At 36.8% G+C, this 64,317-nt stretch overlaps 1 protein-coding gene across 1 annotated transcript; it reads left to right on the forward strand.

Annotated features, from left to right (window-relative positions):
• Positions 1–23,185: 23,185 nt before the first annotated feature.
• On the forward strand, positions 23,186–59,307 carry F9 (coagulation factor IX). The gene is made up of 8 exons (XM_003464707.3): positions 23,186–23,377; positions 31,705–31,868; positions 32,054–32,078; positions 35,898–36,011; positions 43,811–43,939; positions 46,611–46,846; positions 57,046–57,160; positions 57,476–59,307. Exons 1-8 carry the CDS (start codon positions 23,305–23,307, stop codon positions 58,021–58,023), a joined length of 1,404 nt encoding a protein of 467 aa, XP_003464755.1. The 5' UTR covers positions 23,186–23,304; the 3' UTR covers positions 58,024–59,307.
• The last annotated feature ends 5,010 nt before the right edge of the window (positions 59,308–64,317 follow it).

Below are 64,317 nucleotides of genomic sequence, written 5' to 3' on the forward strand. Positions count from 1 at the left end.
AAGTCTGGCAACCACCCCCATGAGCTTAGAAGACTCTTCCCCAACTGATTACCTGAATGGTTATACAATATGGCTCATTCTTTGAAATTTAGCCTTGTAAAATTTTAAACAGAAGACTCAACTGAGTCATGCCAAACTTGTGACCTACAAAAACTGAAATAATCAGTGTGTGATTTTTAAATCAATAGCTTGGCAACCATTTGTTTTGCAGAACTAGGTACCCTTCAATACAACTTCATAGACTTATTCTAAAGTATTTGCCAAAATGTTAGTCTATTTGTTAACTACAAGCCAGGTAATTGTTAGAGAACACCTATCAAAATGGAAAGTTTTGGTTTGAGAACAGAATACAAAAAAACTTTCTGGCTATAAACAGAGAGGAAGGTTGGTTGATGATTAAAACTTATTTTGATTTGTGTCAATACAGCCCTTTCATCTGCATTAACTGTGTTTTCACAGTATTCAGAGGACAACTAGTAGCCTTTGAGAGAGCAAGAATGGAGATAAAGGTAAAAACCCATTCCCTAAAAGTATGTACATGCTGCTCAAGGACATCAAACTAAAAATGATAGAATCTACAAACAAATACTAAATGACATAGCAATTTTACATTTTTACTTATGCAAATTAACAAAGATCCAGAGAATTTCATCAGAAAAATAATAGGCACTGGCAAATGCATTTCCAATCCAGCTTTAGGTGTTTGGGGTACTGATGTTTGATCATGGATATACCTGCTGTTCTGAGAAACACCCTCAAAATAAACAGGAACAGTATGTCATGCTCATGGTCCCCATTGTTTCATCGAACACTGGGAAGGGAGCAGGCTTGGATATTTAATTCAGTTGATGCTAGGTTTGCTTTCCCTCACACTGCCTAGGACCAGAAGAGATAGGCAGGAAAAGGGTGAGGTTCAATGGCCTTCTCTACTATATCTGAGTACATAAGCTCTAGTAGTTGTATTCTTAATGTAAAACAAACACATGCTCATGACCAAATTTTATGAAATTTTGAACAAGCGGGATACAAAAAAACTTGTCACTCAGCTTAGTGGGGGACACTGAAAAAGTTGGGAAAACCTAATATGGTGACAAATGTAAATGTGTTATGTTTAAATCACTTACAAACACATGAGCACACACAGTGAATATAATCATACTAATATGTTGATTTGTGTCTTTGCTTAAGAATTGTAAGCATTTTCCCGTGTCAAACACTCTCCTTTAAGTTGTTTTTCAAATCCAAATCTATTTTTCAAGCTTTCTTGAAAATAAAAGAAATATTCCACTTTAGGATCATTGTAAGCTCAGTCATGCTTTTTTGTCAATTTTTTTTTTAAAGAGAAAAAAATCAAAACATCAAAAAGGGTAGAAATAGTACAGAATTTCAAAAAATAAACACTAAGAAATCATTGTTGATAAATTACATATTGTCATCTTAGAAGTAGGTGTTCAAGTTACAAAATTAAAGCATAAAAAGTGGACATTCAAACAGTGAGACTGCAAACAGTTCTGTTCAATGATCAAACAAATACTTAGTAATATGGATATCAATCTTACACACTGAAACATACATGCAGTTATATCCTTAGAGCACTTTCTGTCCCTCTCTTTTTTACAATAGTAATTATACATTTTGGGTCTTATTACTCCTAAAGTTTTTATTACTTTTTACACTAAAGACACAATTTGATATTTATAAATATGATTCCTATTTATTTCACTTACTAGGATAGTCTCAAGTTGCCTCCATTTCAATATGAAGGCCTCAAGATCATCTTTTTATAGCTGAATAATATTCCATTGTATAAAAATATCACATCTTTTTCAGCCACTCTGAAGTTGATGGGCATTTTGATTGTTTCCAAGATTTAACTATTATAAATTGTGCTGCTGTGAACATGGATGCACATATATAACTGTGACATGACTGTTTCAGTTTTTCTGGGAAAATACCCAGAAGGGTGATAGCTGGATTGAATGGAACTTCCAATCCTAGTTGTCTGAGAAAACTCCATACTGATTTCCATAGAGACTGCCCCAGTCTATTCTCCCACCTACAGTGGAGAAGTATTCCTTTTTCCCTGCAGCCTCACCAACCCTTGTTTTCTTGATGGCAGCTATTCTTTCCAGAGTGAGATGCAATCTCAATGCTGTTTTAATTTGCATTTCTCGAATGACCAGTGGTGGTAAAAATTTCTTCATGTATTTATTTTCCATTTGTATATCTTCATCTGAGAACTGTGTGTTCATCTCAGATGCCCATTTTTGGAAAGGGTCTTTGAATTTGGGGGGCTTGATGTTTTTCAATTCTTTATATGTTCTGGATATAAGTGCCTTGTCTGAGGGGTTGCTGGCTTAAATTCTTTCCCTTTCTGTGGATTTTCTTTTCACTCTGTTGCTGATTTCTTTCGAAGTGTAAAAACTTTTTAGTAATATGAGATACCTTTTGCTGATTCTTTGAAGTGTTTCCCATGCAGGTTACGTTTTGTTCATGAATTTTCTGCTTATCCCTATGTCTCCAAGACTTCTACTTAACTTGCCTTCCAGTAGATTTAGTGTTTGTTTCAATATTTATATATTTGATCAATTTTTACTTTAGTACATGGTGATAGGAATGGGTCTAGTTTCAGTCTTTGGCATGTGGAGAGCCAATTTTTCCAACATCATTTATTAAAGATGCTGTCCTTCTTCCAGAAAACCTGTTTAGCCCCTTTGTCAAATATCAGGTAGCTGAGTATCTTTGTAGTTGTGTTTGCATCTTCTAATCTGTTCCATTGATCCTCAGATCTATTTCTTTACTAGTACCATGCTGATTTTAACACTGTAGCTTCATAGTATAGTTTCAAGTCAGGAATTGAGATGCCTCCTGCCTTGTCTTTGTTGCCCACAATTGCTTTTGTGATTCTAGGTTTCTTTTGTTTCCAAATGAATTTTAGAAGTGTTTTCTCTAGATCTGTAAGGTATGTTAATGGTATTTTGATTGGGATTTCATTAAATCTGTATAAGAGTTTTGGAAGTATGGCTTTTTTTTTTGTACTGGGTATCAAACTCACGACCTCATGCTTGCCAGGCAGGTGCTTATAAAGCTGAGCTAAATCCCTGGCCCAGTATGGCCATTTTCACAATGATGGTTCTTCCTAGCCAGGAACAAGGACTCTCCTTCCATTTTGTAATATCCTCTTCAATCTCCTTTTTTAGAGTAGCATACGTTTGAACATGAAGGCCTTTTATATTCTTGGTTAGGTTGATTCCTAACTATTTAATTTTTTTAGATGCTATTGTGAAAAGCGATATTTCCATGATTTGTCTCTCAGTGAGTTGTTTGTGTACAGGGATGCTACTGATTTTTGAGCATTGACTTTGCATTCAGTTGCACTGCTAAATTTGTTTATTATTTCCAGTAGTCTTTTAATGGAGTTTTTTGGGTCTTCTATATAGAGTATCACATCATCTGCAAATAGTAATTTAACTTCTTCCTTTCCTATATTTATTCCTTTTATTTCTCTCTCTTATCTGATTGCCTTGGCTAATATTTCCAGAACTATATTAAATAGGAGTGGTGATAGTGGACAACCTTGTCTTCTTCCTGATTTTAGAGTGAAAGTTTTCAATTTTTGTCCGTTTAGTTTTGTCCGTAAGGTTGGTTGTTGGTATGTCATAGATGGCCTTTATAAGATTGAGATAGATATGTATTCCAAGTTTATGAAGGGTTTTATAATGAACATGTGTTGGACTTTATCAAAAGCTTTTTCTGTGTCTACTGAAATGACCATGTGGATTTTGTTTTTGGCTTTGTTGATGTGGTGTATTATATTTATTGATTTTCATATGTTAAGCCATCCTTGCTTTCCTGGAATGAATTCCACTTGGTTGTGAGGTATAATCTTGATGATTTGCTGCATTCTATTTGCCAGTATTATATTGAGAATCTTTGCATCAATGTTCATTATTGAAACTGGTCTATACTTTTCCTTTTTGTTTGGGTCTTTCTCTGATTTCGGTATGAGAGTAATACTTCCCTCCAGGAATGATTTAGGGAGGTTTGCTTCCTTTTCAATTTCACTGAAGAGTTTAAGGAGTATTGGCATCAAATCTTCTCTAAATTTCTCATAGAATTCAGCTGTGAACCCATCAGGACATGGGCCTTTCTTTGTTAGTAAGTTTTAAATTATATTTTCAATTTCAATAGCTGATATTGGGTTATTCAAAATTGCTATATCTTCTTGGTAGAGCTTTGGTAGTTCATGTGTCTCTAGAAATCTGTCCATTTCCTCTGTGTTTTCCACCCTACGTGAGTAGAGATTTTCAAAGTAGATGCTCATGATCTTTCGAATTTCCATGGGCTCTGTAGTGATTTCTCTCTTTTCAGTCCTTATTGCATGAATTTGGGTTTTTTACTTTCTTTTTCTTGATAAGGTTAGCTAGAGGTTTACCAATTTTGTTTAATCTCTCAAAAAATCAGCTTTGGGATTCATTAATCCTTTGAAATTTTTATTTTCAATTGCATTAATTTCTGCTTTGATCTTTACAATTACCTCTCTTCCATTAGTTTTGGATTTGACTTGCTTTTCTTTTTCTAGAAGCTTGAGATAAAGCATTAGGTTGTTTATTTGTGCTCATTGTGTTTTCTTGATATGAAAATTTATTGCTACATTATTTCCCTCTTAAGACTGCTTTCATTGCATCCCATAGATTACGATATGTTGTTTCTGCATTTTCATTGAATTTTAGGTATTGCTTTATTTCTTCATTAATTTCATCTGTAGCCCACTGGTTATTCAGAAGGTTGTTATTTACTTTCCATGTATTTATGCAGGTTTTGTAGTTTCTTTTGCCATTAATTTCCAATTTCAGTGCACTATGATGAGATATTATACATGGGATAATTTCAATACCTTTACATTTACTTAAGAATGTTTTATGGAATATTTTATGGTCTATTTTGGAGAATCTCCCATGCACAGCTGAGAAGAATGTGTATTCTGAGGTGGTTGGGTGGAACACTCTGTAAACATCTACTAAGTCCAATTTCTCACAGGTATGATTCAGTTCTATTATTTCTTTGCTGACTTTTGTCTAGTTGATCTAACTCTTTGTGACAATGGGATACTAAGATTCCCTGTTATAATTGTGTTCTTGTGTATTTCGTTTTCCATGTACATTAGTATTTGTCTTATATAATTGGGTGATCCTGTATTTGGTGCATATATAATTGTTAGTTTTTCCTCTTGAATTTTTCCACTGACAAGTGTGTAGTGACCTTATCTCTTTGAATCATTTTAGGTTTGAAGTTCACATTGTCTGCAAATAGAATATTATTCCTGCTTTTTTCTGGGTTCCTGTTGCATGGAATACAGTTTTCCATCCTGTGACTTTTAATCTATGAATTTCCTTTTGTGTCAGATGTAGTTCTTGTATACAACATATTGTGGGACCCTGTTTCTTGATACATTAAAGTGAATTGAGGCCATTTATATTTATGGATATAACTGATATTACTGGCTCGACTTTCCCATGTTATGTTCCACTTGCTTGCTTTCTGCTTATCCCCTTGTTTAATTGCTTGTCCTGCCTGGTGGTTTCCTTCTGTTGTTATTCTGGAGATCATGGTCATTTTTATGTCTATCTAGTATGTCTTTCAATACTCTTTCTAGGTTGGTTTGGTGGACATGAATTTCTTCTGTTGTTCTTTGTCATGGAAGTATCTTATTTGTCCATTAAATTTGAATGAAAATTTTACTGGGTACATCAGTCTGGGTTGAAAGTTGTTTTCTTTCAGGGCTTGAAATACCTCACTCCAAGCTCATCTTGACTTGAGAGTTTGTGCTGAAAAGTTTCCTGTGATTCTAATGATCTTTTCTTGATAGGTGAATTGTGTTTTTTCTCTAGTGGCTTTTAGTATTCTGTTTTTATTCATGTTTGGGATCTTTATTATATGTCTGGGTGTAGATTTATGTTGGCTGTGACTGTTGGACATTCTATATGCCTCACATATCTGCATATCAAATTTTTCCCCATGTTTGGGAAATTTTCTGCTTTACTTCTGTAAAGAGTTTAACTATGTCTTTTGCATTGATTCCTACATCTTCACTGATGCCCATTAATCTTTTATTGTTTCTCCTGGCATCATCTTGAAGCTGCTAGATTGTCATTTCATGCTGCTTTGTTACTTTTAAAAGTTCTATCCTTGGGGCTGGGGATTTAGCTCAGCGGCATAAGCACCTGCCTTGCAAGCAGGCAGTCGTGAGTTCGATCCCTGGTACTGATAAAAAGGAAAAAGACAAAAAAAAAAAGTTCTATCCTTTCATGATCAATAATTGTGATCCTGTTCTTAAAGTCCGAAATTCTATCCTCAGCTTCATTTAAATGGTTTTGCCAGCTTTCAATAGAAATTTTTGTTTCTTGGATGTTTCTTTGAGTTTGTTTCATGGATTCTACTTGTTTTCTATATTGTTCATTCAAGGTTTCAGTTTCCCATGCTCCTGTAGGTTTTTTTTTAATCTATTTCTTCTCTAGCTGAGCTGAACAACTCCTTTATTAAGGTTGTTATTTCTGTCTTTACATGAATGATTACTTCTAATTTGATTCCTTCTATAGCTTCATGAATTTTTCTTTTCATTTCACTTGCTATCTTTTCAGAGATTGCTGGTCCTCTATTTCAGTGTTGTCTGTACTTGTTTCTGATGGATTAGGTGTTTGAGATTGCATTTTGTTTTTTTTCACTTTGGCATTTTCCCTTTTGGGTTAATATTTGGTCTTTCAATCCCACTAGTGTCAATTGTTGGTAGTGTGTATGTTAGGGTCCTACTGTAAGGTTGATATTTGTCCAGTTGCTGGGCCCCACAATGAAAAGCTGGGCCAGTCACCTGAATTCCCCCTTTGTGGCCTATTGGGTGAGTCCTATATTTTTCCTAGGCTGACAAGCCTAAGAGTATTGATGAAAATCATCCCTTAGTTCCTACTGTTATGTCTTCAGGTTGTTCAGAGTCACCAGATCTCCCTGTTTATAGTGTTTCTCTTGGCTGGGACCCTACTGTGTCTCTGGGTTTCTCACAGGCCCTTTTAATTTTCTCCAGATTGGGGTAGGCCTTATTGGCACCCTCTTTAACCTCCCTGATATTTTGTGTGGATGAGGGACTCATCCACACTTTTGCCAAGCTTGCCAATGGCCTACTTCTGGAGGAGGGCTTCACTATTGCTCCTGTTTACCCACTGAAGGTGGCAAAGTCTGTTTCTATTGTCAGGGCAAACTCACCTCACTGATGGAAGCCTGCTGAGTTCTTCTGTTTGGATGAGGGGTTAATGAGTCTACCCTCAATACAGAATGATTAATCCACTGCAGTCCAAGGTTCTTGGGGAGGAGAGGGAGCTGAAGAGCAACACCAATACTAGGTCCAGGAGGTGGGGGAGGGGTTCCTGACAGCAGCAGTGGGACTGCAGAGGTACACGCTGCTGGTTGGAGTTCCTGAGTCCTGAGGTGGGCGGCTAGGACAGCAGGGCATGGGAGGAGCCCAGAGTCTGGCCAGGCCCTGCCTGTGCACACCGCTGGCTGGAGTTCCTGGATCCCACGAGGTGGTCAGCCAGGATGGCAGGGGTCACAGGAGGGGCCTGGGTCTGACCCAGTCCTGTGTGCACCACTGACTGGAGTTCTGTGTCCTGGTAGTTGGATGGCCGGAATGGCCAACTCAGTCATTCTTTAGTTCATTTATTTGTATTCACTGAGACCATAATTTATATTCTATACTATTTACTAATATACACTATATGATTTAATTATTTTAGTAGAACTGTGGAACTGTCACTACAACAAATTTTAAAATATTTTGATTGCTCTCAATAAAACTTCTGTCCCCAGTACCAGAGTTTCCTTTTGCCTCTTATCTTCTCTTTAAGCCCTCAGTAACCATTAATCTTCCTTCTGTCTCCATAGATTTGCTTCTTGTGGACATTTCATATAAATAGAATGATATAATATGGACCTTTTGTGACCAGTTTCTGTGAGAATAATTTATTCAGAGTTAATTCATGTAGTATCTATAAATATTTCATTGCTGCTTACAACTGACTAACATTACATGGACAGAGCACATGTTCTCATTCATTAGTACATCTATGGAATCTTAAGTTGTTTCTATATTTATAGTACTACAATAACTGTAATAAATGTACTTCAAGATAAATAGTTATACTTTTATTATTAACTGAAATATTGCTAAAACAGACTAGCTTCTTAGGCAATGCATAGAAAAGGAAAGCTCCAAACTGTGAAAATCATACATAGACACATTCTAAAATATGATAGAGAAAATGTCAATTAAAACAGACATTTTACCTCTTTATAACTAGAAAAATTGAAAAAAAGAGTAATGCCATATACTGACAGGAGTATGCAATATACAAATCTATATGCATTTCTGTGAGAACATAAATTGCTACAGCCAATCAGAAGAGCACCTGGCAGTGCTTAGACCAATCATGATTAAGAATACACTAAAAGCCAGGTATTCTCTTCCTGGATATATATGCCTACTAAATTATCACGCCATTCTACAAAGGTGCTCATATGAAGGCACTCATTGTGGCATTCTCTGTGGAAGGAAGGTGGTTTAGGCAATCCAGGTGTCAACCGCTGGGAGAATAGTTAGGGAAAAAATATGGTATTCAACATACCAAGTAGCAGTAAAAGGCATTAAGAAATGATGGCAATAAAATGGGACTTAACATGATGGCAATGATTTTGAAAGTTAGGAAACCCAGATAGAAAACACACTCCCATCTATACAGATGAAAATATGTGCAAACTAAAGAGAGTGTAGAGTTCCAAACAGAACATGGATGCACAGAACCAACCGAATTTTTACAAAGGTGTCAATGTAATATTAGCAGCAACATCAACAGTGGTGGAAGAATTTCAGAACATAAAACATAGCAATGACTATTATTTCATTCTATATATAAAGCTTATTGAAGATATATCACAGTGTGTCATATCAAAACTAAAACTATAAAAATTTTATAAAATCAGCATTGTAAAGATGATATGAAATTCTGGAGCACAAACAGTTCAAAAAGAACCTTAGGAAGAAAGTAATTCATCACAGATTAAACAATGATGATGAAATGCTAGTTATCTATTGATGCATAATAATTTTCTACAAACTCACGGCTTGAACAATAATCTTTTATTATATCACAGTTCAGTGTCTTAACAGTACAAACAAACTCAGGCAGGATGTCAGTTTAGGGTCTCACAAAGCTCTGACGAATAAGCTACTATCACGTTTATTGAGATTGTTGACAGAATTAAATGCCATTTGCCAATAGCACTGCAGTCCCTGATTTCTTGTCAGCTGTTAGCCACAGATAGTTGTGAGTCCGCGGAGATCAACCTTTAGTCCGGAGATCAACCTTTAGTCCTTATACGTGGTTCCCTCCATTTCAAAGACCAAAGCTTCACCAAATCCTCTGTATACTTTGAGCATTCCTGACTTCTGCTCTCAGCTGGAGAAAGTTCTCTGTTTTAAAGAGCATACCTGATTGGACCAGATTCGCCTAGGTAATTTTCATAATAAAACATCAACTGATTTAGAACTGTAATATCAAAATAATAGCAAAAAGGATCTAGAAATTAAATTTAAATTCGAAAATGGCCCAGTAAACTAACCCATATCCTTGGTATTAACCCTAAACAGACTGATAGCCTGATAAACAAGATGTAGAATCTATTAATATAGGTGCCAAATATCCAAGATACAATTAAAAATCACCTATCATACCAAGAACCAAGAAAATACTATGTGATGAGAAAAAATAGTCAAGAAGAGTCAACACTGAAATAAATCAGATGTAACTATCTGACAGGGCTATTAAAGCATCCATCATAAAATGTTTCAATAATCAATTACAAATTATCTCAAAAAAGAAAAAGCAGAAAATCTCAACAAAATGCAGACATTATAAAGAGAGATAGAAAACATGAAACTGAAATAAAGATCATTACACACTGTATCAAATTATCACAATGAACCTCATAAAGATGGGCAAATATTATGTCTCAATAAACAATACAAGAAATACAACTGAATCAAAAGAAATAACAAATTTAAAAATTCTTCAAAGTGCTCAGTACCACAGCAGAGATGACAAAGAATATAACCTGTGATCTTAGAGAGTTTGGCTAAACTCACTGAACACCACTGAACCCACAGAACCTACTTCAGAACAAGAAAATAGACTAACAAATGTGAAAAGAGGGAGATTTATGGGAAAGTAAAAACATAAGCATTCATATCATCATAATCCTGGATGGAGAAGTAAAAGGAAATGGGGCCATGTGTATAGTGGCTGAAATTTTAAAACTTTGGCAATAGATACAAACCTAGAGGTTCAAGAAGCTGAATGAGTTTGAAATAGTACAAATAGCACAAAAATGCGTGCCAAAACAACATAACTAAAAATCTTAAAACCAACGACAAAGAAATAAATCTTGAATGCAGTGAAAGAAATGTGACACATTGTCTATAGAGGAAGATAAATTTTAGTAACAGTCAATTTCTCATCTGAAACCATGGAGATCAGAGGTACTTGGAAAAGTATTTTTCAAGTTGTGAAGAAAAATAATCAACCACAAATTCCACATGTAGGAAAACTAGCCTTGAGGAAGAAAATAAAAACAAAGGCATTTTTAGGGAGCGCATCATTAGAATAATTTGTTGCAAATAGTCCCATCCATAAAAAATGACTAAAGGAAATTCTTCAAAAGAATGAGCCCTGCAGCAATAGGTAGGAGAGCAGAGATATGGATCCATCCAGTGAAGCAGAACTGTTCTCATGTCTTTTACAAATCGCATTTTATGATCAAAGCAAAATATCCACCATCTGGCTATCAAGAAAATATTGAAAAGTGGAAAAGTTTCGGGGACCAAGATCAAAACAAGAGTTCATACATCTTTTGACGTGTTAAAATATTAATAAAATACTCTGTGACAAGCAATATATATAGAATATAATATCTACTGAAAATCTTACAAAATTATACAATAAGATACTTCAAAGCTATAAGTAAATCAGCATGGCATAGAATCTTATTTTTTTTCAAGAAATCCAGAGAAATACATGAAAAGAAAAAAAATACAAACCAGAGGAGAAAAAACAATAAAGTGTTAGATCAAGCACTAACATGTCAGTGGACTAAATCTACTAATCAAAAGACATGAAATAACAGAGAAATTTTAAAAACATGACTCAGTTACATACTCTGTAAGAAACTCACTTCAAATTCAAGAACATAGGTAGGATAAAAGTAAAAGAATAGAAAAGTATATCATGAAATTGTTAATAATTAAACAATTAGGAATGGCTATATTAATATCAGAAAAAATTGACATAAGAGCAAAACAATTACTGTAGATGAAGAAGGATGTAATAGTGATAAAAATATTAAATCGCCAGGGAATCATAAGATCCTAGTTGTGTTACACACTAAACAACAAAGTCTCAAACTACATGAAGCTGAAACTCCTAGGGTAAAAGAAGTAGACAAATCCAAAATTATGGTTGGGAATTTTAATATTTCTTTCTCAGCAACTGAGAGAAATCCTAGACAAAAAGCTAGCAAAATGGAACATCTAAAGAACATAATCAACCAACAGGATTGGCTTTCATGCAACACTCAACACAATGACTGCAGAATCTTCCCCTCCCACCCCGTGGGAGAGCTGCGAACCATTAGCAAGTATAGGAATATATCCTGGAACAGAAAACACACTAGAAAAAACTTGTAGAATGATAACATCAAAATATCTAAACACACAAAAAGTAAACAGCCATTGGTTTTTCTAGGAAAATCAAATAATACATCAAGCTGAATAAAAACAAAACATCAATTTTGTGAGATACAGCTAATGCAAATGCTAAAAAAATTAAAGCATATATGTTCACACTAGAATGAAGAAAGTTAGGCTGGGCGTGGTGGCACATGCCTGGAATCCCAGCATACAGGAGGCTGAGGCAGGAGGATCACTGTGAGTTTGAGGCAAGCCTGGGCTACAAAGTGAGTTCAAGGCCAGCCTGAAATCTATAGCAATTGTGTGTGAAGATACTGACATCTATTTCGAAGAAAACAAGACACATTATGATAGGCATTGCTGATTTCCTGCTGTCTTGTTCTGAAATCCTGTATTTGCACTGTTTCACTCTGCTCTCCTTTGTTCTGTTTTGCTTTGCTTTATTTTGTTTTATTCTCTTTAAAATAAAAAAAATTAAAAAGCAATGAGGAAATGCAACAAATCAATAATTAAATTTTTACCTCAGGAAACTGAAAACAAGAAAAATAAACCCAAAATGAGCAGAAGAAAGAAATAATAAATCTCAGAGTTGAAACTATTGGTATTAACTGCAAAGTAATAAAGGAAACTAAGGAACCAGTATTCTCCCTCATGCATTGAAGCTAAAGAAGTTAATATGAATGTAGAATAGTAATTACTGGAGGTTGGGAAGAGGGATATGCATAGAGGGATATTGGATTTGATCAATGCTCAATATATGTAAGTGTTGAAATAGCACACTGAATCCTACAACATACACAATTAATACTTGTTAATCAAAATAAAATAAAATATTTTCAATGAAGTTGGCTCTTTGGAAAAATTGAAAAAACTAAGAAACTTCTAGCAACAATGACCAAAATAAGATGGACAATACAAATCAACACTATTAGCAGTGAAATAGAGGGTGTTGCCACAAATTCTACAAGGGTTAACAAGTCATAGAAGGATAGCACAAACAACTTCACACTAAAAAATTCAGTAACATAGAAGAAATAGGTAAATTCCTTGAAAACAATAAACTAACAAAACTAAAATAATATGAAGTACAATATTTGGTTGGCCCTACAACAATGAAAAACATAATTAGTAATTTGAAAGCTCCTAATAAAGGATTCTTCAGGCCTAGACAGTTGCATTGGAGAATTTTATCAATTACTTAGTGATTAATAATTTAAATAAACTGTTCCATATACTAAAATATGAAACAGCATTTCCTAAAACATTTAAGGACATTATTACCACAACGCAAACACCAAAGATAGTACCAAGAAAAAAGCATCACACATAAAATTAGATGTAAAAATTTGGAACAAAATAATAAAAACTTAAATCTAATAATGTTTAAGAAAAAGTGAAACCACTTAAATGTACAATAATAGGTGAATGGATAAAATTGAAATTTAATCATAAAATGGAATATCATTCAGCCCTTAAAAAGCAAATCCTGGCACATATAATGAAATGAAGGAACCATGAGAACATACGCTGAATAAAATAGCTCATCACATACAAAAAATGTAGCATGCTTCCATGTGTATGAAGTATTTATAAAAATCATCCTCATAGAAACAAAGAGTGGAAATAAAGTTGCTGAGGGACAGAGGGCAGAAGAAAATGGTAATAACAAATCAATAGACGTAAAGTTTACCTAAAAGGTTGAATAATTTATATAAACCTGCTGTGCAGAATTGTACTTATAGCCAACAATACTGTACTGTATACTTAAAAATTGTGAAGAAGGTAGACCTTACAGGGTTTTACCTCAATAAAGGAAACTTGTAAAAATTAGAACATGACCAAATGGGATTTTTTTCAAGTATGTGATACTCATTCAACATTCAGCAACAATTAATCTTATCCACATTATTTATCTTTCCACATTGCCCACATTATTTTTATTTATTTAAATTATATCAAAACTCAAATGTTTTGCTCAGTAAAAGATCTCCTCAGAGGACAAGGACATTCCCATGACCTCTCTACTGTCATGGGAATGCAGATTAGGAGCCCTTGAAGTGGGAGTAATTCACATAATCTCTCTGCCAACACTGGGAGCACATGTGAACTGCACCTGAGACAGTGTCCATTCACATTGCCTCTCCACCATCCCAGGAATCCAGAAAATGACAAAGCAAAGGTACAAAATGCAAACCCCAAACCTTGAGCCCACCCAGAACAAGTCCAGAAGTTGCTGACATACACGAAAGGAAGAAACATATCTGCAATTTCTTAAATAACAGCAAGTGAAATAAAGAAACAAAGCCATGAGGTATGGAAGAAATCAGATCAGAAATAATCTCTCAGGTTAAAAAAGAAATGCCAGCATTTATAAACAAAATTCTCAGCATATCTAGAGCAAAGACAGATAAGAAAATAAATGATAATAGGAAGAGGATGGACATGGACATCATGAATGATCAATATAGGAAACAATGAATCAAATATATTCAAAAAGATATCCAGGAAATCAAAAGTGTATTAAATCTGACAAACCTGAATGAAACTTATATAGACTTTCAGACATTGAAGACAGGATCACAGATAGTGACTATGAAAGGAAGGACGTCTTGAAAATAAAAGAGCAGGAAACAACAATTCAACAGCTACAAGATGATGCAAAAAAAATAATATAACATTGATAGGTGTCAAAGAAAAAGCAGGAGGCAACTGCAGAAGTCCCCATGAGGATTGCCATCACATTTTCAAACATGTACTAATAAAAAGATAAAACTGAAAAAAGCACAATGAAATATTTTACACATATCTCAGGATGACTAAACTAAAAAATATTGACCATGTGAAATGATTGTAAGGATTCAGAAAAGGTAGATCACTGATCCACTGCTGGGATAAATGAAAAGTCTACAGTCATTTTGGTAGCTTGGCATGTTATTTTAAAACTAAGTGTTGAACTACTATATAATGAAGAAATTTCAATCTAGAGGATGAATTTCAGTGAAATTAAAAGTTACATTCACAGGGAAACCTGTGCATGAACATTAATAGTGCAATAAAAAAAAACCTGGAAACTTTGTTTAAGATTAAAAAGACACAGAAAAGAAAAACAAAAAGCAATACAGACAAACAAACAACAAGAAACCAAATACAATAACAGTATAGGTTTACAAAACAAGATGATAAGAATTTGACAATGGTTATAATATTGCGTATTGTTACCTTCAAGAGGGTGGCCTAGATAACAGATATAGACTTGTAAAATTGATTCAAACATATGAGTATTAATTGTTCTTTTCCTATAACTAATATAATTAGTAGTATAATCACTTTAGCTATTATATATATATATATGCACACAAATTTATGTCTTATTCCTTTTTTCATCCTTCTTGCCTCTTTTCCTTATTCCAATTACTTTTTTCATCTTTGAACAGTTTCTTACCCTTTACACAGTAGTCATTGTAGATGTTGGAACACATATAATTTTTCAGTTTCTTACACTAGGAAGACAATACAATAGCTGCACATAAGAGTTTGATTTATTTCACTTATGAATATGGTCTCAAGTTGCATCCATTTACTTATAAAAGACTGGATGCAATCTTTCTTTATAATTGAGTAGTACTCCATTGTATAAAAATATCACATCCTTTTAATTCGTTCCTCAGTTGATGAGCATTTAAGTTGTTTCCAAGATTTCCCTATTACAAATTGTGCTGCTGTAAACATGGGTGTGCATATATCACTGTGGTATGATGTTTTCAGTTCTTCTGGGAATATGCCCAGAAGTGGAATAGCTGAGTCAAATGGGACTTCCAATCCCAGCTTTTTGAGAAACCTCTAGACTGATTTCCACAGTGGCTGCACCAGTCTACACTCGCACAACAATGGAGAAGGGTTTTTTTTTTCCCATAGTCTCTCCAGAATCTGTTATTTGTGGTTTTCTTAATCCTGTCCATTCTTTCTGGAGTGAGATGGAATCTCAGTGGGCTTTTAATTTTCATTTTTCTAATGACCAAAGATGTTGAACATTCTTTCATATATTTATTTGCCATTTTTATTTCTTCATCTGAGAACTGTGTATTCATCTCAGATGCCCATTTTTGGATAGGGTCTTTGAATTTCGGGGGTCTGATTCTTTAATTCTTTATATGTTCTAAATATAAGTCCTTTGTATGGGGCACAGTTGGATAAAATAGTTTTACAACTCATGAATTTTCTTTTTACTGTGTTGGAGATTGCCTTTAGTATACAAAAAGCTTTTAATAAGATAAGAGCCCAGTTGTTAATTCTGGGAAGTGTTTCCCATGCAGTCTGATTTTTGTTCATGAATTCTCTGCTGACCCCTGACTTCAAGATTTCTCCCTACACTGTCTTCCAGCAGATTTAGTGTTTCTGTTTTAATATTTAGTTTTTTGATGCATACTGACTTTAGTTAACTGCATGATAATAGACATGGATCTAGTTTTAGTTTTAGGCATATAGAAAGCCAGTTTTTCCAGCACCACTTATTAAACAGGCTGTTTTTCTTCCAGTGAACATGTTTGACTCCTTTTTCAAATATAAGGTAGCTGAATGTGTTTGCAGTCATGGCTGTATCTTCTAATCTAGTCCATTGATCTTCAGGTCTGTTGTCATTCCAGTACCATGCTGATCTTTTCACAGTAGCTTTGTAATATAATTTCAAGTCAGAGATTGTGTTGTCACCTGCCTTAGCTTTGTTGCTCAGAATTGTCTTTGCTATTCTAGGTCATTTCTGATTCCATACAAATTTTAGGGGTGAGGTCTATAGATATGTGAAGTGTGCAAATGATATTTTAATTGGAATTATATTAAATCTGTATAAAATTTTTGGGACAATGGCCATTTTCACACTGTTTGTTCTTCCTACCCATGAATAGGGACTATCTTTCCATTTTCTGAAATCCTCTTCAATTTCCTTTTCAGAGTAATATAGTTTTCACTATATAGCTCTTTTACTTCTTTATTACATTGATTCTTAAGTATCTCTTTTTTTTGGATGCTATAATGAAGGGTGTTGTTTTCCATATTTCTCTGTTAGTGAGTTTGTTGTTTGTGTACAAGAATGGTATTGATTTTTGAGTGTTGGGCTTATATCCAGCTACATTACTGAATTTGGTTATTATGTCTAGGGGTCTTTCAATGGTGTTCTGGGGATCTTCTATGTTAGAGTATAATATCATCTGCAAATAATGATAATTTAAATTCTTCCTTTCCTATCCTTATTCTTTTTATTTCTCTCTCTTGTCTAATTGTTCTGTTAATGTTTCCAGAACTGTATTGAATAGGAGTGGTGATAATGAACATCCTTATCTTATTCCTGATTTTTGGTTGAAAATTTTTAGTTATTGTCCATTTAGTAAGATGCTGGCTGTTGGTTTATCATATATAGCTTTCATCAGATTAAGGTAGAGACCATCTATTTGGATTTTCTGTAGGGCTTTTATCATGAATGAGTGATGGGTTTTGTCAAAAGCTTTTTCTGCATCTATTGAGATGACTATGTGGTTCTTGTCCTTGGCTCTGTTGATATGATGTATTATGCTTATTGATTTGCATGTGTATAATCATCTCTGCATTTCTGGATTAACCTCACTTAATCATGGTATATAATCTTCTGATGACTTGTTGCATTCTATTTGCTACTATTTTATTGAGGATTGTTGCATCTATGTTCATTAGAGAGATTGGCCTGTAATTTTCTTTTTTGGTGGGGTCTAGCTCTGGTTTTGGTATTAGGATAATATTTGTTTCCAGAAATGAGTTAGGGAGAATTGCTTTCCTTTCAATTTCATTGAAGAATTTGAGGAATACTGGAATTAAGTGTCCCCTCAGTGTCTTGTAGAATTCTGCAGTAAATCCATCAGGACCTGGGCTTTCATTTGTTGGTAGGGTTCGAATTATGTTTCAAATTTCTTTAACTGAAATTGGGTTATTCAGCAGTTTTACATCTTCTTGATTCAGCTTTGGTAATTCACATGTTTCTACAAATCTGTCCATTTCTTCTGTGCTATCGAACTTAAGAAAGTAAAGATTTTCAAGTAGGTATTGATGATCTTCTGTATTTCTGTAGGGTCTATAGTGATTTCACTCTCTTCATTTCTTATTGAATGGATTTGAGCTCTGTTTCCTCTTCTTGATAAGGTTCATTAGGGATTTATCAAATTTGTTTTAGTCTTTCAAAGAACCAATTCTTCGATTCATTAACTCTTTGTATTGTTTTCTTAGTTTCAGGTGCATTAATTTTTGTTTTGATCTTTATAATTTCATTCCTTTTTTACGCCTTAAGCTTCATTTGCTCTATTTTTTCTAGAAGTTTGAGATGCAACATTAAGTTTTTTATGTGTGTTCTGTTCATTTTCCTAATATGGAAGCTTAGCACTATAAATTTTCCTCTGCAAACTGATTTATTGTGTCCTACAAGTTCCAGTAATTTGTATTGGCATTTTTGTTCCACTACAGATATTGTTTAATTTCTTTTTTAATTTATTCTGTGATACACTGGTTGTTAAGGAGAGTGTTATTTAATTTCCATGTGTTTGTGGGATTCTCGTGGGGGTTTTGTCATTAATTTCCAATTTTATTGTGCTGTGGTCAGATAATATGCATGGAATTATTTTAATTCCTTTGCATTTACATGAGCATGTTCTGTGAGTTAGTAAATGTCTACTTTAGAGAATGACCCATGTGCAGCTGAGAAGGATGTATATTCTGATGTTGTTGGGTAGAACACACTGTACACACTATTAGGTCCATTTTTTCACAAGTTTGATTTAGATCTGTTATTTCTTTGTTGATTCTTTGTTTGACTGGTCTGTCTCTTTGTGACAATGGGGCATTAAGGTTTCCCATTATAATTGTATTACTGCTTATTTGACTTTTCATGTCTATTAAGATTTGTCTTACATAGTTGGGGGCTCCCGTATTTGGTGCATATATATTTATAATTATAATCTCTTCCTCTTGAATTTTTCCCCTAACGAGTATGTAATGATCTTCTTTATCTCTTTTGATCTTTCTTGGTTTGAAGTTCACATTGTCTGCAAATAGAATAGCTACCCTTGCTTTTTCCTGGGTTCCTGTTGCATGGAATATTGTTTTCCATTGTTTGACTTTTAGTCTGTGAGTTTCTCTTTGAATAAAATATGTTTCTTGTACACAGAACATTGTTGGATTTTGTTTCTTAATCCACTCTGCCAGTCTTCTCTTTATTGGTGATTGAGACTATTAAAATTGGTGGGTATAACTGATAAGTACTGACTTAGCATGGTCATGTTATCTTCCATTGTTGGTTTTCTGATTTTTCTGTTTAATTGTTGCCCTGCTTAGTGATTTCCTTTTGTTTTATTCTTGGGATTGTAGTATTTTTGTCTTTTTCTAGAGTGTCTTTCAGTACTCTTTGTAGTGTTGGTTTGTTGACCATGAATTTCTTCAGTTGTTCTTTGTCATGAAAGTATCTTATTTCTCCATCAATTTTCAAAGATAGTTTTTCAGGATACATCAGTCTTGGTTGAAAGATGTTTTCTTTCAGGACCTGAAATACTTCACTCCAAGGTCTTCTTGGCTTGAAGGTTTTTGTTGAGAAGTCTGCTGTGATTCTGATAAGCTTTCCCTCATAGGTGATCTGTTTCTTTTCTCTGGAGGCTTTTACTATTCTATAGTTGTGATGAATTTCTGATATCTTCATTATTATATGTCTTGGTGAATACTTATTTTGTTTATTGTTAATTGGGCTGCTGTAAGCCTCACTTATGTGTATATCAGATTCTTTTCCCATGTTTGGAAAATTTTCTGTTATTATTTCTGCAAATAGTCCTCGCGCGTCATTTGTTTTGACCCTTGCTTTTTCTTTGACACCTATCAATCTATATTGTTTCTCTTTGCATCATCTTGCAGCTGTGGAATTGTTGTTTCCAAGTTCCTTGTTATTTTTAAGAAATCTTTTCTGTCATGGTCATAGTCTTCCATCTTGTCTTCAAGGTCTGAGAGTCTATATTCAGCTTCATTCAAGTTGTTTTGCCAGCTTTCAATGAAATTTTTAATTTCTTGAATATCCCTTTGTATCTGTTTCATGCATTCTGATTCTGTCTTACATTGTACATTCAAGATTTCCATCATTTTCTTATGTTCCTCTATTTTTTATCTAGATCTTCTTTAGATACACACAGCATTTCTTTCATAATGTCTGTTATTCCATTTTTTAACTGAGAGTTTATTTCTGACCTGATTCCCTCTATGACTTCATGGTGTTGTTTCTTTACTTCATTTGTTACCATTTCAGAATGTTCAGCTTTGCAATTTCTTTTTTTTTAATTTTATTTAATAGGAAAAAGAGAAAAACAAAACAAAACAAAGCAGTGTAAGAGTACAAGTAATACAGAACTACAAAAAAAAAAAAAAAAAAAAAAAACACAGTAAGAAATCACCAGTTAGTAGATTACACATCATCATCTTAGAGACAGTGGTTCAGGTCACAGTATCAAAGCATACAAAGTGGACATTCAAACAGTGAGACTGCAAACAGTTGTGTTCAATGATCCAACCAAAAACATTAATATGGTCAGCTATTTAACACCCTTAACACACTTGCTGTTGTATCTTTTAGAGCACTTTTTTTCCTTCTCTTTTTTACAACAAAATTTACACATTTTGGGTTTTATTACTCCTTACTTCTTATTACTTTGGGGGGGGATAAAGTCAAATATGGCAAAACAAACCTGTCAGTCAAAACCAAGGATAGACATAGCACATGATGTAAAAACAGAGTACAAGGTTATCAACAATGGTTACCATAAAATTTCTGATGTCTTTCATTTCAGTGTCTCTTGGGATTGTTCTCAGTGGGCTGGAGGCCTGAGACTGCCCCTTGCTCTTTCGTTTTGTCATTTTCCTCTGGGACTTGTGTGGTCAGGTATCCTCCTAATGGATTGCACTGGAATGTTACACTGGAATGTTGCACTGGGAAGAGTTTTGATCCTCTGATGCTCCATTGGCTAGCTGGGACACACCCTTGACTTATGGTGCTGGATTCTTGTGCTCTATGGCCTGTGAAGCTGGCCAGGTGTTTCCCTGATGTTCTGCACTGGTTGCTCTGGGTTGCTAGTCTGCTCAGATGTTGGATCCTCTTGTTGCTAGCAGGGACACACCACAGGAGTGTATTGCTTAAGCCTAGAACTTGGTTGAGTGGTGTTGAGAACCTCAGGTGGCTAGTAGGGTTGCACCTACAATGTGTTGCCAGGTCCTAGCACCTGGCTGGGTGTAGTTCTACACCTCCAGGATCCAGGCAGCTATGTAGAGCACAACCCTGAGTGTGGAAATGCCTGGACCTTTCCTCTGGCTTAGAGTTCAGGCCATCTATTGAGTGTAGCTAGTCAGAGCAGATGCCTAGCATACGGTGCCAGGGCCTTGCTCCTGGCTGGGTGGAGTTTGGAACTCCAGAACCCACCACGTAGCTAGCTGTGCCCACACAGCTGATATGTGGAGCTGGGGCTTTGAGTTCGGATGGGTGGAGCTCAAATTCTCCACAATCCATTTTTGCTGCCTGATGGGCAGCTATGGGGCTCTAGGTTGGACTGGGCTTAGTAACCTCTGTGACTAGTGAGGCTGGCCAGGGGTTTCCCTGATGGATTTTGCTGAGACAGTGGGCTGGACAGAGTTCAGATCCTCTTTGCACCTAGCAAGGATGCACCCCTGGAGTGCGGCGTTATGGCCTTATGCCTGCCTCGGGACCCAGGGAACTAGGCAGAGCACAACCTCAAGCGTGGTGCCGCCTGAACCTTGCCTCTGGCTGTGTAGAAACAATTGAAATGCCTCTTAAGTTATACTGTACTCTATTCTCATTGTGAAATACTACTCAAAAATGAAAAATATTAATTATTGAACTATGAAAAGCATAGATGGATCTCAAGGACATTGTTCTGAGTGAAAAAAGACAATTTCATAAAGTCATACACTGTATGATTCCATTCATATTGCATTTTCATTATAGAGACAAAACAGATTACTAGTTTAGGGAGTTGGGGATTATCGGGGGAAAAGTGAGAGTGTATAAGGTCATACCACAAGGGAGATATTTGTAGTGATAGAATTGTTCTGTATATTGACTATAGTGGTGGTCATATAAGTCTATCAATGCAATAAAATGACTTGAATTATATGCATACATTATACCAATGATCATTTTCTGAATTTGGTGTTGTGCTATATTTACAGGACCTACAAACATTGGCAGTAAATGACTGAAAGTTAGATGGGATCTGTCTATACCATCCTTGCAAGTACCTATGGCCCTATAATTAGTTTAAAACAAAAATTTTAAAAGTTAAGCCCCCAAAATTCCATATTCTATTAAAAATATCAAATCACATATCTATGTCTCTTAACAAAATTTCTCAGCTTATTGTAGTCAAGTTGCTGGGAATCAATGATAAGGACAGTTACTGCTTTTTCATCAGAAATAATGCAGGCCTGAAGACAATGTGATGATTTTTTAATGTGCTGAAAGAAAGAAAAATACTCAATCAAGAATTCTGCATTATTCAAGTTATTTTTAAATGAAAGTAAAATGTAGATATTTTAAAATAAATATAAGCTGAAACAATATATGAGAACTACAATATCAAAACTGTTAATGAAAATTATTCAAAGTAACTAAAGTACTATAAAAGGTCAAAATTCAAATTTACACAAATAAATGAGAGAATTAGAATGGTACACACATGTCTAAATAGATGTTTCACTATTTTTAAAAATTTTTGAAAGATTGTTGACTGATTTAAGTAAATATAATGTGATGTACAATTTATAACATGTTGTAGAAAAATGTATCAGGACAATATCACAAAGAAAGACAAGTCATATTATATTCTTACATATTGCTATAAACTATTATAGTATTCACAACTTTATTTGTATGTAGGTATATCTTTATAAATATGTATATGTTCATATATAGAATGCACATAGGCATACATACATGTATCCTGAGACAAGCTCCATGTTTTACTACATGGTACATGGCTCGAGAAAGCCTATAAACTCCTGATTATGGAGAACATAAACAAATCCACCAAGTGACTCGTAAGCATGATTTAAGTATTTTAAAGAGAGTGTCCAAATGTTTTTGTTTTTTCATCTCTACTTTTAAATTACAGGATGTCATTCTTCCCTGACAAAGACAAAATGGAACCCAGTGGTGTATTCTGAATCCACCCAGCAGCTATAGCCATTACATCTATCCTTATTCTACAGATCTATAACTTCCTGCTTCAGCCTCCAACTCAACCTTAGTAGCAGAACCCCAGGTAATCAGAGATGAACTTTAATGATGACCACTGCTGATTCTTTCACTTGGCCATTGGAAGTAGCCCAAAGGCCCACTGAGAGAGATGGGTATTATTTCCCAGAAGTAAATACAGCTCAGCTTGTACTTTGGAATTATTGATCATCCTCGCCACTTGCACAATCTACTTGCAGAGGTAACACAGCTCCTGAATATGATCATGGCAGAATCTTGGGGACTCATCACCATCTACCTTTTTGGATATCTACTCAATGCTGAATGTACAGGTTTGTCTCCTTTTAAAAAATGCATTGAAGGCTTTTGTCTTTTAGAAAAATGTCTGGGGCTATCTTCACTGAATAATGACTACAAGATTTTGCGGCAATATTTAAGATTCTAGCAGTACTAGTATGTGCATTAATACATACTGGCTCTTCATTAGCTAAGTTATTACCTTCATTTTAAAAAACTAAATAGATTTACAAAATGTACACTGTAGTTTTGTTTAATAGATGCTATTGAGCTTATGATTTGACAGTGTAATTCCTCTTAAAAATCGTTGTCTCCTGGGTTTACAAAAAAAGTTGAAATTTGGAAAATGGCTTGACAGGGAAACAGCAAACTCACGGGGGGAAAAAAGCCTGTAATTTTTGGTTTTGTAAACTCGCCACTTTGAAATCAAAGAGGAAGCAAAAAAGTCACAAATGATGGCTTATTGACACAAAAAGTGTTATTTAAAGATACATGGTGTGTTTTAAAATTTTAAAACTATATAATGAGACATCTATTTTAATTGTATACATGTATACACATTTAATGTGTTAGTTAAAATAGGAATGTTAACCTTTAAGCACTGAGTTTTCACTTGTGTAAATTTTTCATGGGCTGGGAATAAATTATTTTGCTGTGATTCCATGTCTCAGAGTTGATATTTGAGGAGACTCAATAATCAATGGAACTCCGAGGAGGCAAAAACAAGTCTACAAACTGATGTAAAAAGTAGAAACTTAGTTAATGCAGCATACATTACTTTATTTTCTCACAAATACAGGTACTTTATATACTCTCCAGTGGAAGGGAAGAACTTTTCCATTTGAACAAACCACATGTTCTCACAGGAAGCATTTGTCATACTTATTGTCAACCTACTAGAATCAACTCTAGAAGCTGACAGATCCCGGATCAAGGGTGCCAACCCTAAGTGTCCCCAGAAAGCAGACTGGTCCTCTGGCTCCCACTCCAGACATGATGTCAGCTTTGCAAGCAGGCTAAAATGCTGAAATAATGGTGTGAGAATGCAAAGGTTAAATTGAACTAGCACAGTGGGTAGAGTTAAGGGATAAAGAAAATGTTTAAGAAAATTTACAAAGTGTAACATAAAGCCACGTCATTAGATATATCTCATCACTGTGACACATGGGTGGACAAAGGATCCAAATCCTTTCTTTAAAATAAGTGGTGAGATGCTGGTTTTAAGAGGGCTGTTCTTCCTACAAACCTCAGATACAGGAAAAACGATAGAAAGAACAAGGAGCCAGGATTTCAGAGCTAGAAAAATAATGAGTACAGATAATCCTGAGGGGAAGTTAAATATATGAACCTTAGAAAATACTGAATGTTGAGAAAGGCACTAGCATTTTTGAGTGATTATAATCAGAGATAATAGGCTCTTGAGGAACGGGCTGGGGGACTCTTCCTGTATGTGAGCAGTATCGATGCAGCGCACTGCATGGTGTGAAATGGTCGTTGTGTTCTAAAAGGAGATGTGTTTTCACAGGTATTGCTTTTAGGTGTTATTGTGTCAGTTTAAAATTTTGAAATCAAAATTTTTCTGTGGAACTAATTCAGTTTTGTAAAGTAGATGGATCAAACCTGTCATTCATTAACTGCTGAGTTAGTACTATGATAGCAGGTACTGTGCCAAGGTTACTGGGGACATGGGGAACAACCAGCCTCCATTTTTTACCTAAAGCCCCATGAGATCAGGCAAGAAGTTTCAATGTTATTTAATAAAATATGTACCACAAACTAAAGGAGCACAGAAGGAAGAATACAATAAATGGAGAAACACCTGACCAAAAGTCAGTATTTCGAGCTGAGTCTTAAGAGCTCACTATCTTTACATACATGATCTGGGCATTCCATGGAGAGAGGGTCCCTCATGGGCAAAGATCCATATCCACAGCAATGTGAGGTATTTCAGGAGCTCTGCCTAGTTCAAATACTGACTATGACAAACAAGGCGGAAGAACTCAGCAGGGCTAGGTCATCAGATAATAAAGGCTGTAAACTAAGGAGCTTGGGCACTACCATGCAGAGTAGAAGTATCAGAAGAAGTAGCACTAGTGACTGAGTAAAAGACTCAGGCTGGGATACTCTAATGAGCTGATGGTGGAGGACAGGATAGAGGAGGGTAATCTTAAGCTTATTGTAATCATCCAGGGGAAACACAAGGACGGGAACCTGCACAGTAGCTGTACAGAGAGGAGGAGAATTCAAATGATACTAAAGAAGTAGAACTGATACGATTTAATAACAATGGAATGTGGGAGATTAAGGCGAGGTGTATAAAACATATTTTGGTTTTGAGTTTCAGTTTTGAGTTTCATGTGATTATGGGAACAGAACAGTGCCTAAGAGCATAGGATCAATAGTCTGACTGCCAAAGTTTAAGTCCAACTACAATGAATTTTTTATTTTAAAAACATAAAAAAGGATAGAAGTGATACAGAATTTCAAATAAATAGGAAATTAATGCTAGTTAATGTGCTAGCATTGTTATCAAGAAAGTAGTTCAAATTATAAGATTTAGGCATAAAAATGATCAGACAATGAAAACACAAAGTATCTTTTTGATGAACAGAGATCAGCAGTGCAGTTATCTATCTTGTATATACTTACATACACCCACACATATATGTATACGTATGTATATATAACCTTTTCCTTTCTTTCTTTTCTCCTTTCCCCTATTCCAGTTGTTATTTCCTTTTGAGCATTTTTTCCTCTTTCATTTTCACAATATCTATTGTACATTTTGGAACTTACTTATTCTTTTTTATTTACACTAAAGAGACAAAAAGATATTTACACATGTGAGTGTGATTTATTTCATTTATGAGTATGGTCTCTATTTGTATCCACTTACCTATAAAAGCCTTGAGTTTATATTGTTAATATATGAGTAGTACTCCATTGTATAAAATTACCACCTCTCTTTTATCCATTCCACAGTTGATTGGCATTTGGGTTGTTTTTGGATTTAGCTATTACAAATTGTGCAGCTATGAACATGGTTGTACATATGTCAGTGTGGCAGGATGTTTTCAGTTCTTCTGGGAAAATACCTAGAAGGGAATACCTGGATTGAATGGGACTTTCAACCCTAGTTTTTTCAGGAATCTCTACACTGACTTCCCACCGTGGTTGTACCAGTCTACAGTCCCACTAACAATGGAAAAGTGTTCCTTTTTCCCCACAGCCCCACTGAAATTGGTTGATTTCTTGACGACAGCCATTTTGTGTTTTCCAGTCTATACTAGTAAAGATTTTCAGAGTAGCTATTGGTGATCTGAATTTCCACAGGATCTGTTGTAATTCCACCCATTTCATTCTTAATTTATGAATTTGTTTTTTCTTTCCTTTTCTTGATAAGGTTGATTAGAGGTTTATCAATTTTGTTTATTCTTTCAAAACACCAATTCTTTGATTCATTCTTTGTACTCTTTTCTTAGTCTCAATTGCACTAATTTATGCTCTGATCTTTATAATTTCCTCCCTTCTATGATCTTTGGTCTTGCTCTTTTTTTTTTTTCTAGAAGCTTGAGGTGCAGCATTAGGTTGTCTATTTGTGCTCATTCTGTTTACCTGATGTGAGAATTCATTGCTATGTATTTCCCCATTACAACCACTTGCATTGCATCCTACAGGTTCCAGTATGTTGTATTTGCATTTTAATTTAATTGTAGATACTGTTTAATTTAATCTATGATCCATTGGTGGTTTGGGAGAGTGTTATTTCCATGTGTTTATGGGGTTTTTGCAGTTTCTTTTGCCATTAATTTCTAAATTTAGTGACTATGGTCAGATAATATTCATGGGATAATTTCAATGCCTTTGTATTTACTTAAGCAATTTCTATGGACTAAAATATGGTCTATTGTAGAGAACATCCCATGTGCAGCTGAGAAGGATGTGTATTCTGATTTTGTTGTACAGAACACTCTGCAAACATCTAGTAAGTCCATTGTTTACAGGCTTGATTCAATTCTCTTACTTCTTTGTTGACTTTTTGTCTAGTTGATCTCTTTGTGACAATGGGATATCAACATTCTCTGTTACAATTGTTATTTCATATTTGCTTTTTTATGTCTATTAGTATTTGTCTTATACAGTTAGGTACTCCCATATTTGGTACATATATATTTCTCCTTATCTCTTACTCTTAAATTTTTCCTTTAATGAGTAGGTAGTGACTTTCTTTCTCTCTTTTGGTCATTTTTGGTTTGATATGCACATTGTCTGCAAACAAAATAGCTGCTCCTGCTTTGACCTGCATTCCTGTTGCATGGAATATTGTTTTCCATCCTTTGACTTTCAGTCTACAATTTTCTTTTTGAGTTAGAGGTGTTTCTTGTATACAGTATATTGTTGGATTCTCTTTCTTGATCCATTTTGCCAATCTACTTATTTTAATTGGAAAACTGAGACTTTTTATGTTAATAATTTTAACTGATTTGTATTGTATTGACTTAACTTTGTCATGTTGTTTTCCTATTGTTGGTTCTCTGCTTTTCCCTTTGTTTAATTGCTTGCCTTTCCTGGTGGTTTTTTTTCTGTTGTTGCCCTAGAATCGTAGTTATTTTTATCTATATTTAAATATGTTTTAGTACTCTCTCTAAGGTTGGTTTGCTGGACATGAATTTCTTCAGTTGTTCTTTGTCACAGAAGTGTCTTATTTCTCCATTAATTTTGAGAGATAGTTTTGCAGGGTACATCAAAGGTTTGCGTTGAGATGTCAATCATGATTCCAATTGGCTTTTCTTGATAAATGATCTGTTTCTTTTCTCTAAAAGCTTTTATTATTCTGTTGTAGGCTGAATTACTGAGAGCTTGATAATTATATATCTGTGTGTAAATTTATTTTAGTTATAGCTATTTGGAGTTCTATATGCATCATTTATCTGTACCTCAAATTCTTTTCCCATGCTTGAGAAATTTTATGCTGTTTTTTCTGCAATAGTTTTTTGATGTCGTTTGTGTTGACACTTGCATTTTCATTGACAGCAGTCAATCTTATATTGTCTTTCTTTCCGTTGTCTTAGAGTTGTTGAATTATTATTTCATAGTACCGTGTTATTTTTAAGAGTTCTTTCCTTTCGTGATTACTGGCTGCAATCCTGTCTTTAAGGTCTGAAAGTCTATCTTCAGTTTCATTCAAGTGGTTTTGCTAGCTTTCAGTGGAATTTTTAATTTCCTGGATATCTCTTTAAATCTGTTCAATGCATTCTATTTCTTTCCTATAATGTTCATTCAAGGTTTCCATCACTTTTCCATGCTTACATATTTTTTATCCATTTCTTCTCTAGCTATGCTGAGCAAGTCCTTCATTGAAGTTGTCATTTTTCTTTGCCTGAGAGATAAAATCTGATCTTATTTCCTCTATTGTCTCATAGATTTGTTTCTTTACTTCATTTGCTATCTTTTCAGAAGTTTCAGGTGTGTGACTTCCAATGTCCTCTATTTCAATGTCTCTTTAACTTTTTCCAGATTGGCAGGGGTTTGAGATTGCATTTTGCTCTTTCATTTTGTAATTTTCACCTCTTGGTTAATATTCTGGTCTTTTCAATCCAGATTGTCTTGACTTTTGATCATGTGTGTCTTAGGGTCCTATTGTGTGGCTGACATTCACCCAGTTGCTGAGTCCTACAGTACAGGAGGGACCAGTCACCTGAATTCCTCCTGCAGGGCCAGTTGTGTGAGTCCTATATTCTTCCTAGGCTGACTAGCCTAGGAGTATTGATGTGAAACAATCCTTACCTTACATTGTTACTGTTGCTTCAGGGTGCCACATTCACCTGCCCATGGTGTATCCCTCAGCCTGGTTCCTCTGGGTAGGGGAGTCCTCACCAGCTCTCTCACCTGTCCACCTGGGGTTCTCTGTATGGATGAAGGGCTCACCCTTTCTCTTGCCACCCTGCCAAGGTCCTCCATGTGGGAGAGGATTTGTCAAGCCTTCTACTGAGCTACTGAGGTCTTCTGCTTGGGGAGGAGGTGTTGTTCACTACACTCTTGCTGGCCTGACAAGATCCTCTGTGTGGGAGGAAGGGATTCCCAAGGATTTTGCCCACCCACTGAGGTACTACATATGTTAAAAGAGGTCCCTGTCCCTCCTGTTTGCTGCTGAGGTTGTCTAGGTGTGGGGTAGGGACAGCTAACACACCTGTCAGCTGGTCTTTCAGGTGCCTGTTATGCTTTAATATGTTACCTCAAGCAAATTACTTAACTTCTAGGAAAGTCAGTTGTCCTGATCTACACAAATCAGATGACATGGTTCCAGGAGATGAGTTCTATGATCTCATAGGACTACTGTCAGAGTGAGGTGGCATAATAATGGATGAAAACTACTGAGCAGTACTGAGCACAGTGAAAATACTATATAAACAGTGATCACTAACCCTATTCTGGTATATAACTTAGGGGGTTGGAAAGATGATCTGGAATTCAGAAAATATATCTGCTTAAAAATGAATATTCAGGACTCCATGTGGTAAAGACAGGAGTTTCAGCTATGTGTGTGTGAGCATCCAGGGAGCAAGCATTGGTATTGTGGCACTGAGCACAGTACCTGGAGGTAGTAATTAAATACTCAGTAAACTTTGTTGGGGCAGCACCAAACATGGGGCAAACTTGAGGCCTATAGGGATGAATGTACTTGCACACCCTGAGAGGGAGGTGTTTTTACATGTCATGCACTAAAGTGCTTAAGAGAATTGAGAGAATTAAGAAAGGAAAATGGGCCCACATGAGAGGGATGGAAAGAAAAAGAGATAACCAGTATATGCCTGTCTATATATTTACCTCCCTGATCTTGTCAAAATAACTAGGTGGTTCATCTTATTGTGTTACTTGTGCCCTTATTGTATGTTTGAGAAAATTGAGATTCATAGATTATGTGGTTTGCCCAACTTCACATTGTCAGTAGGACTCAGATATGTGACTCAAACCTAGGTCTGTCCGATCTGATTCTCACTCCTAATTTTTCACTTGACCATACTATAAATGGGTACAGACATGAATGCTATTAAGTAGTGTCAAAGGACAAGCAAACAAATTGCTGAGCAGAGAGAAGGACCTGAAGGAGCTGAGAGGCATCAATATGTGATGGCACCCTTCTGTAATTTGGTGATTCAACCCTCTTCTTCTGCCAAATGTTCAGCTGCTGCCTCAGAAGAGAAGCAAGATGGCAGATGGTTACACTGTTCTAGGGCTTGGGATTGCAGAGATAGCACTGATAAGGGAGTGAAGGGAATTCAAAAGTTGACAAATGAAGAGTAGGAAAAAAGGCTAAATGTTGAGAAAAGTGAGCAAGAAGACTTTCTGAGCAAGGATATCAAGGCACTAGGATGCTCTGTAAAGCCAACAGCTGCAATGAAAATAAGGTTATGAAGTTAGTTTTGTTCTTTCACATCTTTTTCGTTTTAGAGTTAATGAGAAAGTTGTCCCAAATGCCCTGGAAAGTTCAACTTATCCGTACTTGGTCCTGTTGAGATGACAGTAGATCTATTGCTGGTCTCTTGGACAAAGGAAAAACTCCAGGCAACTTCTTGAGCTCTCGTTATTCATGATATACGTGCTCACAGTTATAAATAGCTATATATGCATACATATATAGAAATAGAGATGGAGACAGACACAGAGACTAGGATGGGGAGGGAGAGAAGGTGAGAAGGATTTCAGAAAAAAAGGCTTCTATTCACCAATTGTGGGAGTCTCCACAGACCAGGAAGATGTAGCTAAAATAAACCACACTGTGAATTCCAGAGAAATGCTTACATTGCTGGAACTCCTATTACATACACCAACCAAAGGTTTTGTGTGTCTGAAAATTTTTAAAAATTAATGCAGAAAATTTTCTTTTCTATCTAGTGAAAGACACTGGGGTCATATCTGCAGCTAGACCAAAATTGGGCTTCTGTTCTTCAAAAGACATTTGTTGCCAAGTCACTGGGCAACTGCTTCCTGCACAATCCAGCCAGGGTGATGGATCACCTTGCAAGGAACTGCAGTGAGCTATTTTCAAGTGATGACAAAGTATGAAGTTAACTGCTTATTTGAGAACTTTCTTTTTCATCCAAAGTAAATTCAAATACAATTGAAAATCTGACCTTTTATTATTGGAGCTCTCCTGACTAACAGTAAAATTGAATTTTAATTCCTAAATCTCCACGTGTATACAGTATTGGGAGAACATTACAGATTTTGGCTCCATGCCCCCAAGAGAAATTGGCTTTGGGATTACTTGGATTAAAAACAAAGCCTTTCTTAAGAGATGCATTTAATTTGCATAATGTTTTCTTTTTTTAACTAAAAGAATAGTTCTTTTAAATTTCAGTTTTCCTCGATCATGAAAATGCCACCAAAATTCTGAATCGGCCAAAAAGATTTAATTCAGGGAAACTGGAAGAGTTCATTCGAGGAAACCTTGAGAGAGAATGCCTGGAAGAACGGTGTAGTTTTGAAGAAGCACGAGAAGTTTTTGAAAACACTGAAAAAACTGTGAGTACTTATACATACTACCCTTCAGATACAGAGCAAATGATAGAAAATGTTAAAAAAGAGCAATTTCCTTGAATTTTTAAAATACATATATTTGCACTATAACTGGTATAAAAGAGAAGTCAACATCAAAACATTTTAAATGCTCCCATTAATTTGCCCTCTTGTTTTTTTTTTCTTTATAGACTGAATTTTGGAAGCAGTATGTGGGTAAGCAATTCAGTTTATCCTGTAGCTGGTATATGAAACATTCAAGAATTATGGGTTTTTTCTCTGTATAAACAAATATCAAAGTCTATTAAAAAGAGTCAGAAAAATCTTTCACTCCAAACTGGATGATGATATGTCGTCAGCATGCAAGTATCAGCTGGCAGATAAACTAACTCCTCCCTAGGGCTTCACAAAGAGCATCATTCCACCCCAGGACATTGAAAGGAAGATACAAAAATGGTTGCATCTTAGGACTAAATGAGAGTTTGCAATTCTCAGTAGGCAGTTACAGAATGCTGACTGACACATGTTTATTGCTTCAAAGTCTTCCTCTTTATCACTCTTCCCCCTTTCCATTGCCCTTCTGGTCTCCCTTCTCCTGCTCTCCTCTCTACACACTGGACCTCAGGAATGCTTGTGCTTCACAGGCTGTGTCTGGTGGCTCTATCCCCAGCTTGCACTAGGATCACTGCCTCACCTCCTTCAGCACTTTGCCCAAGTAACCCCATCTCAGAGACGCTTCCCTACATCATCTGTTAATATTCCAACCTGCCCCCAGGATCCTCAACCACTCCAGATACTCCTATCTCTCTATTTTAATGAATATCCCTTATCTGAAATGATTGGGACCATGAGTACTTCAGATTCCAGGGCTTTTTTTTTAGATTTTGAAATATTTGCATATATCTAATGAGATATTTTAGAGATGGGGCCCAAGTCTGAACATAAAACTCATTTATTGTTCATATACAATTTATGTGCAGAGCTCAAAGGTAATTTCATAAAATACTTTGGATAATTTTGTGCATAAAATTATGTTTCATGGTATAGCATATTTCAATTGTGATGTTGCTCCTTGAAGTCTTGAATTTTGGAGCAATTTGTATTTTGGACTTTATTAGGAATGCTCAACTTTTAGCACTTTTCATCATCTAATGTATCATAGTATGTTTTTGCATAATTTATCATTGATTTTCTCCACCTTACTAGAACAGGAATCAGTTATTGCATTTCTTAATGTATTCCTGGCACTCAGAACAGTATCTGAAACAAAGTTATTTAATAAATGCATCCAACAGGTTGAACAAAAGGAGGAAAATCATACTTTAATGACAACTAATCTTAAAATTAATTTAAAATCTAGCTATAGGACTTTGAGGGAAGTGTCACGTGTTGACATTCCTAAGACCATCTGCAAAGATGGAAACAAATTAGCCTGGACACCAAATTCCCTAATTTCCATCATTTTGAGATTCAATTCTATTTTCTACGATTCCAGAGACACTAGAGTACATTCTCATATTGTTATAACTCATAGATTTCCACCTTTGCTTTTAATCCATGAGAGGAAAAGAGGTCTGCTCCATTATATTGCTTTATCTATCTTTCCTTGTTCTTATAAATGAGTGCTACCATGATCATTTCTACTGGACCCTTAAAGTTCTTTTGGGCAGTTTTATTTTTCAATTTTCTATTGCACTGAATTTAAATCTTTGAATCTCATGACTTAATTCTAAAAGCAAATCAGTGTCTACTGGTCCAAACATAATATTCTTGGATGCATTTAAACTCCCATGATCCTTTCATTGCCCATCCTACCAACAGCCCAGACCTAGCAATGCGCTGTAAGTTTGGCCCCTGCCTTTGAGTTTATACAGATGCATAACTTGCTATACATTGGGCATAGACACTTGGGAAACATCAAGGGAGTACTCGTGACATTGCTGCTTTGTTTATCAAAAATAAAGAAACAATAATGAAAACACAAAAGAAACAATCCCAATGCCTCCTTTCACTGGCAGTCAAGATTCCTAATCCCCATAAAAGTAGCCTATGCTGCTTTCTACACAGAGCAGAGCCCACGCTCCTCAGCACTGTACTACCCTCTACCACCAACTCACCATGCAAAGAGCCTGATTGCAAAACAATGAACCAAACACATTACTTAGTCTCTGTCAGTACTTCTCAAAGTGCCATTCACAAAAGTTTCTGGAATTATTATCACATATTCTACCTTTGTACCATCCTTGTGAGCAAAGTATAATGAATTCCATTTTAAAGAGAAGGAAACTGAGGCTTACAGGACTCAGTTTAAGGTTAAGGGACTTGCCAAAGTTCATTTAGTTGGAGAGTAAAGCTCAGAAGAGAACCCAAATTCTCCACTACCCAACCTCTCACCTCAAATATAAACACAGTTGCTCATTAAACAGGAGCTTAGTAGTTTTAAATGGCAATCTCTCACTTGGCAAGGTCCTGTCTCGTGTTGTTTTTGATCCACACCGACTATGGCTTTGTCTCAGCCCAAAGACAGGAACTCAAACAAGGACTAAATACAGGGTAAAATGACACTCATTCTAAAGATATGTTTCAGCAAATGAGTTCTTGTGTAGTTGGCTGCAAGCCCAGACCCTTTCAATGAAACATCCTAAATAATTCAGAATTGTTGGTCTGTAATATAAAGTGCAAATGTAGTTCATTTTTTAGGCCAGTTTTGAACATCAATACTAATAAACCAGAGATAATGTATTTTGTTTTCATAGAATTGGAACAAATTAAAGTATCTGTGCAAAAGCACATTGGATCAAGGGCCAGAGGGGACAAGGTCTAATTTTTATAGCAAGCAGATCTTCCACAGAGAGAGTACTTCTGAAAAAGGGATATTGGTCTCTTGGTCAATACAGCCTGCTCTGGCAAAGAGAAAGGACAGGCAGGCATATACATTCTGGATGTCAAGGAATTTTCCTTTAAAATAAGATTAATAATTAGAAATTTTCCTTTGCTTTCCCCTTTTCTCATTTTGTGATTCTTGCTGTCATTTTTATTTCTTACTCTTTTCTTGCTCACATACTGAGTCTTACTTAAAATGTGATCCCTTTTTACTTCAGAGTTGTTTTTCACAACTCCAAGTGTGTACCACTAACCCTTCTGGTTGTATTCATTTATTTCTCCTGGAGCTTCCTTAGAAGTATGAATTGAGGCAGAGCACTAAAAAACCAGACCCTGACCCTTCTCTCGCCTATGCCTTTGTCTTCTTTTATTACTACCAGTGTCTTCAAAGGCTGTCAGGAACTCTGCAAATGTGGAAAGTTCAGAAAACGTAGAATGAAAACAATCACCTTATTCAAAAATAAAGCACACCACAGAATCTTTTTAAATTCGTATGATCTATTGAACATTATGTCTCACTTCACCTAGACCATTTGAAACACGTAGACAAGAAACTATCTCCAAGCAATAATGCACCCCTCTGGCATCTTTTCTATTGTCTTGAACCCTTAAAGCATATGACACTTAAACATTAAATGACAACACACGGAAGTAGACACATTCGCCCCATGCTCGGGCCAACAGTTTCTTGAGTGAAAGCATCATTTTCCTTCTAGCTCAGGTTGCTCTTCAACACCTGTTTTATGCATGTCTTGTATGACATTATAGGTAGTACTGAAGTGGTTTGATTTAAAATTAACTCTACTATCACTCTATAAAGAAGGACTGGAGATCTTCTTGACCCTGTGCTCAAACAGTGTATTTGTATTCGAAAATACTCTTACTCCTCTTCCCTTGGGTTGCAAAAACTATATACATGTCTTCCTGGGGACACTTTGCTAGGATATGGGTAGCCTGAAAATCTTGGCTGGGGTGACTTTTAGAAACTCATGCAGACAGGAGCATTACTTGCCTATAGGCAACTGGATTTCAGGTAAGTAGTTCTGTTCAGACCCTAAAATCAGATTCCCTTTTCCCATAACTCTGTGCTAGATAATACTGGACATTCTGAGTAACTGATCTGATAATTTACTTTCCTAACCTATCTCAAAGATGGAGATCAATGTGAGTCCAATCCATGTTTAAATGGTGGCATTTGTAAGGATAGCATTGATGCCTATGAATGTTGGTGTCAACTTGGATTTGAAGGGCGGAATTGTGAATTAGGTAAGTAACTATTTTTTTTACGATTTCTTATTTAGAGTTTTTAAAAATCACATGAAACTGGAAAATGCAACATTTATGTATCATAAGTACCTGTTGAAAACATACTTTCTAGGTTTATAAGTATCATTTCATTTATAGTCATAGTTTTCAGGATATGCAGTCAAGAAACTATATTACGAGAAATAATGGCATTTGGCAGTAATATTAAGTGATACTGTTCTTATCCTTGATTTTCTTATTAATCCTTATAGACTTAATAGCATTATCAGCCTTATTTTATGCATGTAAGAAAACTGCTGCTCTCAGAGCTCAAAATCAAGAGGCATAAATGGCTGAACCAGAATCTGAATTCTAGTTTGACCAAAACCCATGATTCTAACAACTAGGCTGAAAACTCTAAGAAAAATGAACCCATAAAGTTGTTTGAAATTGCGACTAAATTGCTATCAACCTAGGCAGTAGAAGTCAATTACATATAGAACTGGAGTATACCAGGCCAATTATCACATACAATAGGAACGCACATACAAACTATTTCATACGTTAAATGTATTGGCAAACATCAGAGTCGTTTTTGAATTCGATTATATTAGTTACAGCAAGAGAAGTAATACAAAAAGTCTAGGATTATTGTATATCTTTTGTTCTCATAGCTTAGGATACTTTTTTGAGGTTTTAATAAATGGTGTAATAAGCTGCCAAGCTCCTTTACCCACTCAATCATTACCTCCGGATGCAATACTAATGGTATTGTGACTGTGAAAAGCACACAGTGCTAAGAAGGGAGTCTCTGTTCTGAAACTCTAGAATAGAGATGCAATCCTAAGGAAAGAATTGAACACCCCAGGCTACATGACTCAGGATAAAGAGTAGAAAATTAGCAGGACACCGTTAAGGCATTACAGCCATCCCTCTGGCAGATGAAAAAGATACAAAATGAAATGAAATGTAGCGGCTGCAGCTGTCCTATTGAGAAAAGAAAAAAGTCACCTGTAATATTCAGAAATCCTTTCAGCACAAAAGGGAACTTCATTGATCATCTTTCTTTGAGATATGAATGACCTTAGAAGAAAATGAAAAGGGGACAGAGAAAAAAACCTTCCAAAAGGAAAAATAATAGTGAATGCAGCTGAATGACCTAGTATTCCTGGGCTGAGCTCCTGTTCCTTTAGATTTCCTAGTGTGGGGACAAACCAATGCTGGATTACCTTTTCTGTGGATGTGTTAATTGGTTCAACGTCTCTAAAGTGCTGTTTTCATTTGAAAGATTATAATTTCAAATTCAGATGTACCTAGATAAACTCGATCCTGCTATTATGGAAATCTACAGAAATCTTTGGTGTAGTTACTTACCAGTTTAAATAATATAGCTATTGGAGCTGGTGGGATGATTAGCTCAATTAGTCTCAGTTACAACTGAAGGGCATATTGTACTAAACTATCATTGAAAAAATAAATGTCTTTAGTTTAAAAATAAGCAAGGAAGACTGGCCTCAAGGAATGGAAATATAAACATAGAACTTCTATAATAGGGGTAACTATCTACCTAATGCTAAGACTACCCCTGGCCCCAACTGAATACTTTAGGGTTTCCACATTTCTTTTTGATCAGGCCCCTGCAGATATACTGCAGCTACTAACACCCTTGCCCTCTGGAGTATATTGATTTCACCCAAGCCATCTGATCAAGGTTTAGACAAATACTTTCAGCTCCATTAGTTCAGAAACAAAACAGAAATTCTCTGAAAATGCCCTTTATCTCAGACACTAAAGGAAAGCAAGAACAAAAGCATATGCAGGTTGTCATTTAAGCTTATTGCCTTAAACTGAACTAAGGGCTAAACTCAAAGCCACTAGACAGCACAGTTTATACAGTATCTTGGTCCCAAGCCTCTTGCTTTACCCTGTCATAGCAAATGATGAAGATTCCATTGTTAAGATCTCTTTGTTTACTTTTTCCCTTGATCATCAGGCTCTTCAGCAAGGGAGAGAGGTACAAACGGTCAGGATATGCTTTCTAGTTATAACAATAACAATTAATTGGCTACTGAGTGCTTTTAACTATAACAAACACCCCTTTAAGTCCCCAGGTGCAACTAAAGTCCAAACGGCTTTCAAATAGATCAAGGCCTGTAAGAATATTATTCTCTGCATTGCTTGTAAAGAATACAAGAAGTATTTCCCCACAGTGAAATATGATAGGAATTTAAAAATCACAAGATATAAATACTCATTTTTAAAAATTTTCAGCACATCACAGACACCACTGTCTTATTTAGCATGTCTCTGTGGAGGAAAAACGTTGAGTTTAGTTGAAAACCATCCCATTTGGTGGCAAATTTGTTAAACAGAACATTTTTTGTTCAAACTTCAGTAGGCACATTACTGGAAGTATCATGGAAGATGAACACAGTAAAATAAAGCAGAATATGATGATTTTTGTAAGTATGTATAAAGAGAATTAGAAATAGTGTCTGTACTAACATGAAGGGAGAAGAACAAATGCTTTTTTGTGGTCTTTAACATACATTCTAGCCACTGAGCCGGCCTCAGGATGAGGGGGAACCCATGTCCTATATAGTGTATGACATCTATATGCTCCGCAGTTGATAAATGAGTCCAGTTCTGACGTGTTCTTAGGTCCTGATCTAATGGCCTCGCCCCTGGAATTTCTTGAGCTATTATTCTACTTCTGGACTCTTGAGCCATTCACCTGAGGGTAAAATCCTGCTGATTAGGCAACAATGTTTCCACCAGATGCACAAATCAAGCCAGAGGTCAGCAGCAATGTGAAATGAGAGAAGTGAGCAAGAGGTCTGGTTGCTTAACTATGGACACAGAATGACAACTGGGAAACCACACCAACTTTCCTCATTCCTAATGTGCATGCGCCGAGCAAAACCAGGCTGCTCCCATCACCCTCCTCTTTCAACTTATCACAATCTCATATTGACTGAACACTTTCTGCAGGTGGTATTTGATTTGGCTGAACATTTTAGTATTGGTGTATAGCAATGATATGATAGGTAATAACATGAAAAGAGCCAAGGATGTTATCACCGTACACTATAAGAAAGCTTTTAACAAACAAGTAAAGAAAAAAGACCAAGTGAATTTTTTTTATCATACCTTTAGTGGTATTTTGCTAGCAAAGATTGAAGCTCAGGTTGGTTTCTTTTTTCTCCTGATAACAGTTACTCTGCATCTTCTTATTTCTGGAACTACCAGTAAGGATTATGGGATAATTATTAAATTAACTTATGGTATCACAGGCAAAGTAGAGCAACACAATTTAGATTTATCACTCAAAAATTCACAATATTCTCAAAAAACATAGTCACCCCATTAGCCTGAATTCCTCTATAGAAAGAGGCTGTTAATACAAACCTAGAGGACAAGACTAAGACACAAGAAAATGAAGCAGTGAGGGAAGGAAAATGAATAAGAGGATTAATTATCTAGCTAGTTGCCTGTAACTGCAACTGGTCACTTGATCTCCTGGTTCTGTCTTCAAGAAGCCAGATGGTCTGATCTCAGGATAGGAAGCCTAAGCAGAAAGGAGAAGTGAAAGAATTTGTCCATCATCATCTGCCTTTCATTGGTCAAAAGTTCATCTTATGGGGAATTAACTCCCCACGTTTGCCACTTGGCTATGCTTGGGTACCAGAGAGGCATACAGCATCTCATGCCTTAGCATCAACATGGAAGCCCAAAGCAAGAGGTGAAAGGTCCATGGTACCCATAGGAGCCAAGGAAATTCAGGGCTGTACTTTTGTAAGGCCAATTGAACTTAATGTTGAGCTGATTGCCACAGTACTAAAAAAAAAAAAAAAAAAAAAAGACACAGATAAACCCACAGAAATGAAGGTAGTATACCAGAGGTATCTAAGAGGGTCACTCATTTTTCAAACTTTCCATGCTATTAGTGCACTAACAACTGAGCATTTCTATTGACAGTTGCACTATATTCTACTGTGCAGGTAAGGAGAAGGTGTCTTACATATATTTTATTCCTGCGCTGCTCTAGAGACAGAAATAGGCCCAAGGGCCTCAGCTTCTTTCTCTAAACTCAGCAGGTCTCAGCTAGCAAGCCCTAAAGCTTGGTATTTTCTGTTATAGAGACTGCATAGGAGGAACACAGGGAAGCACAGTAATTAGAAAATATAAACTAACATGGCAAAAAATAAGGCAACTATGCAGCAAATCACAATTAATGTGAAGTGGGGTTAAACTAATGTATTAATGACAACTTACAGTTCGGAGTTAAAATGTAATTGCATACTGCTGACAAAGAGATACTTAAAATTACACCAGGAAGCTCAAATAAAAGGATAAAAAAAGAATTATCAGGTATATGCTGGCAAAAGAAACTGGGAAAGCAATCTGAATATCAGACAAAATAGACTCCAAGATGAAAAGTTTTACAAAAGACAAAGGAAGATATTTAATATTCTCAATGGAGTTTACATAGGAGAATAAAGAAAATGTGGGCCGGCAGGATGCTCAGTGCAGTCAATGCATAATGTGTTTAGCATTTAGCTACATGAAAGACCCTACTTCATCCTTTTCTGTTTGACTCCCATCTAGCTCAGTTGGCTTCAAGTAGCTTTCAGGTTCTATGGACTCCTCAACACTATAATTTCTAGGGCTCTCCAGATTCTCCTTCTGGAAGTAATCTGTTAAATTCGCTAGCTCTGAAAGTCAAACAACTTATAGAATAGCTAAGTAACAGAGGCTGCTGTATTTTGGTGCAAAAAGGCAACATTTACATGAAGTTATGGGGCTGTTGGTGTTTTTCTTATTCACTGAAGGAAGTAAGTAATTGTAACTCTCAGGAAAATGATTGTCTGTATAGAAAACCCAAAGAACTTAAACAATTACAATTAATACTTACAGAAAGGCTACTAGATGCAGAGTGAACATACAAATATCTATTATACATTTATATACCCACAAAAATTAAAGAAAATAAGTTTTAATTGAATAAAAAATCAGTGTTTAGTAATAAAAATAAGAAAGACATAGAAAAAGTCTACACAAAAAATTGCCAAACATTTTTTAAAAGGAAGAAATAAATAAATAAATGGATATTCTGTGTTCAAGGATTAACGGCTACAATATAGTGAATCAATTATTTCCTAATAAACCGGTGTGGTGGTGAACACCCATAATTCCAACATTCAAGGAGATGAGGCAGGAGACTGGCCGGGAGTTCAAGGCCAGACTGGGCTACATAGTGAATATGAGGCAGCTTAGACTACACAGTGAGACCCTGTATCAACAAAAATTATTATTTCCTAATAGATTCAGTGCAGTGTCAATAAAACTTCCTGTAGGCTTTTTCTTTGTTATATATGGGGAGTGGTATGGAGAATTCTAAAATGTTCATATATGAAAGTGCACAGGGCCAAAGATAACAGAGACAAACCTGAATAAAACTGGAGTGCTTTCACCATCAATTACCAAGATGTATAGAGATAATTAATTGAGGTAGTATGGTATTGACACAAGGGTAGACAAATAGATCAATGGAATACAATTAGAGAGTCCAGGAACAGGCATGCACTTGCAAAATGTCTTAGTTACTTCCCTCATTGTTGGGACAAACTACTGACACCCACAATTCAGGGAAGAGAAGGTTTATTTTGGCTCACAGTTTGTAAACATGTCAATTCATAGTCAGTGGGTGCCAGGGCAGAAATACATGGTGGGAGGGGCTGGGCCGAGGAAAGTTGCTTACTTCATGGCATCCAGGAAGCGGAGAGGTTAAGGGAGGAGCCAGGAAGAGAGATACACCCTTCCAGTCATGCCCACAAGGGCCTCACTCTTGCAACCAGACCCTACCTCTTAACAGCAAATCAGGTATACATACCACTCCCACAATCCAATCATCTTCCCAAGGCCCCACTTTTGAGCTCATGAGGCTTTGAGAGTACGTTCAAATATAAACTATAACACAGAGAAACTTGATTTATGACAAGAAAAGCCACTGCAATGAAGAACAGAACGGCTGGTGATTTCCATAAATAATGATTAAGTATGTATGCATGGAAAATATATCTGGACCCCCTACCTCACCACATTTAATGAAATCCAAGTGGAACAATGGATCTAAATATGAAATATAAAATAACAAAGTTATATATTTTTGACTTGGGATAACCAAAAACTCTTGTTTTTGCAATGCTAGGGATCAAACCCAGAGTTCCATATGTTAGGCAAGTGCTATGTCATAGAGCTACATCCCAAGCCCATTTTGTTTTATTTTGAAATATATCCCAATTCCCCAGTCTGGGTTAAAACTTGCAATCTTCTTGCCTCAGACTCCCAAAAGTTGGATTATAGGCATGTGTGAAATTACAGCTCCAAAAATCTCCTTAACAGAATACAAAAAGTTCTCACTGCAAAGAAAAAGATCAATAAATTGGACAATATTAAAATTTAGAATTGCTATTCAGCAAGACAATATTTAAGGAGAAAAAGGAAGTTGCAGAGTAGAGGAAGAGATCTGCAATAAATGTATCTAAGGATGACCTCTCATGCACTGATAATTGGAATTTAAATTTGTACTATCATTTCAGAAAATTGTTTGGTACTATCTAGTAGACTTAAACATAGGTTCCAACAGTTCAACTCATGTATAAAAATCCAGGAAAATGCATGCTTATGTTATTTATAGGTATGTACAAGGATATTTATTTACAGCATTGTATGTAAGAGCCCAAAACTGACAATAACCCAAATATCCATTAGTAGAACGGTTGAGTATAAGTTGTAGTATCAATTCAGTAGACTACTACACAGCAATGCAAATGAAGTACTGCTATATAAAACCAACATAGATGAATCTCACCAACAAAAGGTTAAATTAAAGACACAGAAGATTATCATGAGCTTCAATTCACATGAAGTTTTGAATCAGATAAACTATTCACACAATCAAAATGAGGTAATGGTAACCTGTGAGGAGAAAGCATACACAAGAGGTAGCAGTAGGAAAGCTCTTGGGTTTTTGATACTGTCCTGTGTGCCGATCTATGTAGTGTTAAAATAGGTGCATTTACATATGTTCTATGTTTAAGGACCAAGTTCCATTTCTGCAACTAAGTCATTAAATGAATTGGTCACTGAATGTATATAGTATGATCTATATTACAGTATAGTATGTATGTTACAATATTCAGAACAAAGAAATGCTCAAAACAAACTCCAACTCTGTGACTTTGTTTTTATTTGCATGACTTTTACATAAAATACTGCAATGTATAACAACAAAACTACAGTGTGGTACTGTACAGTACAACCAGCAAAAATACAGTATATACTATATCAGCAAGGTGTACTGTACAAAAGAAAGACATTGAGGATCTATAAACAACGTTTACAGAACTGTACAAAAAATGGGTCATAACTCCGAGCAGTGGGTTGTGTATCTTGGTCATAAATCCCATTATTAGACAGGCAAGTCGTTAAAAGAGGAATTCCTGTACTTTGTGAAAAAACATGCAAATTGGAAATCGGGTTATACTTCAATAAACTGATTTTAAATTGCAGCCCATGATTTGGTGAAAGCATAATGCCTAATCATTTAGTCCTATACCCAATCCATATATTCCTGTTACCACTTTTATGCTTTACTGAGAATTTTATTTGACCCTCCTTCCTACTCTTAAGGCTTCAAGTCTCATCATGAATGCTCCAGCTTATATTTGGCCCATACATGAGTCAGTAGTTCCATCTTATTGTTTTAGAAATGTGTGTTAAATTATGGTATGACTATCGAGTTTTCTTTCTTTCAGATGCAAGCTGCAACATTAAGAATGGCAGGTGCAAGCAGTTTTGTAAAACCGATGCTAAGAACAAAGTGATTTGTTCCTGTACGGAGGGCTACCAACTTGCAGAAGACCAAAAGTCTTGTGAACCAGCAGGTCAGAATCTAAACACATTTTTTTAAAAAATCTGTATTTGAACTTTTAGCACTTTAATACGTATTTTTAACTCCTGTTTGTATCTACTTCCTTGAAATGAAACAAAAGATCAGTAACCTGAATTAAACAAATCCATTCACAAATCACATCATCATTTTAAACATAAATTCTGTGATTATCTACAGCCTGAGTTCTTTTCTGCGCTCAAGCACTTTCACTGACTTGTGGATCACAGAGCAATCGATTTGTGTGATTTCTGTGTATAATATCAGTAATTCATCTAGTCAAATGAGTACAGTAGTAGAGTACTTAACATAAACGTGCACACATGATTGACTTAATGATAGGTCTCTAGTATAAAGATGGTGAATTTTAAGCATAAGTCTGTCAGGGCTTACCGGGTTTACTCTGAGAAAGTTATTTTCTGGCTTTGGGTCCCAAGCTGAGCTTTTATATTTGATATCACAATGGTTCCAGCAACTACTGTTCAAATTCTGCTAGACTGGTCAGCACAGCCTACAGAGCAGGGGACAATGCAATGTTTCCCAGTTATGATGACCATGTTACCATGTAGACAGGTGTATTCAGAACATCGCCACTCCACATTCATATTGCTCAGAAAATTGAAGTAGAAATTTGCTACTTTAAAAGTTTGTTTTCTTTGAAATAAAAATGAGGCTCTGCAGGATCAGTTATCTTCAATAAGTGAGGGACCATTTGAAGCAAGCTAACTATAATTTCTTTTGCATTTCTAAATCCTACTTTGTATTGATTTGGCACCATAAACCACGTATCACTCCTCTGTAACTGCATTCGATACCTATCTCTGCAATGCACTAGGCAGAGGCTATGAAAGGAAGGACATGAAACCCAGAGTATAAATGCTGTGCCTAAAACAAAGAGTCTTCTGTTTCAGGGCTGACCTACCTATCATTCTGCATACTTTTTCACATACATAAAGCTAGCATACATTGAGAGGAGTGTGTACATATGTGTGCATGCACACGTGCACGCACACATTTGTATGTATTTAACTTTTAAACGTGAACTTCCCGTGATGGTATAATAGCTAAGTCCAGCCAGGCCAGGTAGTACATGCATATAACTGAGCACCTGGGAGGCTAAAGCAGGAAGAGCACTGCAAGTTCAAGGCCAGAATGGGCTATAGAGTGAGTTCAAGGCCAGCTTGAATTAATAGCAAGACCCTGTCTCAAAAAACAATTCTAAGCCCTTACAAGCCTATCTATACGAGAGGAAAACAATGAAAATCACCTCCAACTATTAAGAGTTTTGTTTTATACAGTATACGCTTAGCTTTAGCAAAATAGGCCAGACCTACAATAAGCTTTGCTGTCTTTTCAAAGGTAATTATCCCTTTCCTTTAGTCACTATTGATCATGTATATATATATATATATGTGTGTGTGTGTGTGTGTGTGTGTGTGTGTGTATTTTGAACTAATTTCCTGTTTCCTCAATCACATGCAACCTTCATAATACTTTGCTGCAGCTGATTGCTAGAAAAATATCTATTATAAGAAACGTGGCTAGGAGGAAAGTGAAAAATGAAAATTTTAGGTGGGAGATGATTTTTTTGACTAGAAATTTTCATTCTGGGATTCTCCAATGTATCAGTAAAAAAAAATCATTCTAGAGAATAAATCACCCTAAGGAAAAAAGATGGTCAGGTCCCAGGTAAATATGGCTCTGATTATCATATTGGTAATATATTTGGTTAATATTTGACAGCCAAGTATTTGAATCACAGTGCAATTTCCTCACCAAACACCAAAAATTTACCTTGAAATCTAGTAAACAAAAGAAATCCTGTTAATGATAAACATCAGAAGTCCCAATTACCAATTCCTAATGCTAAAGTCACAAGGCACCAATCACTAGACTTCCATTCAGGGTCAGCACTTAGAAGGAAAATTTAGCAAATAAACTAAACAGAATGTCATTAGACTATAAAAGTCTTACCATTCCCTGTACCTTGAAACCATAATGTTAAGTGAAATAAGTTAGACAAACAAGCTTAAATAGCACATGGTTTCTCATATGTGAGTAACCCAAAGCATAAATAAATTAAAGAGCAAAATAAAAAGAGAGTACATAAGAAAGAGGTACACAGATATTTTACAAAATTGAAGGGTATAGAGAGATAGGGGAAGGGGAAAGGGACATAAAAATAATTAAGATGTTTATGCAAATATATCAACTGCCCACAAACAATATAATCATTACATACTAATATATACTAACAAAAAAATTTAAATCTTACCAAATTTGATCCAGGACACCTGTATTTTCACAAAGATAGTGGATTCCTTAGCCAAATTCCCATGAAGCCTAAAAACTTTCCATAAATAAAATGCAATCGGAGCTGGGGATTTAGCTCAGTGGCATAAGCGCCTGCCTTGCAAGCAGGCAGTCGTGAGTTCAATCCCTGGTACCGATAAAAACGAAAGACAAAAAATAAATAAATAAATAAATAAATAAAATGCAATCAACCTTTTCTGTTAATATTGTAGTCACTGATTAGATATTTAAATATTGATGGACTATTTCTCATAAATGACAGGGATGGGCCTCTTTCCCAATTTTGATACACATGCTCTATTTGCCAGTAAAAAAAAATGTTGGAATGCTAATTGTTGTGTCTATTTTTCTAGTGCCATTTCCATGTGGAAGAGTTTCTATTCCATCCGTGTCTAAGGAGCACAACCGTGCTAATGCTATTTTTTCTCGTATGGGCTATGTAAATTTTACTGATGATGAAACCATTTGGGATGATAATGATGATGATGAAACCATTTGGGATAACAGCACTGAAAGCACCAAGCCATCTGATGAGTTTTTTCGGGTTGTTGGTGGAGAAGATGCCAAACCAGGTCAATTCCCTTGGCAGGTACTCTATACTAATAGCATGTCCAAACTGGAGCTCAGCTAGCAAAAGACAGACCAGCTACACGGCAAACTGAAACTAGGACAATGAGGGAAGTATTTAGGGATGTTTCAGCACTAATCAACATGGGGAAGTGCTGTAAGCCAGCAGCTGGTGAAAGATAGGTCCAGGGAGACCTACCCTACAAGATCAGGAAGAAGCTGGTCTCAAGGTAAGAGTAGCAAGATTCCAAACAAGCAATTGGTCAGCAGTAGGAAGGTCCAAAGTCCTGGAGTTCAAGGTAGTAATCCCAACTGAGGCCCTGGGAAAGCTGCTGAAAGTCAGAAGGTCTCTAGGCCCAGAGAAACTGAACTCTCTTGAAGGGAGTAAAGAATGCACATAGGAAAGATTAAAGCAAGAACAGGTTCCTGGAACTAAAGGTTGAGATAAATGCCTGCACCGCTGCTGTGGTTCTCAAACTATGGCAGCATCAAAATCACCTGAGAATACTTTAGGACTCTGAACTCATGACTGCTAGGGGGTGGAGCCCGGCAGTCTGTGCAAACAAGCCCTGCAAATTATTCTGATGCACAGCACAATTTGAAAACTTGCCTTAAGGGAAAAATTGAATACAGAAGCCAGATTCAAAACACCAAAGGATGAACACACCCTACCTAGTCTTCCAAGTGTATTCTGTAAACAACCAACATAGACAATGTTACCTATGCACGACTTTATGTAACACCGGGATCTAGACTTGTAGCAAAACCTGGGGTGTAAATGATCCCACAGCTAAAGCCTGAGTGAGTCCATCTGTGAAAAGAAAAAGGCACTCTTATCCTATCTCAAGGCAAGGAGCCAGGCTGGTCCTTATAAGTTGTGTTGTTTCATAAGGTAAACACTAGCCACATGTGACTACTTAAACTTCAATTAGCTACAACTGAATGAAATTCAAAGTCAATTCCTCAATCACTCTTGCTAGATTTTCAGTGCATAATAGCTTCATGTGGCTAGGGGATACTGTATTGGACAGAGCAAACAGAAATACAACATTTCCATCACTGCAGAAGTTTCTATTGGACAGTGCATTTAACAGTCTGATCTAAACTCTATAGTGGCATGATTATAATTTTGGTAGTGATTTCAAGGATACTTTACTCCTAAATATTTTCCCTACTGAGGTTTTAGCGTCTGCCATCAGAGACTGATACCTTTAAAAAGTGTTCAGTGACAAGTAAAGCCAAGATCAAATCAATGTCTCCAGGTTTAATGCTACTGGAATTTTCTGAGACTAGCTAGCAGGAATCTGTCCAGGGTTTTTGCAGAATGCTTGCCACAGTTTCCAACATGATGGATGTAAGGTATTGAGCATATACCTGAGATAAGAGAGACATTTGTAGAGAAGGGTACAGAAGGATAGAGGGACGGAATATCTCAATCAAGACATATTTTCCTTCCTTTTATCTTTGCTTTTTAGGTATATATATATATATATATATATATATGTATATAATTAGTGTGTAGTACTCTAAAATATCGAGTTTCATTGTGGTATTTTCATACATGCATATGTCATATTTTTTTATATGTCATATTTTGATCCTATCCATCTCTGTTATTATGCTCTCTGGCATCTTTGGTCTCCCTCCACCAGTTTCCCTTCCTCTTGTCTAATAGTCTTCCTTCTACTGGATTTGATCATATATCCCTGGAAATACACAATGTGTTGCTTTGCATACCTTATGTATCTACTTAAGGGCACTCTGCAAGAGCTGCTTCCCTCACCCGCTATGACCCCTTGCTTCAGTAGTCCACATCTTTACTCTGGTTCATAAAGCTTTCATAAGACTGACCTCTATGTGACCTTTCCTGAAACGATCTCTCTTGGATACAAACACTCTGGAAATGCTATTTAACAGCCAGATATGTAATTCTTCTTAATTAGTCCATACTTACAGTATGGAATGTTCACACTTCTTGGAGAGTTGGTATATGCACATAACACATCATAATACTTTTTTCATCCCCCTCTTCTTCTCCATTCCTTCTTGCCCTCTTTCATCTCTTGATTCCCTTCCCAACTGAGAAAAGTTTATCTTCCTACTTTCTATCATCTAGATTTTACTTTGGTCTTTGTTTATAATTTGATTTTCTCATATAAGAGAAACCATGTAATACTTAAGCTTGTGTAGCTGATTTATTTCACTTAACATTATGGTCTTGAATTGCATCCATTTTCCTATTGTCTTTATTATTTTGCTATTTGTATTGGTATGTAACTTCCAGGATAAAGTAGTTATAACAAGAGATACTACTTTATGACAGATATTCTCCTTGAGATTGTGGGACATCAAGCAGTATTTCTAGTGAATAATCCGGGAATCCAGAAGTGTGTTATTAGCTAAAACTATCACTTCCCATAAAAAAAAAAAAAAAAAAAACTGCACAGTTAAGTAAAAACCCCACGATGTTTGCATTGTAGACTTGATATTGATCACTTGTCATTCCAGAAATGAAGTGGCAAATATTTAAATAAGAACTAGAATGGGGGAGGGAGGGATAAAGTTCTCAATTTAGTCACATAGTCCCTGAATCCCACCCATACCCTTTAAACCAGATGCTTGGTGATGTTTTAACAATGCAGGTCTTTCCTAAAATAAATTTTAGTAATGATGGCAGGCATTTTCTTTTGTTTTCAAGCAGAAGAGACTCTTAAATGGTTGTTGCAGGTCTGAGGAAGAGGATATAAACAATACTCATATCAAATCATTCCTTGTATTTCTGAGCCTGTTGGCTTTTTCCTGTCAAGTCTAACTAAGATCATTTGGGGTTTTCAAGATCAATCACAAGCATGTGCATACGTGTATGTGCATGCACATATGTTAACTCCCTATTTTATCCATAAGAACCAAAATGAGTGGCACACAGGCACAGAGCACTTGATTTCTTCTTTCCAAATGTGAGATATTGAGATACTGTCTAGGGTAATTGAGAAACAGCCTGTTATAATTTTTCACTGCTGTCTTCATCACAAAAGAATGGTCTCTCCATACCTACCTCTATGCAGGTCTTCAGCAAAGGTTACTAATTTCCAAAAATAGAGGATAAAGTGTACAAAGGTCAATTTCAGCTGGGCATGATGCACACACCAGTAATACCAGCTTCTTGGAGACTGAGGTAGGAGGATTTCAAGTTCAAGGCCAGCCTGAGCAACTTAGAGAGATCCTGTCTCAAAGTAAGAAGGGCTAGGTTTGTAGCTCAATAAAATTCTTAGCATGTATGAGGCCCTGGATTCAAACCCCAGCACTACAAAAAGGGTTTTTTAAAAATATTTTTAAATGGTTGCTTTTAAACAATGATGAATCAGGAAATGAAATAAACCAGAAACTCTCCTTATTGGTAGAAAAGACAGCTCTGATATATCACAGTTGATCACTAGGGTACAAAAGAGATTTTAGTCAAGAATGCAGCCAACCCTGCTGGGGCCAAGACATCAAAAGACAGTAAACAACAGCTGGTATTCCAGTGGCTACCATATTATGTATATCTCTGGCTTTGCAGTGTGAAGTACTATTTAGAACTGTCACCTAGAAAAAAGTGTTTCTAAATGCTGATGCTTCATAAAATCCTTTCTATTCAAATTGTTTCTTTTTAACTTTCTAAATGGTGATGAGTGAGAAAAATGATCACTCGGGGGAAGAAATCTGACAAAGAGCCGGGAGTTTACTTTCATCCAATGAACAGTTTGAATGAACTGGAAATGTTTAGGTTAGCTGTCTACAAAAGTGAATTGGCATAGGCAAAGATAACTGTTCCGTGGACTTCCAGGCGAAACCGGTAGACAGGCAGGCTGATTCTGGTCTTAATTAAGAAACCCCTTTGTAATCACTGGATGCCAGGCTCAGCAGCTTTGGAGGATTGGCTGAAGACATAGATGATCAAAATATTGAGTGGATGTCTAGGTTTTAAAAACGCACTGTATAAAAAACACATTGCTATTAATCCTCCTCAATCCACTCCCTCTTGCTTTGAATGCACTTAACCCGTCATTCTTGCCACTTTCTGAAGCAGCTCGGGAAGATCCCTTTTGTGAGTGTCTTACTTTCATAGTCCTGGATGACTCAATGATCTGAATTGATTCAAAAGGTTGATCTTTCATGGTCATTTTGACTTTGGGGAAGAGCCAGAAGGCACATGGTGCCAGATCCAATGACTAAGGTGGATAAGGACACACTGATGTTTTTCCAAGCTTGCTTTTCCTTTGGATAGCACTCAGCAGCAGCATTCACTGGATGTTTTTTTAAAAATCACCCTTCATAAAGACGCAAAAGAGGAGCTTTAGAATTTCTGCAAAAAGTGGCAAATCGCATCCTTTTGTCTTTGAGTGCCTCAGGGTCTCTGTTTTAATGGCAGAGAAGTATTCCTTTATGTGTCAAGACCACATTTTCTTTGTCCATTCTTCTGTTGATGGACATATACACTGTTTCCAAGACCTAGCTATTATAAATGGTTCTTCTATAAACATGGGTATGCATGTATCACAGTAATATGATGACTTTAACTCTTTTGAAGATATCCAGAAGGGGCATTCATAGGCAACTCAAAATATGTACATATGGCAAAATAGAAGACAGATAAATAGGAAGTAGGCATATGTTTAAATAATTTCCCAAATTATCTATTCCATTTTTTAAATTTATATAGGCTAATTTATTTCCTATATACTACCAGTTTGTTCATTGAAAAGAAATTTTTGTTCTTTTGTTTGTTTCTTCTAAGAGAGTCTCTCTTTTATCTATGACTCATACTCTGAGTAACATTTTGGCTGTTCTTTCATGATCATAATATATAGTACATTAACTATTGTTGTTTTCTAATTATTTAGTTATGAGATTTTGTTTCCTTTTTCATTGAAGTAAGAGTATTTTATATATTAATATCTATTTGTATTACACTGAAATAAAAAAGAAAATGGAAAGTATGATTGGGTGGGTGTTCAAAGTAAGGGGAGTATTTCAAGGGAGATTGATGGTGATGTGTCTTTCACTGTAATAAGTTGTTTTATTTAAACATTCACCCTTTGTTTTGATGTGGTGTTGATGACTGGAAGAGTTGTGCTGTCACTGGGGGCAACGGTGGCTGGAGAGTCATATCTGGGAATGGAAAGGCCATTCCTTCACCTGATGAGAGATTAGAGCAGGTTAGGAGACCCAGGATCCTGTCTGGCTTTGAGACTTTCATGTAGCCCTGGGCAGTAGGGCTCATTTCTTACCTTATTCTGGGTTCCACCCTATCTTGCCTGGCAGGAACAAGGGCCAGTGTAGCTGTGCCATGCTTGTGAGTCCCAGTGGACTCTTAAAGCCAAAACCCAAAGGTGCAGGCAGGCAAAGTTAGATCTCAGCTCACTGAGACTCCAGTGAGCTGGCTGGGGTGGAGGGGTGGGGATTGTGGTCAGTCAGAGGAGATATTTCCTTCAGTTTCCCTCCAGAACCCCAGCTGCAGACACAGAGAGGTTGAGCACCTGGGAAAGGAAGGTAGAGAATCTGCAGAAGAGACAGAAAGCTAGAGGGTTACTTTATCTAGTAGAGCGCAGAACTCAAGACTTGACTTTCATACTGCTACATAAGGAAGAAACAAAAGCATTTGAATACTAGAGATCAATTATATTAGAATATAGCTTTAATTTGGTTTTGTTACCATGCCCGTGACCATGCCAACTGACAGTTCTGAGCATGTACAAACTGGCCTTAATGTAAATTCTCCCACATTTCCTGCTTTGGTTGGGATCTATCTGGTTAGCCCTGTGTGTGAAGTGCTTGCTTCAGTTTGCTATTTTACCATGGGTCTTACTTCTGTGTGAGACATATTTATTCCACATTTAATAATCTGAAGATCATACCAGATTGCAAAAATGGAGTACAATGGAAATCAAGTGATTCCTCTTTCCTTTTCTTAGAGTAAGTTGTACCAAGTGATTTACAATATTTAACCATTTCAACCAGCAGAAAATGTCTAGAGAAAATTTCCATTCTTTATTCTCTTCTTAGCCCAAATCTTGAACTTTCCCCAATGTCTGAAGCCCTCTGGTTTGGCCTGGAGCTATCCTTTAGGTGAGCTGAGCTCTTGCCTTGTACTTTTAGCTACACAGATCTAATTTTTCCCGTTTGATTAGGACATGACTCAGTGGCAGACAGCAGGAAAATTTACCAAAAAAGCAGAGCTTTCTTTTCTGAGGGATGTGGGGGATGTCACATGGAGATCTTATATCATAGAAATAACTCCACTTGGAAAAAGGTAACCTTCTGTTATTCGTGGCTCACATGATAACATTCCAATTAGGAGAAGTAATAACATGTGTAAACTCTCGCCTGGCCTCACAAAACTAGTTCAGATCAGTTAGACTATTGTCCTCTAAGATCACTTGAAGAAATCTAATTCAATGACTAGTTAGCCATTAAAAACCAGTGAGGTTCCCTTTATGACTCTGCAAATAACCTAGGGTCATAGGCTGGGCAAAGCACACCTGTGGACATAGAAATCTGTACATCATATAGAAATTGTCTTACTTTATGTATAAGAGAGGAAAAGCATTATTGGAAAGCTGAGGTGGGTAGGGAGGGAGAAAGTAGTCTTGCTGAAATCACAGGGAAACGGTAGGGTACAGTCAGAGGTTGGAGAGAGAACAAGGAAACATCTGGTGTTCTGGGCTGGCACTGTCTTAGAGATCATAAATTCTGGTGTGTATTTTATAGATGAATATTTGTTTGATGTGTGCTCCTAGTAGGCTGTGGCTCCTATGAAGATGTTTGACAGGTCACAACTCAGATGCCTTGCTCAAAATATATGCTTTCTCATTTTCCTCATCATTCTCTGAGGTCATGTCTTACAAGAACTTGTCCTTGGCCAAGCAGATAGTGCATCCTCCAAATAGCTAATATTTAGATAGCTGTGAGCCTGAAATGGCCAAGCAAACATTCCAAGACCATGCCATTTGTAATATCTTTAAACACAAATATATTTAAGGCCTAAGAAAAGGCCTTGCCAAGAAAGGCAAAGATGTTTTCTAAAATTTCCAACACCAATCAGTAATTGGCAAAAAATGTTCTGCAGCCTTAAAAGAACACCACCGTATTTCTTGGCCATCCACTGGAAAGCAATAGACGCTTCAGGCAGCAAGTCTTTGGCAGGAGTCAGACAAACTACATCATGGTCTCTGTGCCCATGTGGATATCATTCAGTCTGGCCTAATTAGCCCAGTAAACTAGGAGACATTCAGTCCCCCCTGCAAAATAAAACACACAGCGGCTAATGGAAAAGCAACATATTGTGGTACACAGATTCTTAATGCCACTTGCTTAAGACAGATGCATTTAGTTGTAATCACCAGGATCAGTATAGAATCATGTTGCTCATATTTGCTTGGTGATAAACTTTACTCAGTGGTCAGGGTTAGCTACATTGCCTTGTGACAATGGCTGTGGCTGTGTACTGAGCAGGAACCCATATTTAGGGTTCAATGCTTTGCATTTGTGTTCTGTAAGTGAAATCTGGTGAGACCATAGAGCACATGCTGGGGTCTTGAAACCCTGCATTGTCTCCTTCCCACTTCTTTCCACCTCCCAGGGCTGGTTTTGTGACCTCCCACCTCCAGCCCCACACCCTGTTCCTTAGCCACCCTTGCTTCTCCTTCTCCACACCTGCCCCAAAACCGTCGCCAACTCCCAGCCCGTGGTACCCAGGCATGCCTTGTCCTTAATTTTACCCACCTATTTTGCCACCCTCCTTCCCTGGAGAGGGCCAGGACCTAGGTATAGGAAAGAATGAGGCCAGGTGTACATGCTCTGTGCTACTTGGAAAGAGGCATGGTCACATGTCCAGGAATGCATTACAACACATTTGAAGGGCGAATGGCCTGGGGCAAGCCACTTGCTAGCCTCCCTTCCAGGTACTGAGCACATCCTGACATGGACATGGCAATCTTTTGGGAATCAGGTCTCTGCCTTGATTTTTTCAGCAAGCCAGTGGCAAGGGAAGATAAATTTGTCCTTCCCTGCTGGGGCCCAGCCATGTCTGGATAGCACCAGGGGTCATAATAGTGTGGGTGTTAGACTGTAAGGTACAGCCCCTGGGTCCCTGCAAGGCTCTGCACTCTCCAAGAAAATGCCCGTATGCCAAGGGATCATAACACTAAACAGTAGGAGAGACCACAGAAGAAAGGGGAGAGTTTTGTGTTTTTAACTTTGATGGCATATTTTCCCAAATGTGGAACAAAAGGCCTCAGGTTCATTCTCACTGACCCTCACAAAGTAATATAGCCAGTATGCAGTGAGCACTTTCAAGCATAAAGGTTACCAAGCCTTGAGAATTCAGATTTGGTAGGTATATAACACTTTTCAAATTTAATTATGCATATGAATATTCTGGAGAGCTTCATTTTCCACAGTGCCTGCCACTACATTTTCTGATTGAGTCTGAATAAGCCCCCAAATCTGCATTTTCCAAACACCCCATATAATCATACTGCATTTGGTCTATACACTACACTTGGAGTGATATTGGATACCCAAAGACACAAATATTGGAGTCAGGCAGACTTGGTTTTGTAACGTGTCTTCACTGCTATATTAAGATGTGATCACTAAACTTTACCGGTAGATTGATCATGTGTGAATAGATATATTAATATCACTCCACAAAGATATGTTTTCAGTATTAAAAGTATATAGGATGCTATAGTGGTTACCCAATGTGAACAATCAATAAATGTGAAAAAGAAATAGGAAGATTGTTAAATCTGAGTGGTAGTCACACTGGTGTTTACTGTATATTATGTAGATTTTTTCCATGTTATTACAACTTTTCAAAATAAAAAGTGACAGCTAGGCAGAGGGGGAGAGCCAGAATTTGGAAAAAGAAGTCAGAGCCCCATAATGAGTTGCCCATTTAGGTCTCCAAGGAAAACACTAGTGCTTCAGGGTCTACCATAAGCAAGTGTTCAGTAAGTTGAATAAAGGACCAGAAGAATCTTCAGAAGGACGTGCTCCAAGGAACCTCTCTGACCCACATGTGGGAGGACTCACCACGCCCTTTCCTTTTTTATGAATGTCTTTATGCCTACTGCTACGTGATCACTGGTTAAAAAAAAAAAAGCATCGGTTTAGGGAAAGCTAGCGGGCTCCAGAAAGGGGTTACTGAATGGTGAGTGTGCCCTCTAGTGTTCACACTTCTCAGCTTTCTTTCTGAAAATGTGGATCAAGGAAGGCCATTGCTTATACTGGAACGGAAATTCTCCAAGTAGACCTTGAGGCAGTGAAAATATTCATTGCATTGAATATACAAATTAAAGAACAAATTGATCTCTTATCCAACAATGGCCAGACTGAACACAGCACTCGAACACCTTTGTCCACTTGGCCCAAAAATTAAGCACAGCTAAGAAGGGCTTTTAGTACAAAGGCAGCTTCCATGCGCAGCCAGGAAGGGTTGGAATGTGGTTAAGGGAGAGTGCAAGGCCTGTACAACTCCTCACTCTCTGGGCAGCTATAGCCCTTGTGGAGGCCTTAGGTCTTATTTCATAATATTCCAGTTTGGAAGGCACTGAAAAGAGCCGCTCTTTTTCTTTTCTTTTCCTTCTTTTTCTTTTCTTTTCTTTTCTTTCTTTCTTTCTTTTTTTTTTTTTTTTGGTACGGTACCTTGGATTGAACTCATGACTGCGCTTGCAATGCAGGCGCTTAGGCCGCTGAGCTAAATCCCCAGCCCAAGAGTTGCTCTTTTTCTAATGAACTCCAGCAAAGAGATTTCCTCATGTAAGGACAAAAAAAACACATAACAATAACTATTCATTTCAAGAGGTTGAGTCAGAATGTTCCTAACATACCTGTCTGATCCAGATGAAGCAATTTGTGCCGTCAGAGAATCTGCCTCATCTGGGAAAGGAGTGGTAGGGCCCCAAATCACCAAAAGAAGTCATTTCCTGGATCTGTCTCTCCTAGGACCCCTCCATCTCTCATTGCTCATTCTCTCCAGGATGGTTCCAGAAATGGCTTTCTGGTTTTGTGCTCTAGAAACACCAATTCATCTGCAAAACTGACACTTTCCAGAAATATTCCATTTGTGCCAACACCTAGAAGCTAACTCTTTGCCCACTTCTGTAAACAACACATGTATTTATTCATTCTGGATCAAATATATGATGCAGTAAGAGGCTTAATTTTATTCCACAGGTCCTTTTGAATGGTGAAACTGAAGCATTCTGTGGAGGTTCCATCGTGAATGAAAAATGGATCGTAACAGCTGCCCACTGTATTCTCCCTGGTATTAAAATTGAGGTTGTTGCAGGTAATTAAACAAAAAGGATAATAATCCGCACCATTGCTAGGTGTCCTGCATGACTGATGCATCATGCTTTATTAAGGTCCAATTGCTGCTCATTCAGTTAGTGGTACAGGGCCTAACTTTAAAACCTAACTTTCTCCATCCTCCAAGCCCCATGATCTTGTATGAACCCCTAAGCATTTATCTCAGTGAGTTACTTATTTATTGATGTACTAATTTCCCTACCAATCTCATAAGACTTGTATCTTTGAGACTAGATAGCCAGGAGCCATCTGTGTATGTGAAAAACTGAGACTGAAACGACTTTATTTGCAACAGGTAAACATAATATTGAAAAGAAGGAAGATACAGAGCAAAGGCGAAATGTGACACAGATTATTCTGCACCATAGTTACAATGCAAGCTTTAATAAATACAGCCACGACATTGCCCTTCTGGAGCTGGACAAACCCTTATCACTGAACAGCTACGTAACACCTATTTGCATTGCCAACAGGGAATACACAAACATCTTCCTCAAATTTGGAGCTGGCTATGTGAGTGGCTGGGGAAAACTATTCAGTCAAGGGAGAACCGCTTCAATTCTTCAGTACCTTAGAGTTCCACTTGTGGACCGAGCCACGTGTCTTCGGTCCACGAAATTCACCATCTATAATAACATGTTCTGTGCTGGATTCCATGAGGGAGGCAGAGATTCGTGTCAAGGAGACAGTGGGGGTCCCCATGTGACTGAAGTGGAAGGGACCAATTTTCTAACTGGAATTATTAGCTGGGGTGAAGAATGCGCAATGAAAGGCAAATATGGAATATATACCAAAGTATCTCGGTATGTCAACTGGATTAAGCAAAAAACAAAGCTTACTTAAATGGAAAATCCATTTCAAATGTTGATTCACTGGGATTGAAAATTAATTGGGTACTTCACTCATTAATCACTTCTCTATCTCTTGTTAGGTTAGAATGTATGCATTGTATAAATATTGATTTTTCTCTTTACAAAAGAGAATTCCATCTAGAATTTATATTTCACTAAAGTAAGTTGATCAGAAAATGTAATCACTACAGGAATGTAATGTGTTAAAAAATCATGACCATTTCTGTGGGCCCCACCCTTGACAAAGTTGGGAAGTTCAATTCTCCACCCAGGTAGCACTGGAAAGGCTAAGTTCAGCAGTAGCACCATTCCTTTTTCTCTACTCTTATTCCCTAACCCTTTATTTTTTTCCAGCTACTGATCCCCAAGTCAGTTTTTCCCTTTCTCTTCCCTCTCTCCCTCTCTCGCTCCAGTCATTAAAGGAGAGCAGGGGTACATTCTCCTGCTTCATTGCTGTACACAGCTGCACACGCCCACCAGACTCAGGCTGAATTTCACTTCGGTTTCAGACTTACTGTTTAGAATACAGAGGATGAAATAAGGTGGTTGAACAATATGAGGAGGGGCAAGTCCCTTTCATATATATATATATATATATATATATATATATATATATATATATGAATTAGTCATTTAGAATCATTCCCAAAAGGCTTGAATTTCATTTATTACAATGGTCTGACAAGGGACAACTCCATGAAGGCAAAATTGGCAAAGCTAACATCAAACAGTATGCATTGCCCACTGTCCAAAGAAACAATGCTCACAGAAAGGACAGTTTGCAACCTGGAACTAGCGCAATCTTTAAGGAAAAATGTAACAGTGTGTCTCTAGGATGATGCTACTCAAGCAAGAAGCTGCCGAGACCAGAGACCAGGAGCATCGCATCACTTGGGCTGGCATACCCCTACTGAGGAGGACGGTGCAATCAGTCAGCAACCTTCCCCATGCTGATCTCAAACTCACCAAGGAACGTCTTGATTTCATAATCATGGAATTTTCTAGAAAATTGCTGACCAACCAAGGTGCCTTTCCATTTGTACACGTAAAAACTGGTGTTCTAGCTTGTACCTGGGCTTTTTGTGAATTTAGTTGATGCCAGTCAGTCACTTTGTATTAGATGGTGCTTCAATCTGCTGAAAAACTATGTTTTGAACCACTTTGTGCCCCCACCCACCTCCAGGTAGACCTTAGTCATTGATTAAAATTCTTGTAGTTAACACTTCTTTGCTTTAGTCTTGCAAACCTAAGTATCAATAAACATGTTTTAAATTTCCCCAAGTGTCTCTTGCTAAATAATTCACAAAATATTCTATATACTACATCCAGTAAAAACATTCAGAAGAATGTGTCCAAGTGTGATAAAACCCAGAGATTTGGAGACCTTTTGTCACTTAGCTTTCACGTGAGGCAGATCTACTGTGGCTCAAGAGGATAGTGGTGGTCCACCTGGGACAGAACTAGGTCTAACTAGTTGTATCAGTAAAGTCACTGACAATCACTTCAATAAGTCGCTCACTTCCTCTTCTGGGGTTTGATTTCTCCATGTATGTGATGAAAGACTTCGTGTGTTCTCCAAAGGGCACTGTGACCTTCAGAACCTGAGTTCATGTTTTGTCATTGCTTTATTCACCAAATATTCAAGGAGTGGTTACTGTATGCCAAACACCTGTAATGCTGATCAAATTTTAGCTAACATGTATATGAAGTATTTAGGAAGTTAGACAAAATAATGTATGCCAGTTGCTTCACCAATGGCTGCTACACTGTAGTAGTTGCTCATAATGTTAGGTGAATTTGAATACGTGTTTATAACAATATCCCCAAATGTTTTTGTTGTTTTGTTTTATTTTTGTTGCTGTTGTTGTTGTTGAGATAAAAACCACGAACTTGCCCAGGCCAGACTCGAACTTGTGATCCTCCAGCCTCGGTCACCAGAGTGCTGTTATTACAGGCAGGCACCACCACACCCAGCAACTACTCTTGAGTATCATGTATGGTAACCATACTTAAATAATAAAACAATGCCTGAGATTTAGGCTTCAAGAAAAAAATGAAAGAATTCAGTTCTGCCATTTGTTGGTTAAAAGGGAGACATTAAACTTGTCAACCTTATGTTTAAGGAGGATGCTATTCATGTACAAAACATTTTATTTCAACTTTGAATGACTAAAGGTCTATAGCCCCAGTGCTCTGTAACTGAGAAAAAGGAGCCATTCTGGCCTGGTTGCCATGGAGACCACCGTTACAAAGGCAATGGAGGGAAATGGACTCACATCTCTTGTGATTGGCCTTCCTCGTGGCAGAGCACAGGCCTCCTGGGCTCATTAATCTCTGAGCCACAGTTATCCTTCTCCCATGAGCTCAAAAATGACTGAGTTTATCATGGCCCACCTGTGGCATGTTGCTACCACTAAATATGCGGGGCTTTTAAGCCCACCAAAGAGCCAGCAACCTCAGAGTTAGGGCCTGGTTGGCTTCTGCCTAGGGTATTTGCATTCACTATATAAGAATCATTAGTGCTTTCAAAATCGCTGTAGCTACTTAACCTAAATGGGCTGAAACATGCTGCTAAAATATTGCAAGTGACATTAAAACAGAACTCTTGCTGAGTGAAGAAAAATGTGCTAATAGAATGTAGTCATTTTACCTTGCTGTTTAAATATGATTGTTTTCAGTTCTTTTGAATATTAGCTGCTTTATGGTGACAGAAACAAAGTATAATCCAATTTTTCTCTGCCAAAGGGAAAAAAGGGTGTCCCCCGCCCATTCTCCTGAATCGTGGCATGCCAGTTTACCAAATTGCTTAATTATACATTCTAAAGAACTCCTGAATGTTTACAGTCCAATCTAAGAATATCAAAGATGCAAAGTCCATTAACATGCAATTTATTCTACCCCTACAGATAAGGAGACTGAGGTCAAATAAGGCTAGGTAGAACCATGGAGAAACCAATCAGGAATAGATCTCCCACTCTCCACTATGAAAGCAGAGTGTTTTCAACTGAAGTACATTTACTCTGCTGACTGCGGTTTTTAGGGCAGCTGAGGTTTTCTGCATTGATAGGAACCAGCACACCCAAGACTCGACCTGGGATCGCTACTAGTGATCCTCTCGCTAAAAAACAAGTGACAAACTCAAGAAGCCCAACAGGTAGCCTGGAAGGCAGAGTGGCGGTTAAATAAACTAGGGTTGCAGCCCTGGCTCATAGCAGATACTTAGCCACTAAGTCCTTGGCATTTTCCCCAGCTGCGAGCACTGGGCCTTCCAGATGTGACACTGGACTTCTAGAGCACATTCATCTGTGTCATCTAGCACACAAACATTCCAGCAAGCTTTTCCATTTTATTCTTTGAAGCCTGCTAGGGAAGGCATGTGTAGCATAGCGTGATGGCAGGATACTCCAAAAGCTGTAGGTGGAGGGTTGAAGGAAAGCTTCAAAGCCCATGGAAGCTAGGGTGGTATAATTTACACAAGTCGGAAACAGACTCCAGCTGCTGACAGGCCTGAGTGAATCAATCAGGAATCAGGGCTCTTTTTGAATGTTAGGTTTATGTTGTGTAGAGGTCTCAGGGTCAGAGCCACAAACATCTATGTTCTGCAAACCATGGAGCTGTCGAAGGAGTCACAGCAGGCAAAAGACTGTGGAAACACAATCTTCTCAACAACTCCAGGTCCACAGATCACTTTGTTTCTTTTCTCTTTTACTAATTTCAAGGTAGATCTTTTTCATCTTATCCTTGGAGCTATGGGCTGCAAAAGCTTCTGAAACAGGGCCAAGACATTTTCTCCCCACCCACCTAGAATATGATGGAGCTATATTGAACCCTTGGCTGGATCATTTGACTCTGGGAAAAGAATTATCCTTCTTTAGGGTAAACAAAGGTTGAAGATACTAACAGGGATATTCCTGATTCCAAGAATTTACATTCAAAATGTTGCTTCACTGCAATTCTGAATGTGAGAGTCTGATCTATAAAAAGATACCAACATAGTAAATCTGCCCGATGCAGTCACTCTTAAAATTTTAGAGTAAGTTGTTGTATAGAACTCTAAATCAATAACTGCAACATACAGCCTACATGCTGACCTCATAAAAATAAAACGGTCCCCTTAATTTACATATTGGACAGTGGCCAAAACTGGAAGGCTTTGAAAATTCTAGCAGCATGGGCACTGAACTCTATAGGCTGGAATAAAAGAAAGAAAACAAAATTGTATTTCACTGTTCAGATGTCATGGTCACTTTCTCGTCACTGACACCCACAATATCTGACACCCACAATTTAAAGGACGAGGGATTGATTTTGCGTCATGGTTACAGTCTATGGTCAGCAGAACAGCATGGCAGTAGGGCCCGCACAGAGGAAAGTCTGCTCATGTCATGGTGGCCAGAAGCCAGAGAAGAGAGGAGCCTTGGAGGCAAAAGCACCAGGTCATACCCCTTCTGACTTGTCTCCTCCAGCCTGACACCACCTAACACCAAATCATCTTTAGCATGCATACTTCAGTCACCTTCCAAAAGGGCCACCTATGCACTCATGAGGCTCTTGGGGAACATCTAGGTATAAAATATAACACCTCAGTTAGATGTTAATGGATGACTGTTTTCATGTTACTGTTTACCTTGGACTCTAGTTTGCTTAGGAAGGAATTTAAGGAGCTAGAGCACCCTAGTGTAGGAACCTCCCACTAAATTTTTAACAGGGAATTAATATATCTCTTCACAAATGCCAGCCCAGAAGCTTCATGTTAATAGCTTGAAATCCACCATGGTAGATATATTTACACCACAGAAATCAGAAAACCTAGCAAATAAGGATTTTCATAGGTACTACATTGTTTTAATATTTATTGGCACACCATTGTACACAATATCATTGGCTAAAAACTTTTTTTTGCAGTCTAGCTACTCAATTATTGCTATGAAAGAGCACTAAATGGACAATGTAAATTAAAATCTATAGTTTAAGAAGCAAGATATTCATGAAGTAGAGTTACTACTGAAAAATCAGTGTTTTGAAGATGCTCTCATATAGGAACAGATAGTCATTTTGTAATAAAAAATACTTTAAGTGCAAATATTTCACCTGTATAACACATTCACCCATTGTAAGTCCACAATGATCTGTATCATGGGAGTTTCCTGCTGTTACAGTATGTTAGTTCATAGTATTTGCACATATTTATGAACACTACAGAAAAGATTTTTTGACTTTTATTTTCAGGGCATTTATAAAATAACCTAAAAACAAATCCCATAGGAATGTATGGAAGGTAAGTTTTATGCAGTTTCACAGCATCTCAATCATCAGGGGAGAAGACATTTTATTCCATTTCTCTCATGCTTAATTGAATGAGCAAAATGTTTTTAGTATGAAATATTACTAACATAATGCATAGAGAATAACATTATGAACTCCCAACAACTGATGTCCATTCTGTCTGTCTCTCTGTCTCTCTTTCAGAGGTAGCCGTTATCCTTAATTTGGCATTCAGAATTAACCACAATCTCTACATACTTTAAATCATCCACTAAACTATTTTGCTTTGTATATTTTATAACTTGATGCAAGTTCTATCATAGCATTTCTTTTTTCTTTTAATTGGTACCAGGGATTGAACTCACGATTCCTTGTGTATACAAATACACAAGGCAGGAGCTTATACCACTGAGCTAAATCCCCAGCCCCTATCATAGCATTTCTATCTGGCAATCTTTTTCTTGAGAGATTCACTGATGGTGACATGTGGCTCTGTATCATTCACTTTTATTTCCATATAGACTTTATTGTATGAAATTCCTTAATCTCATTATCTAATCTTGCACCTATGACCATGCATCTTCCAAACAATGCTGCTATAACTATTCTTGCATCTGCATGTTTGTCTGGGGTACATACATAAGACTAGGGATTGCTAAGCCATAGAGCATTTGATCTCAACTTTATTCATACTAGCAAACAGCTCACCAAGAGGTGGTGCCACTTTATGCCCCGAGTAGCAGTGTATGAAAGTTCTTTCTTCATGTCCTTCCCAACACTTGATATTATTAGAAATATATGTGGATTTCAAGCTCCAAATGCTCATATATAGAATGCCTGTTTTATACTGGTTCCAGGTATTTTGAGACTACCGGAGTTGTAAAAGGATAGGTAGAGAAATTATTTTAGCTTCTATTATTAGACTCCAAAATGTTATTGAGATTTTCCTCTTTTAAATCTTACTTACTATGGTTTCAGAGTTGCAACTCACTTGGTTACTTACATTTTAGTTATTATGTGA

This window comes from Cavia porcellus, unplaced genomic scaffold (assembly GCF_034190915.1).
Source record: "Cavia porcellus strain 051 isolate PalLab524CR breed Dunkin Hartley unplaced genomic scaffold, mCavPor4.1 scaffold_3, whole genome shotgun sequence".
NCBI classification, from domain to species: Eukaryota; Metazoa; Chordata; class Mammalia; order Rodentia; family Caviidae; genus Cavia; species Cavia porcellus.

What these genes read in the sequence shown, in the direction of transcription:
- F9 (XM_003464707.3), top strand. Translation starts at nt 23,305, where the DNA reads ATGATCATGGCAGAATCTTGGGGACTCATCACCATCTACCTTTTTGGA. An exon ending in AAAGTCTTGTGAACCAGCAG is followed by an intron (nt 43,940 to 46,610) that starts GTCAGAATCTAA and finishes CTATTTTTCTAG; the next exon opens with TGCCATTTCCATGTGGAAGA. An exon ending in TAAAATTGAGGTTGTTGCAG is followed by an intron (nt 57,161 to 57,475) that starts GTAATTAAACAA and finishes TATTTGCAACAG; the next exon opens with GTAAACATAATATTGAAAAG.